This window comes from Ceratotherium simum, chromosome 32 (assembly GCF_057802395.1).
Source record: "Ceratotherium simum simum isolate JZ-2026a chromosome 32, ASM5780239v1, whole genome shotgun sequence".
Classification (NCBI taxonomy): Eukaryota; Metazoa; Chordata; class Mammalia; order Perissodactyla; family Rhinocerotidae; genus Ceratotherium; species Ceratotherium simum.
Window position 1 is genome coordinate 27,307,644 of NC_141931.1, and position 65,537 is coordinate 27,373,180.

General features: G+C 41.0%; 1 protein-coding gene across 2 annotated transcripts; it reads right to left on the reverse strand.

The window, feature by feature from the left end:
• Positions 1 to 11,295: 11,295 nt before the first annotated feature.
• On the reverse strand, positions 11,296 to 38,564 carry RBM17 (RNA binding motif protein 17). 2 transcript variants are annotated; one of them, XM_087420856.1, is made up of 13 exons: positions 38,424 to 38,522; positions 35,171 to 35,291; positions 31,631 to 31,768; positions 27,824 to 27,940; positions 23,899 to 24,065; positions 22,950 to 23,047; positions 19,962 to 20,018; positions 18,543 to 18,684; positions 15,809 to 15,960; positions 14,621 to 14,694; positions 14,021 to 14,119; positions 12,830 to 12,902; positions 11,296 to 12,702 (listed from the first exon to the last, which is right to left on the reverse strand). In XM_087420856.1, the coding sequence occupies exons 3-13, from the start codon at positions 31,751 to 31,753 to the stop codon at positions 12,599 to 12,601; spliced, it is 1,206 nt and encodes a 401-aa protein (XP_087276982.1). In that variant the 5' UTR covers positions 31,754 to 31,768; positions 35,171 to 35,291; positions 38,424 to 38,522; the 3' UTR covers positions 11,296 to 12,598. The 2 variants fall into 2 exon arrangements, with proteins under 2 accessions (XP_087276982.1, XP_087276981.1); XM_087420855.1 differs by lacking the exon at positions 35,171 to 35,291 and having other exon boundaries at positions 38,424 to 38,564.
• Positions 38,565 to 65,537: the final 26,973 nt, after the last annotated feature.

Sequence of the window (65,537 nt, forward strand, 5' to 3'; positions counted from 1 at the left end):
ACTGCAAACATTAAAAAAAAAAAAAAATCAAACGATTCCTTTGAATTCATTAATACGTATAATTAATTCCCTTAAAACATCACAAAACTTTAACTTGCTGATAAAAAAAGAGTGGATGATTATTTGTCCAAAAATCACACAAAAAGTGTTCAGAGCTCAAAGAAGTTGTCATTCATTCATTAAACAGATATTAGAGAGCCTATTATGTGTCAGCTAATCCTGGGCATACTGGCAGTGTGGACACTTTCTGCACTTGTGAGTTTTTTTTTTTTTTTTTTTTGGTGAGGAAGACTGGCCCTGAGCTAACATCTGTGCCAATCTTCCTCTATTTTTGCATATGGGACGCCTCGACAGCATGGCTTGATGAGCGGTGCACCGGTCCACACCCAGGATTTGAACCTGAGAACCCCGGGCCGCCAAAGCAGAGCACAAGAACTTAGCCACTAGGCCACCGGTCGGCCCCTGCACTTGTGCCTTTCACGGTCTGGGGGGGTACAGACTTGCAGCCACACTACTCCACAGCGTGACAAGTGCTATGATAGAGGTTTGACAGAGGGTGTAATGGGAGTGGAGTTCACACCTAGAGTTCAGTGTGGCCACCACAGAGCAGGTATATGGGGGGTGGATGGTGGGAGGGGAGGATGGCGAATACACAGGCATGAGATCAGGGGCTTTGTGGGGCATATGAAGGAAAATCAGGTCGGCTCTGGGCTTGAGGACACCGACTCGACTAGGGGTCAGGTCTGGGCCTCAGGCTGAAATCAGAGAGTGAAAAAAAAACAAGTTTTCTGAATTAAATAGGGGTTACCTCCTCCCAGAACACTAGCTGGGGAATGTAGCCTTTTTTTGGACAGCTTGTGTCCAGCTGAGACTTGGAAGTCTCTTTCTAAGGAAAAGGAGTGTGAGTGGATATTAGGGTAGGCAACCAGCAATCTTCCACAGTTAGGGTGGCTTGTCTCATTATTTTGTTGCTGTTTATCTTGTCCACATGTATATTTCAAGTGCTTAGACAACTGTCTGTACATAGAGGCTGCTCAATACATATTTGTTGAAATAATGAAACAAAAAAACTCATTGATACCCTCACAGAGATAAAGAAAGTATAGGAAAAAAAGGAAAGACCAAGATGCTATGTTAAAGAGAGAGAGAGAGAGAGAAAGGGAGAAAGGAAGAAAGGAAGGAAGAATATATCAAAATCACATTTCAACAGGAGTTTAAGTTCCAATATTTGATTATTTGGAGTTTCAGAAAAAGAGAACAGAAAACTAAATGATGTTGCAATAAGAATATGTAAGAATACATAACACAAGATTAATTTCCCAGACCTTAAAGACACAAGTCTAGATTGAAAGGGCCAACCACATCATGATGTTTCTGAACATTGGGAATAAAGAAAGGATCCTAAAAGTTTCCAGAGAGAAAAAGACATGTCACATTTAAAGAAAAATCAGAATAGCACTAGACTTCTCAACATCAACCATAGGAACTAAAATAAAATGGAGTAATATCTTGCAAGTCTGAGGGAATACAGTTTAAAACCAGCCACATATATAAGCATAAAAATCGAAGGTGGGGGTAGAATAAAGACATTTTCAGACACACAAAAGGTGACAAAACTCTCATGAAGTTCCTGGGGGGATGTATTCTGTTAAAGCAAGAATGTAGAAGATAGGAATCTCTAAATATAAGGGACTCAACACCAAAACACAGCCAAGGGAAGTCTCAAGATGGCAATGTGCAGCAGACCTAGAAGTAACCAGTCCAGAGTGGGGCAGAAGGCCAGAGGACATGGGGGGAGAGTTCTCCAGGAAAAATACAAAACTGATGTTAATCGATACAGCTGACCTGGGGAAAAATATTGAATGGCAGATAAAAACCAATGGAAGAAGTAGGAAAAAACTTAAAATAAGTACTTACACTAAACAATTATTAACTTTAGGAAAACCCAAAAGTTATATAAGAAAATAATCATAATATACTACCTGGATCATAAATGAATCATATTCATGTACTAGTAAGTGAGTAGTGACTCTTGCTTTAACACAAAATTTTGATATAAACATATTAGAAGAACTGGGGAGGAGAAATGAGACATGAGAGCTGCGTTAAGAGACCTAAATCCTCCTCTTTCTAACAGAAAATAATTAGAAAAATGTCTAAAAATAATAAATCAAGAAATAGCATTATAAGCAAATGAGTTAGAAATAGGGAAATAAATGCCATAAACAGACAGTTACAAGAGTTGAATGTGTCTTCCTTTGGGGAACAGGACTGGTGGGGCAGAGGGCTGTTCTAGTTTGCTACGAGCCTTGAGCATTTGATTTTATAATTCCATGCATATACTATTTTGACAAAAATTAAAATTAAAAACTGAAAATAGGAATAATAGCCCTGAACTTACTTTCCAACCCAAATTTTGGTGATAACTATGGAAAATTCAGTTCAGAATGACTCAATACAGCTGGCCCCTCATAAAATACCATATCCACACTCATCTAGGATGGTTTGTTGACTTGCCATCAATTTACTTCCGAAGTGATGCAGCATCAGCATGATTTTGTTTCTTAGCTCTAGATTTTGACCCTAAGAACAGTATTGCAGGTAACTGCAAAATGTGTCTTTGCTAGTTTAAGATTTTTTGCCAATGATCAGACTTTGATTGCATTTGTTCTTTCTGTTTTTCCAAGATAACTCAGTAATATAATTCCTTAGCAACTCCATTCTGTAGACCCATTTCCTCCCCTCTTGGAAGCTCTGGTTTCAGCAAGCCACAGCCCCACCCCACAGGCTCTGTTACAAACCCATCCACGGGCACAGTGCCTTAGCTTATCAGAAACTTCGAAAACTTCATACATTCACTGCTTGGACAGGACACTTCAGCTGTGGGAGAAAAGCACAACTGGAAGAGGATAATAGAAGAGATGTAATAAAAGCTATTTTTAATACCGTGTGACAGTGCCAAGGAGGGGACAAAGGTGGTTGCTAAAGAAAAAGACCCAGCTGTTACCAAACCTGGAAGTCACTGGTAATCCTGAAACGTATTTAAAAATATCTGCGGACCACATAACTTTTAAAGGGACAGTAATGTAACAACACTGTCCTTCTCTGTTATCATAGCTGTATGAACCCAAGGCATTCTACATGTAAAATATTTCCCTAATCCTTCACTTTTTCACACTTAAAAAAAAAGTTTTAGGTTACTCTTAAAAAATTAAGTCCATTTTGTGAATGTCTAGCTGATAACCAACATAAAGGAAACTTACTAAACAGCATTTCATAGATAGGGTCTGTGTGTTGCTCTTCATTTAGCAAATAATATCTGTATCTTAATAACTGAGTACTGAGTAAGAGGAATGTACCACTGGAAGGAAATTGCTAATGTTCCCATACTGTCAATATATGTGCATTTATATAAAATGTCATTATTAAATTCATTGTTCTTCAAAAGATCAGAAAATATTTAGAATATCTCACTTTAAAAAAATAAAGCAACACAGGCAACTCCATAATTTAGATTCATCTAGACTCTTAAGGCTCTGATCCACGACAACCACTTGTATATCTGATTGCCTCAGATCAGAGGTCAGCCATTAAGAGAGAAAAGATAGAAAGACCAATCCAGACACAGACTGACTAATAAAAGCGCCAGAAAGAGATAAAATGAAGGAAGGGGAGAAAATTATGAAAGAAATATTACACTAAAAATTTCCAAGATAATAATTCAAAGGACGTGAATTTCCAGAGTGAAAGGATCCATTCCAAATGCCCAGCATTATGAATGAAGAGATGCACACCAAGGCACATAATCATGACAGTTGAGAACAGTGGCTCCAAAACCTTCCAGAGAGAAGAAAAACAGATCATAAAGGATTATATTGACTTTCTCAACAGCAATATGGGAAGAAGACAGTGTAGCAATGCCTTCAAAATTCTGAGGGGAAATGGATTTTAACCAAGAACTCCATATTTAGTCAAATTATCAATTAAGTACGACGACAGACTTAAGATAATTTTCAGATGCAAAGCCAAAAAATGTATGTCCCATGTCTCTTTTTCTCAAGAAACTACTAGGGGATAAGGTCCACCAAAAAGAGAGAGGAAATCAAGAAAACAAAGACGTAGGATCCAGCACAGAGGATCCAACCTGGGAGAGACAAAGAGAATTTTAATAATCCCCTGACTTCCTAAAAAATGGAAGAGTTTAGCATTTGAACACCCCTTGCTACCCCTCTCTATTCATACTTTCAAATTAGTGATAAAGCAACATTAAAAAACAAATCAGTAATCAGTATTTATATTATTACAAGATTTTGTGTATTATTCTCAGCTGAGCTGGTTGTATACCATGATTAATTTTCATATTATACAATGTTTCTGGGAATTAATTGAGTCAAGTTTTTCCTAGAATTGAGTCAGAGTATGTAATAAATTGATTCCATTCTCCCCCTTGGAGACCTCCTTCTGAGAGCCCTCATCTTCCTGCTCCCATACAGCCTGAGTGTTCTAGGCCTTCTGCACAGCTACTGGACCAAGACTTCCTTTCACCATCATCTTGGGAATTTCTTTTCCCTCTTTCCTGTGTTGGGTCCCCTATTTCCCTGAGTCAATGTCATCTTTTTCTGGATTTACTCCTCGAGTTGTAGTGGGTTGAGGTGTGAATGGAAATTAAGGAGGTGGAGACTGAGTTCAGACTATTCTTCTTAGACACCTGCTTAGGAAGAGAAGGATGAAGAATGGGAGCAGGGGAGGGAGGGGGAAAGTAGCCTTATGAGGCTGTATATAGAAATGTGGAGGCAGAGACCAGAGGCAACCCAGCTAAAACAGTTAAAAGTAGTTACCACTGGGCACATACAGGGCAGAGGACTGTTGTTTCCCATTATAAGGCTTGTGCTGTGAATAAACCTTGCACGAATAGCAGTTCACTAGGTGCAAGAGAAATGTTGGAAGAGTAGGGAGAAAAGGCCAATTCTCTAGGCAGAGGAAAGAACGTGAGCAAGAAAACCTGCCAAGTTTCTACCTGCTGGAACATAAGGTGAAGGTGTGGTGGGATAAGAACAAGCACAAGGGTGGGGAGAACTCCCCAGCTTACTCGCTCACGGAGTCTAGACTTGGCTAGGGAGATTCTGTTTAACTTCTATATAACTTGAATAGCTGAGGCATTACTCGGGCAGATTAGGAGTGCAAGATCAGAGCAGGGAGATGAGTTGGAGACCACGGTCTGTTCTAGGCAAGAGATGATGAGGGTCTGAAATGAAGGAACTCCTCTGGGTTACTGTGAAAGACGGAAAAGAAACAGAATCAACAGGTCTCAATGACAGACTGGGTTGGGATATAAGGGAGAGGGAGGAATGAATCTGGGATGACTCCTAGGTTTCTGACCTAGGAGATGATTTTCCCAAATTAGAGAGTTTAGCAGGAGGTTTGAAAGGGGAAGAGTGAGTGAAGTTTGGGATGTGTGTTTGAGGCGGGAAGGGGACGTCTAGTAGGCAGTTGGACACAGATCTGAAGTCTTGTAACGAAGACTGGCTGAGACACAGAAAGACGTGTTAGTCATGGCAGAAACTGAAGGCCAGGAGAGCAGACACAACCACCAGAAAGAGGCTGAAGGGTGAGCATAAAAGGAAACACTAACAGGAAGAGTGGTCACAGGCCTCAAGAAGGGAGGGGTTAACAGTGTCAAATGCCATAAAAGGCCAGGAAAGAGAACTCAAGAGATCCCATCAGATGTGGGTCACAGTGATCTTTAACAGAGCATTCCAGGAAGCGTGGTAGAAGCAGAGGTCTCACTTGTAATCAATTACAATGCCCATCCCTTAAGTGTGGGTTGAATTGAAGGCGCGGTCAAAGGTAAGACGGTGGTGGGAGAGTGTAGGGGATTCTTAGAGAAGCCGCTGTGAAAAGAATAGAAGGAGCACTGGGGAGGAGGAGAGTGCGCTAAAAATTCAAGGGTTTGACTTTTTCCCCTAAAGGGAGAGATTTGAGAATTTTTATATGCTTCAGAAAAGTAGGCAGTACAGGGAGAGTTTGAAATTATGGGAGAGGCAAAACAGTCTTACCATACAATCCAGCAATCACACGCGTCGATATTTACCCAACTAATGTACAAATTTATGTCCACAAAAAACCCGTACACGAATGTTCATGGCAGTTTTATTCATAATTGCCAAAAACCAGAAGTGACCAAGATGTCCTTCAGTAGAGGATGGATAAACAAACTGTGGTACACCCAGATAACGGAATATTAGTCTGATAAAAAAACGAGCTATCAAGCCACAAAAAGATATGGATGGATCTAAAACGCACAGTGCTAAGTGAAGGAAGCCAGTCTGAAAAGGCAGCATACCGAATGATTCCAATTATATGACATTCTGGAAAAGGCAAAATCATGGAGATAGTAAACAGAGCAGTAGTTGCCAGGCATGAGGGAGGGGGTGATTTGAAGAGGTGCAGCACAGGGTATGTTTTTCAGGGCAGTGAAACCCTTCTGTACCATGCTCTAATGGCGAATACAAGACAAAAAACATTGTCAAAACCCATAGAACTTCACAGCCCAAAACATAAACCTTAACGTATAGAAATTCTATGCAAAATGTGACAAATCTAAAAGCATTCCAAACGTACGAAACAACCTTACTGAAGGTTGGGTGAGGGAATCAAGTGTTGAGCTAAGTGACTTTGGAAATGAGTGAAGTCTGTAAGACTACAGGCTTGATAAACTGTACATAAGCACTGTGCTTTAGGTGAAAAAGTCGTTTCCCACAAAGGTATGGATTAACAATTCTGAAAGTGCTATCTATATATCCTGGAATTGGACAATTAATGACAGCAACAAAATAAAGTAATATTGGATTATAACCCAAAGTGTAAGGTAAATATCCATAAGTTCATACTGATATAGAAGGTGGAATAAATAAATAAATGGGGGAAGAATAGACAAATCTTCCATGCCAAACTCCACATAATTTATGTACCCACTCCACCCTAAGGCAGTGGAACTTACCTCCCATTCCTTAAGTGTGGGCTGTGCACAGTGACTTTCTTGAGAACAGTAGAGTATGGAAAGGGAGAAAAAAATACTTGACTTCACCGTGGAGAAACCTGACAGACATTACCTCAGTCAGGTGATCAAGGTCAACATCAGAAGTGATAAGTCATGTTGAAGGCATGTACCCTTGATGTGATGTGATGAGAATGGTACTTCACCTCTGTGGTCTTCCAATCCCCCACAAATTACCCCAGTCTAACCATGAGAAAAACATCAGACAAATCCCAATTGAGGGACATTTTACAAAACACTTGACCAATACTCAAAACTGCCAAGGTCATCAAAAACAGGGAGTCTAGGGCCAGCCTGTGGCTTAGCGGTTAAGTCCGGGTGCTCTGCTGCTGGTGGCCTGGGTTCAGATCCTGGGCGCGCACCGACACACCGCTTCTCCGGCCATGCTGAGGCCACGTCCCACATGCAGCAACTAGAAGGATGTGCAGCTATGACATACAAGTATCTACTGGGGCTTTGGGAGGAAAAAATAAATAAAATAAAATCTTTAAAAAAAGAAAAAAACAGGGAAAGTCTGAGAAACTGTCACGACCAAGAGGAGTCTCAGAAGACAAGACTAACTGTAATGCAGTATCTTGAATGGGAGTCTAAAACAAAAAAAGGACTTTAGGCAAAAAAAGAAAGAAATCTGAATAAAGTACATGAATATTCATATATGTTCTATAAAGTATAACGTGCCAATATCGGTTCATTAACCGTGACGAGTGTACCGTACTAACGTAAGATATTAGTAACAGAGGAAACTGGAGTGTATAAGGGAACGCTGTACTATTGTCACAATAATTCTGTACCTCTAAAATAAAAAGTTGATTTAAAAAAATCTGGGAGAGGAAGAACTAATAGAGCTGGGATCAAATCAGAACTAGCCCAAGGTCAGAGGGCTGCAAGGCAGCAAGAGAGACAGCCCGGGTGCTGCCGGCACTCCTTGTCCTTCCCCCGCAGTTCCCTCCGGAAAGCCCTCCTCTTGCCTTTTCAGCTGGCAACGCTTACTCTCCCTTCAGGACCCAGCGCGGATCACCTCTTCTTTATTGCCCTCTGACTTCACCACTCCTAACAGATCTGCTCAGTCGTCTATGATCTCTCGGTGCTTGATGCACAGTCAGCAAACTGGCTGCCCATTTATTGTGTACCAGATACGTGCCAGATGCTGGGACTACACATAAAAAACGTCATTAACCCCAAAGAACTCAGTCAAGTGACATCTTATTTCAGCACTTTGCACTGCTTTTGCTTTTATCTCTCTGTCTCTGAAATAAACTATGAACTCTTTGGAAGCAAGGATTACTACCTTACTCATTTTTTCATTCCCAGTGCTAAAAAAAAATACCTATTCATAGCAATTGACAAAAAAAATGCTTGTTGAGACAAAAGAAGAGCTGAATTCTCTTTAAGTTTAGGTAGGGACTACTTATAGGAAAAGGAAATTATGAGAAAATACAGTCTGCAAGTTTTACACTAGTAGGTGATTTTTAGTTATCGGCACAAAAACTTCCTCCCAGCTTTTGAATACATTACACACATTTTGGGAAGCAGACAGACTCTATCAGCAAGACAGGAATGCGCCTTCAAGCAAAAGGGAAACCACTGAACAGCAGCTCACGCTGTTTTTCCACTGGGAAGAGCTGCGCCCAGGGCTGCTGCAGCACCCCACTGCCGGGACCCGGCCTTTCCTCCCGCCATCCTTGGCATGTTGGCTGATCACCTGGAGTTCACTACATGGCTGCCGTGGCTTACTTGGGAAGGTAAAAAGCATTTCTAAGACTACCTAAATGTAAGCTACATTGCCACTTACAGCTCTCTGGCCAGAAATATCACATGGCCGCCCCTAGCTCCAGGTAGAATTTGACTTTTCCAGCCTTTAAAACAGAGGCTTAAGATAGGAAGGAGTTTGGGAGTAGGTATTGGGATATGCAGCACCTGCCACAGTCGACCTTTGGCTTCCCCCCAAATATACAGTCTTTTCCATACATACACTTTAAAAGCACTCACCCCCACCTAAGGAGGACCACTCCAAGTCTCTTCCAGTTAGTGACTCCAGTCTGAAATCTCAGGGTGAAATGCAGTTTTCTCCATCAGGGCTAAATGCGGCCCTACCTGGGGCACACCTACAGCTAGAAAGCCAGGTTATCTGCCCTGAGCACAGGACCTAACCTACAAAGGCAGGGAAGGATCAGGATTCTCTGTGATCCCAGGCTCTAGTAAACAGAGATCTTACCTAGATGGTCTTCCAACTGAGCACTTGGTCTCCGGGGCTCTGTCCTGTCCCTTCTCCCTCACCTTAATGGCTATTGCCCTGGGGCAGTTCAAAACCATCACTTGAAGTGGGAAAGCAACATCTTTAATTCCATTTTTGCAAGGCCAGTCTTCAATCTAAACTCCTGCTAGGGCTGCTGCAGGCCACTTGGTGGAGTTTCAATTACGGTAGGTTTTCCCAAACCGGCAGGACTCCTAACTCTTGGATCTCTCCAGCAACTCAGACTGCAGGTTGCAAGCAGAGAAAGCTTCTCTTAGCGAGGCTGTATTTTCTTCTCCACGTTTCCACCCAGCTTCCTTTAGCCCGACTTGATTGCTTTTGCAGGACTTCGCAGCCTGCATTTATTCAACACTTCTGTAATACTGCTTTCCACGTATGATTTATTTAATCCTCCTAACAATCCTAAGAAGTAGGTATGATTATCATTTCCATTTTCAGCTGAGGCACTTGGTCACACGGAAATAAGTAAGCGGAAATAGGGTTTGAACCCACGCAGTCTGGCACCAATACCACAGCTGCCTCGGAAGTGCCTAGCACATGCCAACGCTCTGCAGTTCCCTCTCATTTCCCTTAACACGTCTGGTCTCTAACCTAAAGTACAGTCAGTTTGGCAAAATGTTTTGTCACCAAATAACTAGGCTCACCAATTTTTCATCAACTACCCTAGGATAGTGGGTCCTCCCTAATCCTGTCCTACCTCCTACATCTTTTAGGGTTTGTCATTTGCAATTCCAGCTATCACCTTTTTTATCAGTCAGTTGCTCTTAGTTGCAAAAGAGAGAACTCACTCTGGATTGTTTAAGCAGAAAAGGAAATTTACAAAAAACCCCACAAAAACTAGATGGCAAATGGAATCTCCAACAGGCCCGTTATGTTTGGAGGTTTTATATAAAGCAAGAAAACTCCCAAATCACACCTAGAAACCACCCCATAGACTGCCCTGCCACACGAGGGGCCCCACCACAACACAGGGCACTATGGGATGACAAGGTCTCTGCCGCCACTGACCCAAAGCCTGGACAACACTGTCCCTACCCTCAACAGTGAGGACAGCTGCTCTACAAGCTCTCCTCCAAGCCGAACTCTAGGGGTGGCACAGCTGATGTGAAGAGCCCAGGGCCCGGCCCCTGCCTTAGCTGCAAGACAGTCTGGGAAAGGAAGTTTTTAGTCACTACCTCAGGGACGGGGGTGAATGCGGGAAACCCCCCAAACACAGGAAGGAAGGGCTTTCAGAAGATCAGAGGTGGGCCGAGAATGACAGATGTCTGTTACACTGAACTTCTCTAGTTATAGTGTAGCTTCACTGACTTTTAATTTATATGAAAATTTTTACATTGAAGTTAATTTGAATTTTAGTTAATATAGAAAATTAATTTCAAATTGCTCAAGCACTATCTTGCAGGAGATTTAGAAATTATTCCAATATCAGAAATTCATTGCAAATAATGCACTAAATGATTAACGCAGTTATGGATGGTTTAAAAATTAATGATTAGAGGGATTAGGGAGGAAGACATTCACTAAATTGTACTCATGCTAATAAAAATCAAAGTAGTGGGAAGTCATTTGCATTTCTCTGGTTGTTGATCATGAGAGTGTTGAGAAAAGCCTCCTAAATGCAAATAAACAATGTTATTATAAAGCATAACAATAACAATACAGGCATTAAAGGCGGTTTGGAACGTACATTTTCAGAACATTAGCGTTTATACAAATTAAACTAAGCCATCTTAATAAATACTCAGCATAAGCACATTTAGGTACTTGTAAACCCAAACGTGGTACCCACATTAGTATTCAGTAGCTAAGTCCACAGGTAGACCTGTTCACGTTTCAACCTATTGACTCCTATATACTGCAAAATGTTCAATTATGTAAATCTTTTACCTTATATTCTTTAACTCAAACTTATTTTATAGAATATGTGTACTTTTATCACAAAACCAACTCTTAATTCAATTTTACTCAGTAAAATAATACCACAAAAGAGAAAATGTTATTCTTTTATTTATGTTAAATAAAAACATGAGAAAATCCTTTTTTAAAAAGGGACAGAATATTCCTTATGTCTCCAAACCAAGTCCATGAATGCAAAGAAATGGTGAGTGCTTCTTCCTCCGAAGGCTCACAACACACTTTCATGTCATAATAACCTAAAGAGACAACACAGGTGCACGTCCTTCAGCTGCCACTTCAGGAAAGTCACATGCAATATTTGGGCAAGCGAGGAACAGAACACAGGCACAAGGATATTCTGGAAACACTTCCTGCTCTGGCAACAAACCCCAGTACTGAATATCTTTATGTTTTCTTTTTTGTGGTCCTGCTAAAATTTTAAGCCACACATACTACTGCACTTCAATGGTACAATTTTTCAAAATTCCAGAATTAATTGGTAGTACAGTTCAAGTAGCTGATGTGGCCAAATTTTATGTTTAAAAATTACACGTGAGAACTAACACTACTGCAAATTTTGTCAGTAGAAACGTGACCCCAAGGAACCACCATTTCCAAAACATAACCAGATACACATTTACAATGTACCTGCGAGGTTTTGAATTAACTTGTCATTTCTGATCTACGCTAAAGACTATGCTTGAATCTCTGAAAAAAATGCTAGATTCATGATTTCTATACCCATATACCCCTAAATCCATCACAAACCATATAGTCGGACTTAGCTTAACCGAAAATGACTCATCCGAACAGGTCATGGAAGGTTCACAGTTCTTCAACCTTAGTTCAGGTTGTAAAGAGCTTTTTCTATGACTGGAGTCAATAAGAAGAATTTCTCTGTTAGAGAAAGCACACATTTTCACCTTGGGCATACTGCCAAGATGATACTTTATTATAGAATTTATGGAGCTACAGTTTAGTAACTTGCAGGTTTTATTAAAATGAATGAAAGAAAGAAAAGCAAAGGATAACTTAATACAACCCCATATCTCAAAACTTTCTAGATTTTTTAGTGCAAGAAATGCTGTGTCACTGAAGCACTTGAGAATTATCATGAAATCCTAACAAAAAATGTAATCACCTCAGAAGTGGTAATAAAAAAGAGAAACAACCAGAGAGGCACACAGATTGTTTTTTTTTTTAAAGAATTTTTATACTATATTAAAAAAACCACAAAATAAAAAAGGGATCAGTCAACATATATCTTAGAAGTTCTTTCAAGAGTCTCTGTATCCAACAGCCATGCAGGTGGCTGCCGCCTTTTTCTCCTCTGCTCGCCTTGCAGCTCATTTAGGGATCACTGGAGATGACTTGCGCTCTAGTTCTTAAAATCAAACTTGCTCCGCCAAATCCAAGACCCTGAATTTATCCAAATTGTAGAAACATGCTTTTACCACCCGTCCACCAAAATACCTCCCATTCAGATCAACAACAGCTAAAAGGCAAACAAAAAGACAGTCAGTTAATACAGGTTTCTTATAAGACATTACAAGAACATGTTTTAATTACTTAATAAGAACAATTCAACTTTTTTATTCTTTATATTCAGCTGTACAACTTACCTTTAATTGCTGATTCAACCCTCTCAAATTCTAAAAATATTCGCACTGCTTCATCATCAGGGGCCCCAGGAATCTGGAAAAGAAATGCAAGTGTAATAGGTGAAGTTATCATCTGAGATATCACTGAAAGTGAGTTTTTTTCCTTAAATGATTTTTATCAGAGAAAGTATCCTAATTACCACCATATACAGACAAGTAGTAGTCAAATACCAAGGAAATAAGCATAATTTGTTAGTCATCAAAATCTGCTGACCGTCTGTTTACGACAGGCACTGTTTCAGGTGCCGGGAACACAGCTAAGCAGGGCAGTCTCTGACCTGGTCTAGGGCCCATGCCAGCTGCCACGTAAACAAGTAATTATGTGGTCAACAAACAGCAACATGAGAAGCACAAGTGAGAGCAGAAATTTAAGATAAAAAGATTCATACTCTGACTGCCTCTCATATTAGGTTAAATTCCTTTGTCGCGCTTTCTAAGCCCTGCATAACGTAGCCCCATTCCATCTACGTAAGCACGTCCCCCACTAATCCCCCACACACCCAAACACTTCATTTCGCAGCCCTCCTCGGTCTCCTGGAAGCTGTGACCCTAATCTGAATACCCCTTTCCTTCTATCTAAATCCTACCCATTCATTTCAAAGCTCAGCTCACCTCAGATATCGTTCACAAAGCCTTCTCCAACTATTTTTTGTTGATTTAATCCTTTCCTCAGCTCCTGTACTTACAGTCAAAACTAGTGATATCCAGTAACTGAATAGTCTCTATTTTTACCAGTGTTTGAACATATCACTGAGAGGACAGAACATGCTTCCTGGATCCCAAATGCCCTCAACACAGTCCTGGGTATGTGAGAGGCACTCACTACACACTTGCCAAATGAGTGAAACGAAAGGCATGTCCAGTAACTAAACTACTAAGCAAACTACAAGCAAAGTCTCTGATCACCAAACTAGACCTCAATCATAAAATGAGAAATTTTCATTCTTCATCTAATAAAATTTGAAGTCCTTCTTGTCTTTATGTTCAAAGTTGTTATAACTGAGTAAGAGAAGTATGACTAACTAACATCTGTCACCTTCTGTAGTAAGACACTATGCTACTAACAGCAGACCGGGTCTCTATTTGTAGAAAATGTTTTGTAATCAGTCAATTACAACTTGGGGTATAAACATCAAAAGAAAGCCCTCTTACTTCAAATATCACACATTTTCCAACTTTGCCATATTTTTCACATTCTTCCTTGGTTTCAACTTCCAAGTCTTCATCTACCTCTCCTGCACCAACCATGTTCTATAAACAAAAACCAATAAATAAATTCAAGTACCAAGCATAATTCACAAATATATAAATGAGATGCATAAATAACTTTCATGATGGCAATGTTCTCAATCCCAAATGACACAATGAAAATTTTCATCCCTGTAGTACCCAAAAGTTAGTATTTCTTAAAAACAAACAAATAAAAATACATATTAAGCTTTGTAAAGAGTTACAAGATCATCTATGCAAGCATAGATGTAAACTAAGCTGAACTTTCAACAATTTCTAATATTTTAAAGTAATTATTCACTGTAGTCAAATACTGTACTTAGCACAGAAACATTAGTGAAAAAGGAATCTAAAATCAGTCATATGAAGTCCATCCAAAAGTATCATGTACAAAAGCATTATTTTCAGTTCTCTTCCACTGTAATGCTATCAGCGGGGTTGGAAGCACGCAGGGATAGGTCAGGATGCAGCGACACACAGAAACCAAGGTAGGCAAACAGGTTTCTTCCTCCTGCTTCTTACCCTTAGTAGGACCACTTTAGTAGGACACTTAAGTATCTCAGTTAATGGATTTGAATCTGACTTCTTGGATGCATCTGTAGGAAAACACATCACCAGACATAGACGTGTTAGAGCACTGAGTCCCAGTTACAATGAATAATTTAATTTCAACAGCAATCCCCACTATTTATGTCCTAGAGTCATCTAAAGCATCTACGCAGTCTCTGAGCAAAAATGTAGTCTTATCTGTGATGAAAGCTTCCACTTTGCTTTGGTATAGGGTTTTACCACAATCTCTGGAAGTTTTTGGTTTCCCCAATTACCTGTAATTTTTGCTTAGTTCACTTCCTACAAGATGGACAGAGCACAACAATCAAAACCCTTACAGATGAGAGTATTGGGTTGGCAGTGGCCGAAGGTCACTAGGCCAGAGTAACAGGCAGTTAATTAGCCAGCCACTGGCTGACTAATTTCAGATACTCCCACAAATCGGGGCAACTGTTGGTTTTTGGTACTAGCCAGTCAGGCTGACTGGTTGCTTCCTGAAGCTGTACGTTGACAGGGCTGCCAGAAAACTTTTCTTCTTTCTTTGGGAAAGGGAGTTCAGCTAAGCTGACTCAAAATGAACTCAAATCTCCTGCTTAAAATGCTAAGCTATGTTTGACTCATTCCTATATGCCCTCAGTACAGAACAGATTGTCACTGAAAATAAAACACCAAGAAGGCATCATCTATCAACAGACTGCAAAATAACATTAGATCTCACAGAGGAATCAATCTGTAAGAAAATTAGAAATCACACTTATAATGAAAGGGCAGAAAAAAGACAAAAGTAGAGAACGCTTCAGGATGGAGGAACAGCAGATATAATCCCTGCCATACTGTGGTAAACGGCTCTGTCTTTCATGCTATTAAAACGTAACTGATTTTATCAATTTAACAGGGTTCTCTGCCTAACAGAAGCAGGGATGAAACTCTTTTCTCGAGTACTGTCCATCTTTTGCCAAAATCTCTCATCGTCTTTTTCTCCCGTGGCCTTCCTGCCTCTGCTCTGAACACGTGAAGATGAGCCCCCGGATTCTCGGTTTCCATGACACAGAACTGGCATGCCTCATACCTGGAACCCTCAGTCTACTCAGGAGAGGCCAGCCACTTCTCTCTGGACTGCACTTGCCCCTCCCCCCGCACACGAGCCTGCTGGGGGCCCACCTTTCTCTGTGGCGTCGCCCACGATGATCTTGCCGCCTCGCTTGCTCGTCTTCTCCACCGACAACGCCGTGCTCAGCCCCTGCTCGTGCTTCCCAAGACCCTGGCCTTCCCGGAAGCCATACTTCTGCATGATTTTATGTGCGACTGTGCCCCTGGGAGGGGGAGAAAGAGAGAGATCCCAGCACTGGAAGACATCAGCTATAGCATAGACTGGACTTTATATCATAACAATCTCCTTCTGGAAAGAGAGGGTGTAAATCCCACAGAAGCCTCGATGAGGTGGCATGTAATTAACAATGGACCATTAGATGGAAGTTCTGGGGATGTTTGGGATGAAAGAAATGTAAAAAGCTAATGCTGAAATTCTAGACATCCTGAGATTATCTGAGGTAAGAGAATCACTAGTCTCCCTAACGAAATTACCCCCGCACTCCTGCTAGAAAACACTAGACTTTTTGTGTGCTCCAGTATCTGCATTGTTATGTAGCTTATAACCACAGTTTATTTAAAAGTATGCCCATCAAAAAATAAGAATGGGGCCGGCCCCGTGGCTTAGCGGTTGGGTGCTTGCGCTCCGCTACTGGCGGCCCGGGTTCGGATCCCAGGTGCACACCGACGCCCCAATTCTCTGGCCATGCTGAGGCCACGTCCCACATACAGCAACTAGAAGGATGTGCAGCTATGACACACAACTATCTACTGGGGCTTTGGGGAAAAAAAGGAGGAGGATTGGCAATAGATGTTAGCTCAGGGCCGGTCTTCCTCAGCAAAAAACAGGAGGATTAGCATGGATGTTAGCTCAGGGCTGATCTTCCTCACACACACACAAAAAAAGTATGAAGTTCACATAATGAAGATGACTGCATTTTTTTAAACAGTAGAGTTTCCAATGACAGACTTTAAATGAAAGAACTATTAGAGGTTATCTATTTAATAGATGGGAAAATAAAGAAACTGAGGCCCAGATTAGCTGACTAGCTTAACGTTGACTAGAAGCAAAGCAAGACACATTTAGAAATTATTTCCACAGGTGGTGTTGGTGGAACTGAAATTGGAACCCAGAACTCTTTTTTTTTTTTTTTTTTTTTGGTGAGGAAGACCCGCCCTGAGCTAACATCTATGGCCAACCCTCCTCTTTTTTTTTTTTCCCTTTTTCTCCCCAAAGCCCCAGTAGATAGTTGTATGTCATAGTTGCACATCCTTCTAGTTGCTGTATGGGGGATGCCGCCTCAGCATGACCAGAGATGCGGTGCATTGGTGCACACCTAGGATCCGAACCCGGGCCGCCAGTAGCCGAGCACGCACACTTAACCGCTAAGCCACCGGGCCAGCCCCTGGAACGCACAACTCTTGATTCTTAGCCCGCTGCTCTTTCTCTAATACCACGATAGCTTTCACACTGCACTCTGAGGTGCCTCACAGGACTCAAGGGTGCCCCCAGCGACTGCTGCTACTTAGGGCTTGAACCACAAAACCCTGCTTCAACTAGAATTGCACTTACATTATTTCATGTATGAAATTTCCTTAAAAATTTCATTTGAACAAATTTCATTTGAACTAGGGCTAAAAAGAAGAGATTGGGAACTGCTGAACTGTACATACTGCATCTTCCTTAGGCCTAAGTTAAAGATTTAGTTCCTGTTTAAAAGAGGATTCAGCAAAAAATCAATTTTTATCATTAGCAAGGGAGAAAAAAAAAAAGCTTCATGTCTGTTCATCCTCCAGCATACATTCTAGGCAGCCCAATAAACCTCTCTGCAGTGACGGAAATGTCCTCTATTTGCACTGCCCAATATGGCAACTGTTAGCCTTGAGTGGTTCTTGAGCACTTGAGATGAAGACTAGTGTGACAGAAAAACTTCATTTTAATTGTGTTCATTTTAAATTAATTTAATAGTCCCCTGTGGCTAGTAGCTACCCTAGAGAACAGCACAGGTGTAGGAGATGGATGCCCAGGCCAGAAACTCAAAACCCTCTTGCAAAACTCAAACCCTAGCCCCCCAGTCCAACTCTGACTAGTCACCTCTCTGAGGGCTCTAAGAATCAAAGCAAATGCACACAGCCCAGGGGAGATCGTGGTGATTACTGCAGTCACAGGACACAGAACAGAGTCCCTAGTGCATGTCACTTCATCTGACAGCCCCTCACAGCATGAGAAGAATAGAATAAACAATATAAAACTCTTTAGCCGAAATGCATGCCAAATCCAGTGGCCGTTAAAAAAAAATCCACAAGCCACATCTGAAAGTCAACCTTAAAACTGATTTTTATATGCCAGCAAACAAATTTCTAATTATTGTTAGAATGACTAAGAGTTTTTAGACCAAAGGTATAGAACCACGACCTTAAAGCAAATGGCTCATTTTATCAAGAAAAAGAAGATGCCATTCACCCTTTGGACTTAGAGTCAGTCAGCTCTAATTCACATGAGCTATTTTATTTGCAAATGTTATGAAAATAAATGTAAATAATTATCAGAAACTGTTCCTACCTAGAGAATGTAATGTTCAGCAACTAAATCATTCAAAACCTACATTAGAAGGCTTTGTGTTTTGTACGAAACCTCACTGTGTGTGCCATGCTAGAATACCCTCCATGTCACTCAAGCACTGAACACACCCAGTGCCCCCCTATAAACCCGAGAAGGCCCTCATTTTCAGACAAGCTGCATCTACTGAAAGGGCTGGCAACACTTCACACTGAGTTCCGCCCTCCTCACACTTGGAACCATTACCCCATGTTGGCAAGGAAGGAGTTGCCAGGTCCAGTTGGAGATCTGGGTCTGTCTTGTTCCTCGTACACTGGGGGAGGGATAGCAGCTTTGGAAGACTGTGAGCGAGGTCTTGAATCCTCCTCATAAGGAAAATCTCGGGGCACTGTTGCACAAAAATAAAATAGGTTTAACAAAATACTACAAGAAAGGTCTGAACTGCACTTGTATAAATCAGTTATCTTGAACTAACTGATTTTTGGTTTACCACAAGGAATGAGAAAAAAAATCAAACCAATACTACAGTCTCTACATGAGTTTTTTTTAAATCACAGAGGTAGAACACCATTTTTCTGATGCTAGCTTTGCTCCTGCTGTTCGCATCTCCTCAAATGTCTTTTTCACATCTTACTGAAATGTTACTCACCCTTTGCAGTGCTCTTATAAATGACAACTGTTGTCTGAAGTCTGACTCTTTAAGATTTCCTGTATGCTCCAGGTAGCTTCGCCTGAACTCTCTCTATTCCCACAGCATCTTGTGTACCTGTCTTGAGACTCTAATTTACTACCTCATTAGCCTATCAGACATAAAGGTCTTTGAGGTTAGGGACCATAAACCAGAGCAGCGATTTCCAATCCTAGCTACACATCAGAATCAACAAGGAAGCTTTAAAAAGAGCCAGAAGCTTGGGCCCCACCCCTAGAGACTGGTTTCAACTGGGTTTATGGTTTGTCAGGTGTTTTCCCACAAAAGGCATTTAAAAATATTTTTTGAATTGTCTTCTTTAAAAAGATAACATAAATAGTACAATAGGTATAAAAAAGCACTAGAGATGATTATATTTTCTTGGGATAGTTTAGGTATGGTCCAACCCAGAGGACAGGAAAAGGATCTAGATGATACATCCAAGTCCAATTCCAGCCCACAAGTTCTAGAATAGATCACTGGGAGAAGAAACAGTGGGTGGGCATGTTTTGGCAATGTAGGTAAATGCACACAACATGTGCACTGAAATAGAAAACGATGGCAGAGAATCTAATCAAGGAAGGCACTGCCACCTTGTGGAAGCTCATGAATTTCACAGCCTCTAAACCAATGAGTACACAAATTGTAAACTGAGCTACTTGTTTTAACCTAACTCCACATACAAAATGTTGGAGGGGAAAAAAAATTACTTACAAAAAAAAAAAAGCATCTCACTGTATAAAATCCAAGTCTCAGAGCTGGCATAAAAACTTCTCAAGTGGGAGGGGTGGACGAGAGCAGCCTCTCGGAGCCAGAGTCGGCCTCAGGGTTAGAGCCAGAGGACGCGTTTTGGGCCATTTCCCTTTACACTCAGGAAACCTGGCTGATTCCAGCTACAATTTCCAACAACTGGGCTAAAGATGTGTATCAGAATAAGATACACGAGGAAGATACAAGGGGAAGAAACAGATACGTACACTCTTTGTCTTTCTCTACAAGAGAAGTGGGTGGTGCGATGGCAGCTCCGCCCATACCTGCAAAACATAAATTCCACTGATTAAAGGAGAGAAAACACTTCAGACGCCAGACTCAAGGACCGTGACATGTGCCATATGTCGTTATCACTCCCCCATCCGCACAGAGAGAAGAAAAAAGGAAAAGACCTGCTACTTCATCCCTTCCGAATCTAGGATTAAAAATGCAGAAAACTGGCAAAATCCAGATGGACAAAAGTATTTTTTTCAAAGCAGGCAATCATGAGCCCCAGAATATAGTCAATAAATGAATTTTAAGGTGAAAGAACACAACCCAGAGAACTAGCAGTTACTTAGTAAACAGTAACGTAGCTATTTACTGAGAGCATGTTCCCCACCAGGCACTTTCATATATGCTCTCTCATTTAGGCTTAATAAACCTCTGAAAGAGGTACTACTCTTTCCATTTCTCAGATGAGAGAATGATCAGAGGAGAGTTAATGGGCAGAGACAGAATAAAACCCAGCTCCCTGTGATGCTCAAGCTTTCTCCCACAATACAGCACACGCCTTTCCAGGGTGCAAACCACTGGAACTAAACACCTATTTGGAAATGTGGGTACTTCTGGTTCCTAAAGAATCTGTTTTGTGTTGTCACCATTCCAGCTCATGTTTCCTGGACAGAGAATTACGGACACAAATGAACCAAAACAGACTCCATCTGCTATGGGACAACCAGAAGGAGAACATGAGCAGAGAATATAAGGAATTTTTCATTACATACAGGCCCTAACATATGTATTATAACTTAATCACCAATGAAATAATCCAATAAACAAAATGTAAATTAAAAAAAACTGATTACAAAACCATGCTGTACCAGCATGAAATGTTTCACAAAAAAAATTCCTCTAAAGCCAGTGTACACGTATCATGATTAACAGGCCTGGACTACACGAAATACTTCAGGAGAAATATGAACTTGAATAAAAATTTTCTTATATTTCTTTTGAAATACCTATTATCATTTTTCAACCTTGTCACTAAGACCTAAGCGATTATTGATTGATTCTGAAAAGATTAGCTCTAATGAGTTCAGCATAAAAAATTCAGGGCAATTACTGGAAATTTGCTACTCATCAGTTAAAATATGAACATCAATCTATTAACTGCAGTACACATAATGGATATAATGCCATTACTTTCCTAATATTAAATTGTGTAGCTCCTGCTGATGTTCAAGAAAAAAGTAAACGTCCTTAATATAGAAGGCACACCTCCTTATAAAAAGGACAGCCGATATGTAAGGTGGAAAAACAAGATCAACAAACATTCAACCTATATAATGCATTCTACAACAAGTTAAAAAAACCAAACATTTGGTGATTAATAACGGATATGAAATGTTTAATATAATGCCTAACACAGAGCACACTCAAATGTTAACTCTACTCCCCACAGCACCTAACAGCGCTCAGCATGTAGTTCAGTATTCTTTTTTTTTTGAGGTGTAACTGACATATATTAGTTTCAGGCATACAACATAATGATTCGCTATTTATATACATTTCGAAATGATCACAATAAATCTAGTTAACACCTGTCACCATAGTTACAAATTTTTTTTTTCTTGTGATGAGGACTTTTAGGATCTACTCTCTTAACAACTTTCAAATATGCAATACAGTATTATTAACCGTAGTCATCATGCTGTACATTACATCCCCTGACATTTATTTTATAACTGGAAGTTTGTACCTTTTGACCCCTTTCACCCACTGGTCCCATCCCCCACCCTCCACCTCTGGCAACCACCAATCTGTTCTCTGTACCTATGTTTTTTGTTGTTCATAGTAAGTACTCTATAAATACATTTAATTCATATCTGCACTGAAAGATTAAGAATTCCAAATTATTACAGACTCGCTCCTTTCCAACTCAATCAGTTATTTTAAAGTTTAGATTAAACCCTGAAACAGCCTTGGCTGTACACTTGGGAAGACCAGGCCTGCCACACTGCTGGTCATAAAACAGAGTTCACGTTATGTGGAAATATACTCCAGCTTCATGATAACATTATTCTTAGGTCTCATGTTAAAGATGACCACGTTATAATGAGGTTTTCAGGTAAATGAAGATCTTGGATAAGATGAACCGTGGACCTGTATTATATAAAGCACTTAGTCTCTCTGTGCCTCAGCTTTCCACCCTTAACACGGGGATAATCACAGAGCCCACTCCAAGTTGTTGTGCGGTGTAAAGGAGATAATCTATGAAGGGGCTTAGAACAGTGTCTGGTATCTAGTAGACAAGTAGAAGATTTAAATTTCTCACTTAAATCTCAATCTGTCAACCAAACTGACCAACTAAATCAAGAAAATCCAGCAATCAAAACACGATGCAGGTAAAATAAGAAGCCTCCCATTCTCTTGAGAATAAAGACTGCTTAACTATCTAGTGATTGCTGAGAATTTAGCTCTAACACAATTACAATTCTGTTTGTAAAATTAGTAGCGATGGAAGGGGCCTTACAAAGTACCTCGTTTGAATTCGTCTTCCTGCTCTCCATGACACTGAAAGAAGCCAGCGTCTAGGGAAGGTAAGTGATTTTCGCAATTTCACGCATGTTAGCGGCAAACGTTTTGGAAACGAGTGCCTTGACTCTCCATTCAGTGCTTAACAGAAATGCAGCTGGATACAGAGAATAAGCCAACATGACTGTGCTGCAGGTAAAGAAAAGCGTGTGCACATATTTTAAGGTGTGCTCAAAGTATCCAATAAATAAATGTCAGAAGTGGTTGGGAAGCTCAAAGGAGAATATACGTGAAAACACAATGTAAATTAAAACTGCTATCCCAATGTGGATTGCTGGAATCCCAGAGAGAAAACTACCCAAATCAACGTCAACTGAACTATTTATCAAATTAAATCCGAAAAGCAAATAGTGGAATTACACCATATTTGAAACATAACATTTATGTTAAGGCCTTACTTCTTTTCCTCCTCTCTCGTTCATAATCTTCATCTTCGTCAGAATCTGGATCTGGTCGCCTTGAAAACCCACTAGCTTCATGTCTGTCTTTACGCCTCCTGTGAAAACAAAGGAACCAAATGTTTATCACAGACAAACCAATTTAGAGATGTGAACCCAAGGACCATCACCTTGACTTTATCTTGGCTAGAAAATATCCAAATCCTCCCTTTCACACTAAACTATTAATTTGGGGGGGATGGGGGAGCCTGTAAATAACTGGCTGAAGACTAAAGTAGCAAAAGTACAAGAAGCGAGAAAAATCTAGAAGATAAACTGTACAAATTTACTAAGTACATGAGTATAAGAAGAAAAAAGTTTCCTTGATATTTACCTCTTTCAATTTTAAAGCATATCAACATAGGTGATAGTTTAATAAGTTTGATTCTCCAGAACATGCTTTCACTTCATGAAAGGATTCAATAAATAATGAAAAACAGTATATTAATATTTTATATAACTATTTAATAATTAACATTGAATATTTTAAAAAGAAGAAAATCAAATAAATCCCTGTTATCTATACTTTTAAAAACACAAATAAAAGATGAATATAAGTTTTAAAAAATTCTATCTGGCTCAAAAATAAAGTTAAGAATAACATTTTAATTATTTTAAATAGTTATGATTCTAGTATTATTCAACAACAGGTTTCTAAGTTACTTTTCCAACAACTCACCTAAAATGTATACTTTAAGTTTTCTGCATCTATACATGAAATTTGCTCCAGAGTTTTTCATGCTGGGATGTGACAACTACAAATTCTTAAAAACAATCTGACTCCTCTTGATGACGGCTCAGATCAACCATGAAAACTAACTTCAGCCGTACAGACAGCACTAAAGTTCACTCATTAATATTCTAGTGAATATTTCAAACGTAAAATATCCCAAATCCAAAGAAGCCTTACTTTTCTCTCTCTTCTATTTCTTTTTGTCTTTCCAGCTCCCGCTGTCTCTGTCGTTCCTCTCTTTGGCGCTTCACGACTTTCTCATAATCATTAGGAAACATAGGATCATATTCATCAGCTAAGGGAATGAGCACTTCTCCTGCAGAAAATCCACTGGGAACAGGATCCTGAGGAAGGTAAAAATGCCAAAACGTCTTCATGTCTTAGAATTTAATTTATACAATTAAGGTCAAAGAAAACGAGGGTTAGAAGGGGCCTTGAAGACCATCTACCCGCCTCCTTTGTTTTGTAGACGAGGGAACAAACGCCTAAGGAGGTTTCATGCCTTGACACGGCCACACATCTAGGTGGGCTGCAGCAACACCAGGACAAAGAATTCCACCTCTAGTTCAGTATTAATTCCATAAACACCCTATGGCATTTTCCTGGAATTCCTAAACAAGCTGCCACCACCTAAAATTTTAAGCAATAAATTTGACTATTTATAGTAAACACTGAATACTTCTGTTTTTATATATCTATGAAACCTTAAAAAACAAAACAACCTGTGAATAACACAATCATTCTTGCAGTCATTTAACAGAATAACTAGATTCTAATTATATAGAGACACAATACATTAAGAATTTTAAAAAAAGCAGAAAACATCCTCTTGGGCTTTTTGAAATTCTCTGGAATACACATCCCTTCCCAGGTAGGCTGCACGCCAGGCGCTGAGTCTGGCACAGGTGAATGTAATTCCCGTCACATTAATTTTTCTAAGATCAGCTTCAGATGACAACATTTTGCATTTCTCTTCCATACATTTAGAAACTGGGGCTACTCTTTGAGAGAAAAGAAGTAGCCAAAACAAAGAAATCAGAAGGAAAAAAAAAGAGCACAGCTGATTAGAAAACAGGTGATTAGAAATGGGGCTTCCCTCTAGCTGGGCAGTCTTGATCTCCACATGGTTCTGGTAAGCCCTGATCTACTGCCTGGTCTAACTTCCCTAAACCTCCATACATTCCTCCATTAGTGTTCTTAGCATAACTCTTCCTTATCATCTGTAAAAAGAAGATGCCTTAACTGGTCCCCACAGATACCTTGAACAGCACACGTTAGTACGAGGGCCCACTCTGCGCCTCTTTTGGGAGGTGCACTGCCCAACATTATCAAAGGCAGGATGGCTGTTTGTAAAATGTATTTTGTATCTGAACACAAAACTGATATGATAAAGAGAGCTTATGTTCAATACCAATGGATCTAAATCTAACAACTCCTGTATTACACTGTTCAGTTTGATATACAGCATTATAAAACAAACAGCTCATCGTTTCCTTTTAACCAAAAATCAAGAAACACTATGATGTGATGAATAAAAGAAATCAAAATAACAACTATAATCACCTCTGAGGGCCCATCACTGAAAAATTTATACAAATCTATTTAACGTAGGGCTCCCAAAGGGTAGTTATGAACCTATATTCATATAAAAGACATGTTAAAAACACAAAGGCACATGACCAAGATTTCCTTTCAGTTATTATTAAGACTGGAGAGAAACTAACAATGAGCTACTCAATATATATACTATTATCACCAAGTTTCTAACTGAGAGAACAAATTGTCAGTATGAAGGTTAACTCTTTATCCTTTCAAAATCTGAAAGCAAACAATGTTTACTGTATAAACCCTGCTAATAAGTTTAACAATGAGCCATGGTTCTCTAAATGCTATAAAGAGTAAAGCAGTTTGTTCAATTTAAAAAAATTAAAAGGTTAATCCCCCAATGCTGGGGAGGGCGGGTAAAATCAAAACACTCATATATTGTAGGTGACAGTGTGTACTGACAGCTCTGCTGGGAACAAGCTGGCACTACAACAAATTGTCCATAAAAATGACTGATCTCTTCATGCCATCTCCGGAAATCTATCCTAAGAAAATAATTTTAAACGCACAGAAAGCTCTCTGTAGAGATGTTCATTAGAGTGTTATTTATAATGACAACCTAAAAGCAGATTCTAGATAGTTCTACCCTTAGGGAACACTTGGCAAATTACAATACATTCACTTGATGGGAAAACCATACAATTAAAAATTAGTTATGAAAACTATGTAACAAGAAGGAAAATGCTTATTGATTAAACTGGGGGGGCAATCTTATAGGTGCTACAGTCAATACACAGTAACAGAAGATGATGAACTAGTTTTTTTTTTTTTTTTAAAGATTTTATTTATTTTATTTTTCCCCCCAAAGCCCCAGTGGATAGTTGTGTGTCGTAGCTGCACATCCTTCTAGTTGCTGTATGTGGGACTCGGCCTCAGGATGAACGGAGAAGTGGTGCCTCGATGCGCACCTGGGATCCGAACCCGGGCCACCAGCATCGCAGCGCGCGCGCTTAACCACCAAGCCGCAGGGCCGGCCCGATGAACTAGTTTTTGATTAGATGTAGCGAGAAAAAATTAGGTAGGGAATTTGTGGGTAAAAAAATGTTAAATGACTAAGAATCCCCCCAAACACCTCCATCGTGGGGTGCCTTTCCTTCTTGACAGACTGTTAGCCTACAAGAGCAGCATCAGTTCCTCCAGCCGAGAAATTCTCCCAAGAGCTTCAGCTGCACCCTGCCTCAGATGAAAGCAAGGTGGGGGAGCAAGCGGATCCCAACCCAGAGCAGTCAGAACACCGTGAGGACAGAGAAACTAAATAAAGGAGGGAGGGGGCATGCGGCTGGGACTGTCTCAGCTCTATTTGGGTCCTTTCTAATAGTTTGAAGGGGGTGTGGGAGTGGGAAGAGTACCTTGCTAATAAACAGTAGCAATAATAGCATATCTATCTATTATTAACCTTTTGGTCACTTTTCATCAAGCAATTTGTGTTCGTGGTGCTGTTTAAACAACAGCAGTCATATTATTTGAATGCCATTTGTGGAATGGTAAATGTATACCTAAAGAGTGGGTGTAGTTTTAACCATAGTTGATATTAAATTCATTTGTTTCTCATTTTGTATAGTTTTTTTTTTTGTGAGGAAGATCAGCCCTGAGCTAACATCTGCCAATCCTCCTCTTTTTGCTGAAGAGGACTGGCCGTGGGCTAAGATCCATGCCCATCTTCCTCCACTTTATATGGGACGCCGCCACAGCACGGCTTGCCAAAGTGGTGCGTCTGTGCGCGCCTGGGATCCGAACAGGCAAATCCTGGGCCGCCGCAGCAGAGTGCGCGCACTTAACCACTTGCGCCACCGGGCCGGCCCCTCATTTTGTATAGTTTTAACTATGACTTTGGGTTATCCCTTTCCAGATCTTCCTCATCCTCACCACTCGGTTTACAGAGATGACCATGTCTGTTTCTTTGTCTTTAAGCTTACGTAAAATGACTGGGTTAGCGTGGTAGAACTGTGTGACTTTTTTAACCCCTTTCTCTATTTTAACCCACAGTAAAACAAGCAGCACTAATATTCTTTATGATTACAAAAATAAGAAACAACCCATATATCCAGCATTAAGTGAATTAAATAAACTACAGTACACCCATTCAAAGGGAATACAGTGAAGCTATTAAAATGATCATATAGTCCTATACTTTTTGACACAGACGGACAGTTGCAATATATTAAGTGAGAAAAGCAAGTTAGAGAACAGAAGGTGGAGGGAGCACAGAATGGAAAGATATTCCAAAATATTAAGTTTTTGACTTCTGCAGGGTAGAATTGAAGTCATTTGTTTTTCTCTCTGCGGAGCTCCAGTTTCTGATTTTTCTAGAATGAACTATTTTATTTTCAACAGATAAATATTTTAAACTTGATAAAAATGAAAGTAAAAATTAAGTTGAAAATGATACTGACTAAACTGCAAAGGCCTACTGAGGACACTGTGTGCTCAGAGTGACACACGCGTACAATATAGCGGCAGCCAGCAGGAAGGCCTGTCGCGGGCAGGCGGGGCTTACCTTCAGGCCAGCCGCTACGTGTGGCGGCGTGTCCACGATCTGCCGGTCATCTGAAGAGCCGCCTCGCTTTAGGTCGATTACTGGGGCTAGGACTGTACTCTGTTTTGTCCTCTGGCTCTAAAATCAGTGAAAGACAAAAAAGTGTACTGAAGCTTCAAATTAAAATTCACCTATTTGTAACAAAGCTTTTTTTTGGTCTCTGTAACAAATCTGTATCTTTCAGATATGAGAAAATCATAACCTTAAAGCAATAGCCTTTTAGTTTAATTATTACTATAACACACTAGTTTCACTTTTTTTTTGTGAGGAACATCAGCCCTGAGCTAACATCCTTTTAGTTTAATTATTACTATAACACACTAGTTTCACTTTTGTTTTTTTTTTGCTGAGGAAGATTGCCCCTGAGCTAACATCCATGCCCATCTTCCTCCACTTTATATGGGATGCCACCACAGCATGGCTTGACAAGCAGTGTGTCAGTGCGCAACCGGGATGTGAACCTGTGAACCCCAGGCCACCACAGTGGAGTGCACACACTTAACTGCTTGCACCACCGGGCTGGCCCCAACACACTAGTTTCTTTAGCCTGTTTTTTTTTTTACAACACAAATTTCCTCCATTTTTGTAAAAGGTTTACAGTTAACTTGATCACTTTTATTTAAATTTGCATGTGCAATAGTACATGAAAGAAACTCTACACTGACTTTTCCCTTTGACCACAGGAGGGCAAATCTGTAACAGCACCTTACACTGCAACTACTGTGGACCCTTCTCAGGAATGGGCATGTTTTTCTATCTTGGACAAAAGATACTTGTGGATTAGGGTTGTTTTCCTCCTAGTAGGATAGAAAATCCTGCCCTACTTCTTTTATTATGAACGTACAGAAAAAAATTTTTAAAAGAGAACAATGACCATTCATATACCATCAACCCCTGCTAACATTTTATCATATCTGGTTTACCCTACAACTATGTTTTGTGCTGAACCATTTGAAAGAAAGTCAGAGACACCACAATACTTTACTCTTAATCTCCTAAAATTATGACATTCTCTTACCATAACCACAATACTATTACCACATCTAATAAATCAATAATTCCTTGTGTCATTTCCTATCCAATCATACTGAGGTTTTCCAAAGTGTCCCCGCACATCTTTTCAATAGCTAATTTTATTTTGAACCAGGATCCCACCAAAGTGCACAATGCATTTGGTTTACATCTCTTGATTTACAACAGTCCCCTCTTCCTGTTGTCGTGTCATCGTCAACACCACCACAGCATCAGCAGCATCATCTTTGTCTCCTTCTTTTTTTTTTTTGGTGAGGAAGATCAGCCCTGAGCTAACATCTGTCGCCAATCCTCCTCTTTTTGCTGAGGAAGACTGGCCTCGGGCTAACATCTGTGCCCATCTTCCTCTACTTTATACGTGCATGGGATACCTGCCACAGCGTGGCTTGATATGGGGTGCGTAGGCCTGCGCCCGGGATTGGAACCCGTGAACCCTGGGCTGCCAAGGTGGAGTGTGCCAACTTAACCACCAGTGGGCGGGTCCCACCTTCTCTTTTTCCCTCTGACACCGTCTTTTAAAATGCTGCACATTCTAGATCTGTCTGATAACATGCTGCTGGTCTAATTTCACTCATTCCTCTATGTCCTGAAATTCCTAAAAACTGAGTGAAGTCTTGATTAGATCAGGGCAGTGCTTTTTAGCGAGAATACTTCAGAGGTGAAGCAGTGTGCTTCATCTTGCATCACCCCAGCAGGCCCACAAGGCCAGGCTTCTGTTAGCAACGTTAAGCGTGATCAGATGGGTATGGTGACCATTTGATTTTCTAGTCATAAAGGTCTAATTTCCTCCCTTTGCAATTTAAAGTGTTATATATTTTCACTGTTATTACTACAAAAGGCTTTAATGTATTTGGATACGTGAAAAGATGATAAGCATAAATCAGACTGAAGCAGACACTGAAGAGGATATCTAAGAGTCCAGATTTTACACAAAAACATAATTCCTCTGTATATCGCTAGTATATTTTGACTGCTGCTTTTCAATTAATTATCTTCTGTTGAAATAAGATTGCCCACTAATTATGTCCACTTAAAGTCTAATTGAGTTTATGTTATAAAGTATGAGAATTGCTCCTTGGAGCCAGTCATTATACAAAACAGAAGATCAGGACTTCAAGAATAAGATACATGAAATGGTATCAGCATTGGAATATAAAATCTTATTTATACACTTTCTGTGCAAAGCAAAAGTTACACAAAACTTACAAAGATTTAAAAAATGAAAACAATTTAGAAAAAATTAAAAGGAAAAACAAGACTTGTTTTGCTAATCTTCCTTCCATGCAGGGTGAAAGCTTGTTTTAAAAAGACAAAATTCTGTCTCTTTAAAAAGAAATACTGAGATAAAAAAATTTAAATCAGGGGATGATGCATCTGAAAAAGACAGAGTCTAATCAATAGAACTGACAAAAAAAATTTAAATTTTAAGACAACGTTTCTTTACCTATGGGTACCCTAATTCTAAAAACTTTTTACAATACTGTGTAATCAAATGTAAGCACTTCAGTTAAAGTATCCATTGATGATGTAGTAAAGGAAAAGAAAAATAATTGCAACTTTAAAAACTGTGTTTTATAGAAAATTTCAAACACAAAAGAGAACAGATTATTCTTAAGTCTTAAAAGGTAAGAGTCTTAAGAGAATTCTTAAGTCTCTGTTGCCCACTCCAACAACTATCAACTCATGGCCTATTTTGCTTCATGTATATTCCTACCTCCCCTGCCCCAGACTGGATTATTTTAAAATAAACCCCAGAAATTATATCATTTTATCAGTAAATATTTCAATATGTATCTCTAAAGCAGTTTTTCTCAACTTTGTTCATTATTGCCTCCCTCCTCAAAGAACCCTTTAATACATTTTTCCCCACCAATGAAATTTTAATACCACAGATCCACTATGTATCTGTTTATGTATTTTATGTATATCTGTGCTCTATACGTAAAAAAAGCAAGATTTTTTTTCACCCCCTTAGGACCAATATTCACCCCATTTGGGGGGATATAGCCTCCACTGGGGATGCAGGCTCTAAAACATAAGGGCCTTAAAACAATAAGCAAACCATAAAGCATACCACTCTCATCCCTGAAAGTATTTGACAGTAACACTTTAATAGCAAATATCCAGTGGACAACTATGTTTTTAACATTTTACACGTTGAATAATTTCAAGGATGTTGCCAATGCCCAACATGTATGCAACAGGAACAAAAACAATTATCCCCAGACTATATACACCTGACACACTCACAACGAATCTGAGCCTTCAGTAATGCACGTACATTCGTATAGCTTAATAATCACCATGGAGCTTCGCTCCTCACAGTACTGCTTCCAAACCACCTACAAAAAATAGCAGGAACGCTACCTCTCAGGGCCCCAACTCAGAACCAGGATTTACCAGAATATCAGGAATATGGCGCCTGAAGCAGCATTTTAACCAAATTCTCAGTCAGTCTTAGACATAATGAAGTTTGAAAACCCGCATCATTGCTGGAGACAGAGTACTGCTTTTTTTCATTCCAATTCCCTGAAATGGTTCTATTCCCAGGAGTCAAGAGAAGCAAAATGACCCGAAACTCCTTATTCCTCTCTTACCCAGAGCCTATCTCCCTATAAATGTTTAACCCTACATATTCCGCAAAAAGGCAGAAGAGCAAGCTAAAACCAAATTACTCTTCATCCTGAGGAGGAAGCTGCGCTGTAGACCTCTGCTGTCTCTGTGGGCTTATCTCACCTTCGCCTGAGTGAGAGCTGCCTTCTTCACCTGAAGCTGAGACTGCAGAAGTTTGAAGTTTTTGGACCAGCCTTCGGTTTTTGAGTCACTGGTCTCCACTCCCAGGTCATCGTACAGGGACATCTTTTCAGTTTAATGCTGAAAGGCAAAAGGGGTGAGCTTTAAAGAATGCAAAATATAGTAAAGATTTAAAATCTTTCCATGTTAAAATAGCTCAGTATCATGGAATTTTAGAGGTAAAAGGTGTCTGAAGAGACCACCCGGTCCAGGAACCTTCAGCGACAGAAGCCGAGACGCCTGATATCACCAGTCAAGTGCCCCTTCCAATACACAAAGCTACGCCCATGTACTGCTGTTAAAATAAACGTCTAGAATAAATTTTCTTATCTATAAGATCATGTGGTCAAGTCATTCTGAGTGAAATCATTCTGCTCTATAGCATATAACGAGGTAAGATGGAAATGCTCAGGGCATTAATTACATATATTCAGTTTATTAAAAATTCCACTTTGTCTCAATAGCAAAAAGAAGCCTTACAAAAACACCAATTACCAGATTGATTTATCACAATGAGCTACCCTTTTTTGAGGGCTACCCATTTATAAAGAAAAAATTTAAGTATATACCTAGAAATAAGGGGGAAAAAACCCCAGAAATGATCTCACAGAAGCTATATTTTCACAAATTATGATTGCTTGTTGAGGGGAGAGTAAAGGGTTAGATCTTAAATACCCTGACTTCCTCATATCCCACCAAGTAGAAATTTGTTATCTTTAATGACACTGATTACAAAGAGATAACCAACAATCTACATGTGAATGATCAATACATAATATCCCTGCAGAAGAGAGGACTACAAGACAACAACAATAGTGAACACTTATTAAGCCTTATCAGGCCAGGGTGGTGGTAAAGGCAGTGTCTGCTGTAGGAGCCTACCATTAAGGCCTGGCTACCATAAAGGCCCAGTGTGGTACAGATGGGGAACTGGCACTTTAGGAGATAACTGCCCAAGGGCACGGTGGGAAGACCCATTTCAAACCCAGTCAGGAGAACTCCACAGTCCTTGCTAGTAAATCCCTACTGCCACCTTTAAAAACATTCTGAAACCCACATGGCCCACTTCTCAAAATAAGCAATCGCTTTCCCACAGACGGAAAAAGAAAAAAATGCTGAAATTCCTAAATTGCAAATAAATGCTTAGCAGAGGTAGTCTCTGACTTACAGACGTATTCCAAAAGCCTGTCAGTTCCCAGATCCAGACAGCATTTTGCCATAGAAACCGTGTTATACAAATCCTGTTTCCCCTGTGTCTGTGTCTCAGGAAGAGGTGATTTAGACGAGAAGGAAAATATTTAATTCCCCCCCAGGTTACATCTGACTCAGAGCAAAAATTTTTCTGGTGTATGCTTGCTTCTCCACCCTTGCATGACTGGTACCCTAAGGTCCTGCCGCCCAACACCGTGGCTGACCTTCCTTCCACTTTGCATGGGGTGGGGGCGACAAGGCTGTACCAACGTTACTCCCCTAGAACAGATGTTCTGGTTTTGAGCAGAGTAGCTCTCCGCCTGGAAGTCAGCGCGCCACTAAGGTGTCGCTGCTTTTCATAGTTTTTTCCATTCCTTAATATTTGAACCCTCAGATTACCTAAAAGCTCTCCGTTTTGATTTCTAATGAAAAGCCCCCAAGGAAGCACAGAAGCAGGGTGAATAAAAGCAGAGCCCAGGGTCCTGGTGGCTTATGGAGCTCATGATTCACTGAAAAATCGAGGGATGCCTACATGTTCTCCTCCTCATCACGGCTTCTGCGACAACGCACCAGCTCAGCTGATGGCAGCTCGGACAGTTTCCTAGAGAGCACATCCAACAGAGAAGTGCCCACTGCCCTCACTGCCAGACAAAGTGAACGTTTTATTCAGGAACTTGGCATCGCAGTGTCAAGTTAAGCTTGAGTCACTGAGGCTAAATGAGCAAAAAGTAGCACGCTCCATTTCTTAACTAAGTACAGCTGAAATGCGACCACGTCTTCAAAGTTTTGTACGGAATCCCGCTGGGTTCCGCTTCAGAACCTATTTTAATCCACGCTATTGTAAACTCCGTGAAAACCTAGAGCCAGTTTGTCGAGTTCTTTGCTCTCTCCCAGACTGAGATCAATGACTGACCCAGCGCTGACTAGAAGTCAGGCCAACTGCACAGTTAACACTCGATTTGCAAACCCCTCCCAATCCATCTTTTCAGAAATTTCTGGCCAACAATAACTTTGGCTAAAAGGAAGACCGCTGCACCAAAGAGCTCCAGAGGCTTTCCTGTACTTTTCTCCCAGGCTGCCTGGTATTCAAAACTGATTGTTCTTATCTAGACATATCCTTAAACTTTAAATTTAATTTGAAAATCTCAAACAGAGCAATGGCAAAGAAAAACAATGCTGAATGTCCAGCTTATTATTGTGGTTCCCAAAAAAAAACCTACTTCAGAAATGACTGTGCATCTTTCACCTAACCTAGTTTAATTTTTTGAGCCCTCTTCATTCAACTGGTCACCAAACCGAAGCCTAGGAAATTACAGGTTCATTTGTTCTCCCTCTTTACTCTTATAAAGGCATGAGAAGACTCACACATTCTGGGAAACAAACAAACAAAGCTTTCTGGGAAATTATAAACAAAGATAAATCATCAAAGCTTGTTTACAATCCAAACTCCACTTTATTTCTCCCAATAGCTCTTCATAAGAAACTTGAGAATTTCATCAAAAAAGCTATTTACCAGCATGTTAGTGCCAACGCAACTAAGGTAACCAAATGCCCACTAAACTACAAAAGGAAAAGATTAGTTTATTCATTTTTGCACCTCCAATTTCTGGCACAGAGTAGGCACTTAATAAACAACTGCTGAAATATTAATAATTCAATAAGATCTACTTAGCCCCATAAATCAGCAGTGAAACTACACAATGCCCACAGGTTCCAACAGAAAGTTAAAGGTTAGGCAACAGGTTCTGGAGACAGATGGTAGAATGGCCGCACAATGTGAATGTGCTTAATGCCACGGTACTATACATCTAAAAATGGTTAAAATGGCAAATGTTACGTTATGTATAATTTACTACAATAAAAAAAATAGGTAAGAGGGAGGGGAGAAGCAGTGTTGGGGAGGGAGTGTGAGGTAACAGGCTGCTGTTTAATTAACACTAGTAGATCTCCCTACCCAGAAGAGGAAACTCGGACAGAAATATTTCCCCAAATTTCAGAGCTAAAAAAATTAAGCAGTACAGAGTTCTGCCTCCAACAGAGTTCTTCCACCTAAGAATCCAATATTTAACAAAGATTTCAGCGCTCAATTAATGAAGTTTCATGAGACCATACTTCCTCTGATTCCATTTCATTTCTAGATTGAAGATGGTTTGCTGACAATTCCATTTGATTTACCTTGCTCTGCAAGCTTGGGAAATCATTATGCAGCAAAATCTTATGTTCAGTTAAAGTTCCTGTTTCTGTTCTCAAAATCTTCAAAAACACACTTCAAATATTAGAAACTGATGTTACCTTATCAGCATCTGCTAGTTTTCAGTAATGCAGAACTTATAAACCAGATCTCTGCATCACAGTAAATGCAGACGAGCTTTCTTCACTTTTCTTGTTTTCACAGAACTTCAAATTCACAGAACTGTATTAATCAGAGCAACAACACACTCGTTATCCATCCATGCATATATGGCCTGCTTTTAATTATCTGCTACAATGCTACAAGCACCAGTGAATTTGCCACCCAAACAAGAGACAGGATCTGGGCAAGAAACCACACTGACCCCATATGGCCCCCCATCCTGTTCAAGTGATTTCCCCGCCCAGGGGTGAGCAGCAACCTGAACCCCATTCTCACGAATGCTTGCTTTCCTCCTTTCATACAATTTCATTTACATAGCTTTATTGCATCTATTCTTTGAAAGGCGTGTATATATCTTTTAGCCGTTTTAAGCACTTATAAATACACCATAATTGATTCATTCATTCTCCCCACTGCAACCACTGAAATGTAACAAGGGCATTGACAAGACTCTGCCAGGACCTGAACTGAACCTAATTAATGCTGGGATGTCACTTAGATGATCTAACACATTTATTTCATGAAGTCTGGAGCCAGGTAATAAAAAGTAGCACTTTCTAACATTTGGATATACTTTAAGACGCCAGGATCGAACACAAATACAAACAGCTGGTTTTCATAATTTCTTTAAAATACCTGCTCACTACTTACTTTTTTATGGTAACACTACCCTTTGATCAACACATCTTTCATATATGCTCCATTTTTTTTCTTAAGAAGAAACACAGTAAACATGGTCCTGCCAGAAGAATGATGACTTTCCAAGATTCTACCTAAGCTGGCAGAGTATTTTTTTAAACACATGCAACTGGCAGAAAAAGAACATGGAACAAGTCTTCTCAGAAGCACCTCACCTACTCATCTCTCAAGAGCATCTCCGAAGCCTTTGGTGACTACCACCCCCACATAAAACTATGCCCCATTTGTTTCCCCTGAACACACTCGGATCAGAGCAACCTTCACATGTTATGCTGCCTATGGCTGACACGTCTGTCTCTTACTACATGATAAGCCCCTTAAAGCCAAGGGCTGTTTTTGTCTTATTGTTGTATCTCTAGCTCAGCATCATGCTCGGAACATTGCAAGCACTTGATATTTTCTAAACGTATCAGTGAACGGATGGAAAATGTTAATGCACCTCCTTAAATCACATTATTATAAAACAATAAGATATCCAGATCTGTCTTTTAGGGACATAAGTTATGGTAAGTGGGATTTAATAAGTATGGTAAATATTAAATTGTATACTATAAATAACAGAAGAAAAACTACTACCACCACACAACTAATAATGAGTCGAGGTCTGATTTCTGAGCACCTAAACAGCAGGCTTGGTAAGAGCAGAGCTTTTTACCACTAAAATGATAATTCACGTATCTTAAAGCGAAAATGAAGCCTCAAGAATATGGGAAGTATATGCAGACACAAAGGAGCAGGAAGGGAACCATGAGGGTCAATGCACGTTGATGTTCACCAAAAATACAGGTAATAAGAGGTACCTGCCTTATATATAAGATTTATAATGACTTTTGAAGGAATTAAAACATCTTTCCCCTAAAACCCTGACACCCTTGTCACAGTTTAGTATTTCCACCCATTCTCATAGATTCTATGATTACCAAAATACCTTAGGCTGGAGTGTATTGCAGACAAAGTCCACAAGAGTCACCTGTAATCTAGGTGTGTAACAGAACGTCCTTCACTATTGACTACTAGGAAAGACTTGAGAGATTACCAGCCCTGGATCATCTGTTCTCTGAAGGTAATTTAAAACAAACCAGGTAAAAAGAAATCCACTTTATAAAGTTACATTTAGGAACGCACAACAACTCTCCCCAAATTCTTATTTTCCATAAAGGCTATTTTTAGTTATCACAGTACTCCACAATCAGAATAGCTCTGCCCTGATAACACTTTTATTACACCCTGTTATCTTTTTCTGTTTCACAATCTACTCTATTCTAAACTGTACAGCATGCAGCACATTTCTTAATAAAATTCTAAAAATAAAACACCCTCGGTTTAAGTTACTAATATATTACCCCATAGTCCCTAAATATCCTTATTATAGTCAAAACGTCTGCTGTCTTTACACCGTAAAAATGTGGAAACTCAGTTGCATCCTTTAAACACTCCACTTGTTGCCAGGAGGCACAGTCCCCATCTACCTGAGTACATGCAGCATCTTGTCCTTACCCAGAATATCCTATTTTCCATTCCTATGCCGGGTTCTACCAGTAAGTACCTTCAACGGTTCTCCTTTACTAACTTCTCAAAGAACCTTCTTGATCTGACCCGACTACCCCTCCTCACACCTCTCTCTGCCTTACCTGCAGTTTCCAGGATGCACTACAGTGCTTCGCTTCTGCTGCCTTGACACTTATCTCCCCTGCCCTGCAGGGAACCTTTTCCCCCATCCTGCACGTCTAACAAAACACCTCCAAAACTCAGTTATAAGCATCACCCCCTCTTGGAAGCCTTTCCAGACTCCACTCTAGTCCCTTAGATCAAGGATTTCTATGCTTGTGTCCCTAGAGACTAAACTCCGAGAGCAAGGACAGAATCTTATTTCTCTTGCATCCGCTGTCCATAACATATGATCTGGGCAAGAGGAGATGCTCAAAAAATGCTCGATGACTGGACATGAGAGCTAAACCCCGCTCTAGAAGGACAAGGACCGAGGTAACGCCGGAGTCGTGTCTCCCTGCAGGTAAACCCCGGCTCGGAGAGCTGTCAACCTCCGGAGGCCCCGTTCTGCAGCCGGGGAAGGAAGTGGTTTCTTCCCTCCCCACTCCCCGGGCCCCGGAGGGGAGCAGACGTGCTGGGCCACAAGTGATACGGGCCTGGCTACCGTAGGGACCGAGCAACTACTTCACAACGGCACCAACAGAAGGGAGGAGAAAACGTCCTCGGGTCCAAAACGGACGGAAACAGACGGACGGGAAGGGAAAAATAGGAAGGAGAGAGGGAGAGGGCCTGGGGACCCGAGGCAAATAGACAAGAGCGGCGGCGGGGCGCGAAGAGAAACGCGGAGGGTCGGCCGGGGCCTGCCTGGAGGCCGAGGGCGCCAGCGGCCGGCACCTCCCGCCCCCTCGCGGCGCGGCCTAAAGCCCCGGCCTCGCGTCCAGCGCCGCCCGGGGAGGCGAGCGCGCGCCGGCGCCCCGCCAGGCCGCCCGCCCCGGCGCCACTTACCCGGGCCGCCCGGCCGACTCTCCCCATGGGCCGTGGCGGCACACCGGGGCCGAGGCGCCGCGCAGGGGGCGGGCTGGGCGCCCTCGGAGTGACCCGCGCCGCCGGACCCCAGCCGGCGCCAACTCCTACGCCGAGTCCGCGGGGCGCGCGCGGCGCGGGGTCAGGGGGCGCGTGCGGCCGGGAGAGAGGCGCGCCTGTGCCTGCGCCGCGGGCGCCTCGCCGCCGCGCCCCCTGCCGGCCGGAGGACCGCACTGCACCTCCACTCCGCCGGCGTCCTGCTCTGCCGCCAAGAGGTGTCGCGGTGGCGCAAGTTTGTGCAATTTCAGACTCTTAGGAGAGCCCGGCAGTGACCCCAGATGGTGAGGACGAGAAATGGTCCAAGGCGGCAAAGATCGTCTTTGGGAGCCAAGTGCGTTCTAATAGGAGAGAGAGGGAGAATCCCTCCTAACCCTTCGTTCTCATTCATTCAAAACCATTGATCTCTATGCACAAAGCTGAAAACAAATCCCCCGAGGCGAGATGAACGGGAAACTGCTGCAAAAGAAACGGCAGCAAGCACTGAATTAAGTGTACGACTAAGAAAACAGTAGACATGGAGTTTAGGGTGATAGAAAAAAACGTAAATGTTATAAAGCCTCACAGTTTAAAAATGATATAACAAAAGTTGAGAGGAAAAGAGAAAATGGGATTTCGTGTAAATATGATTTTCACGCCTGTAATTGGGGTTTAAAATATTTCAAGCTGATAAATAGTAGAGATTTAAGCATACATGTTAGTACAAAGGAACATGCTAAGAAACAATATAATCAACTAAAATCTGGTGATTATGAAAAGGGAGGAAAGGAAGAAAAGAAAGAAATATGGTAGGTTGTCAGTAGACAATCTGAAGAAATAGATGATTAGGACATCAAGTAATATTATAATTATTATGGTAACCCAGAACAAAAGTACAAACCTTTCAAATTATCAAAACACAACTATAACAAACTAAACAAAATCACATAGTGAAATATGAAAAAGCTACAAAACAGAAAGCATAACAAAACAATATGACAGAACTAAGACTAAACATCTTACATGAATAAATGTAAATGAGCTAAATTTATCTATTTTAAAAAATAATACAACTTCAGATTGGAACAGAAACTATAACAGAACTCTATGTTGCATACAAGACAATGCACAAAATAGAGGGATTATCACAGTTTGAAAATGCAAGACTGGAAAAGGTATACCAGGAATATACAAACATAAAGAAATAACAGATCACAAACTTACTGTTACACAGGGTTGATTTCAGAGCAAAAAGCATTTAATGAGATTAAGAAGAGCATTTTATAATCATAAGAGTTAAAATTCACAGTGAAGAAAAAAATAGGAATATCTATGCACCAAATAACATAATTTCATTATTCATAGCAAACACTAGAGGAAATATAAAGAGAATGAATAGTCAGAAATAATTGTTGTAGTCCTTGCCAGATTAAGGTCATAAGAGATAACTGAGGATTAAGAAGATCTAAAAATATAATTAATATGGTTGATCTAATATATCAAACTCTGTACCCTGAACAGAGATTAGATCTTTTTAAGTATCCTTGGGACATTCACAACAATTGGCCATATTTTAGGCCACAGAGAGAATCTTAATATATTCCAATAAGTGGAACCATATGGATAATATTATCAGAATTCAATAAAACTAGAAATTAATGATAAAACAGAAAATAAAACATTCCTACCCCTTGGAAATTTTTAAATGCTTAGACAACATTAGAATCAAAAAGGAAAACAAAAACAAATAAATAATACCTAGAAAAGTATGAAAATGAAAATGACATATCAGAACCCATAGGATTTAGCTAAAATAGTACTAAGAGGAAACTCATGGTTTTTTTTTTTATAATTTTATTTGTTTATTTTTTCCCCCAAAGCCCCAGTAGATAGTTGTATGTCATAGTTGCACATCCTTCTAGTTGCTGTATGTGGGACGCGGCCTCAGCATGGCTGGAGAAGCGGTGCATCGGTGCGCGCCCAGGATCCGAACCCGGGCCGCCAGCAGTGGAGCGTGCACACTTAACCACTAAGTCACGGGGCCGGCCCCAAAACTCATGGTGTTAAAGGATTATATTAATTAAAAATTTAGAATAAACTAAATAAATTAAGCACCCATGCAAGAAGTTAGAAATAGAACAAAATAAACCTTTGACAAGCAGAAAGATGTAATTAATAAAGATAAAAGCCTAAATTGATGGTATATAAAACAGAAAAATATAGAGTTAAAAAAATAAATCCAAGAGATGATTCTTTGAAAATAAATAGGTGAGCTGTTAATTAAACAAGAAAAAGGGGAGAAAGCACAAACGTACAAAATGTGGAATAAGAAGAATTAATTCCAAATACAGAGGAAAGTAAAATTATCTTAAGAGATGACCTTGCTCAGTTTTATCAAATAAGTTGGAAAATCTGGGAGACAGATACTCTCTAGGACAACATAATCTCTCAAAATGGACTTTAGATGTGTTATAAAATTTAAACAGACCAACTATCACAGGAGAAATAGGGAAGAAAAGCGAAGAGCCTTTCCAAAAGAGCGCCAGGTCCAGATGTTTCTGCAGGAGAATTTTATCAGACCTTTAGGGCCAGTGAATTCTGATGTGCTGTTCCAGAGCATAGAAAAAGAAAGAAAGCTTCAAATTTCTCCCATGGAGCTAGCACAGTAGTGACACCCAAGTACAGCCCAAAGAAAACCGTAGCCCATTTTCACTTATGACTCTCAGTGCAAAAATCCTGAATAAAATATTAGTACAGCATCAGGACAGAAATCCTCAGTCCTAGAGTAAGGTCATTCCCAGGGCTGCGGGGATCAGCTCTAGGTGAGAAGGAGAACGTTCTGGCAGTAAGACAATGTGCTCAGGGTTGGAGTGCTGGGTGCAGTTTTGGAGGAATCAGTCCTGGCTTCGGAGGGTTTATTTCTGGGGTTGGCTTGGAGACTTGGGTTTGTGGAGTCAGCTCCATTTTAGAGGTTAGGATTTCCAAAGCAGGGGCATCATTCCTGGAGGGATACCCAGATTGCCAGTTCAAACGTGCTCAGGCTTAGGTTCAGGGTCATATGTAGACCAGATTCTCAAATTTAGGCTTAGCTGAGGAATCCGAAGGCTTCTTAAAGGGCACTGCTGCTACTAGGATCCTGTGGTTGACCACACAGCATTTCAGCCCTGGCTGAAGGGAAGGGGGGTGGGAAAAATTGAGACATATTGAAGAATTTGATAGAGGTAACACAACTAGGAAGAGAAAGTCAGGGTGTGAACGCAGGGTGCGTAAAACTCTAGGGAGCATGCCCTTCACAGAGCAGCCTGGGGGTAAGAAGACGTGCAGTGACTGGTAAGTTGAAAGACTGAATTCTCAGTGGAAGGAACTTTGTTTTAGACACAGCAGGCGGTGGCTCAACCCAGCAGGAGATCCAGATCCCATTGGAGAGAGACAAGGTAGACCCATGGCTGTCTCTCCACCCAGTCTGCAGCAGGAGGTGAGTAGACAGATTATAGGACATGGCACTCATCCCCGGGGTCCAGAGACCTGGTGAACAGATGAAATAGACATGAACAAGGTTATTTGCCCACAGGCTGGGTGAATTTTGGAAGAGAACACAAGCCGGACCCATGATGGTCTACGCACTTATCAATGCAGCCCACCAGCCAGCCAGCCATTCTCTCCGTGCTTTCATTCTTCTTCCTTTTTTATTTGCAGGTCTGTTATTTATTCGAATGCAACTGCAGGACCATGCAGGTGCCAGCTGAATAAGTAAGCATTGCCTGGTGTCTTAGTCCATCCTCACATGTCAGAAGGGGCAAGGGAGCTCTCTGGGGGGGGGGTCTCTTTTATAAGGGCACTAATCCCATTTATTAGAACTCCACTCTCATGACCTAATTACCTCCTAGAGGCCCCCACCTTCTAATACCATCACTTTGGGGATTACGATTCAACATATGAATTTTGGGTGGACACAAACATTCCGTCTATAGCACCTGGTATTTTGCAGAGTATGTTAGATGGAGCAAACCCTGTAGAAATCAATTGATAAAGACTTAGTGCTCGAAGTGAAAACTGAACCTGACCATTAGCAGAGAATGAGAGTGATCTGCAGCTCAGGACTTGGAAGTAAGAAAGCCAATCTTCCCACTCCACATCCTACAAGACTGGCACCAAGCAAAGATCTCCATAACCCAAGAGAGGCAGATTTGTACAAGGAAACAGGCTATTCTCTTAGCTGCTCTGGTTAAGCAAAGCTGGCAATTTTTTGAGTGCTAAATGCAGAACCCTAATTGTGTAGGCCTTACTCTTTCCTTATATTACTGGCATGTTACTTACATTACTTCACTTTAATCCTCATGTAACATGGTGTAGAATTACACCATAAAAATGGAAATTCCCTATAAAAATTGTTTGAGCAAAAAGCAGTGAGAGTATCTTAGTCAGCTGGGGCTGCTGTAACAAAATATCACAGACTAGGGGCCTTAAACAACAGACACTGATTTTCTCACAGTTCTGGAGTCTGGAAGTCTAAGAGGCAGGCAGATTTGGTTCTTGGTGAGGGCCGGCTTCCTGGCTTGTAGGCAGCCACCATCTTGCTGTGTGCTCACAGGGTGGAGAAAGCTCTGGTCTCTTTCTCTTCATATGAGGACACTAATCCCATCTTGGGGGCCCTGTACTCATGACATCGTCTATACCTAATTACCTCCCACAGACCCCCACCTCCTAATATCATCATATTGAGAAGTAGGGCTTCAACACATGAATTTGAGGGAGACACACACTTGTAGTCCATAACAGAGCGAGAAAAGAGCCACACTTCTCGGGGGCTCCGGATGCTTCCTGATGCTTCCTTTTGAGGGGAGTGAGGGAGAAGTAGGATGCATGGGCTGCTCTCTCTGTCCTGAAGTCTGGTGTGGCCAAGGTGTGGGGGCTGAAGTCCCAGTGGAGACTTCCAGTAGGGAGACAGGGCCAGGAGTGGCATGGAAGTGAGTGAAAAGAAAAGATGTTAGCCTTTTCTCTCAGCAGGAAACACTGAGGAGGGGGAGAGACGTCCATACTGGAGTCTGAGGAAACTTTCCATGTGAAACACTGTGTGAAGTGCTGCATTATGCCCTGAAAAGGAAGATACGCTAATATTTACCTTTTTTGGGTCAAAGTTTCTCTGGTAGGGTCCATTGGCCCTTTGTTGCCTCACACATGCACCGGGTGGGGGAGGGGAGGGAGTGTAACAGTCAACAATTCTGTGCAGATGTAGTATTATCTCCATTGCACAGATGGCGCTGCATGAGGTGAAATGACTTTCTCTTGGGCATAGTTAAGCAAGTGACACAGCAAGGACGTGAACACACACCTGATTCCAAAGTGAATGCTTGGTTTCAGCTAATGCCAAGAGAGAAAGGAGGCTTGGGCCAGGCTTAGAGGCAGACTTAAAATGTGGTTAATGGAAAGGAGAGGGGAAGTCATTCTTGAAGTAGGATATGTTCATGGAACATTTAAGAAATAAAATGAGTTTCCCGAGTGCCTCTGATAGTTTCTGGCTCTCTACCAAGCTCTGAAGGAGAAATGGCCCAGAGAGCAAAGACAGAAGGTGTCTAGACCGGGTCTCCCCCCACCCCCATACCCCCCACCCCTGACCCCACTCCTCCTGGATCTAAGCACAGGTGGGTGTTCAAAAGCCCTGATTATGAGGCCCAGAGCCTTTGGGACTCTCCATGTGGAATCTGCTGTCTACCAAGCCTCCCTAATTCTCTGGATGCCTCTGGTTTGCAGGCTGTTCCCTACCACTCCTCCCCTCCCTTTCTGGCTGGAATTTTGTGCATTTCCAAATCATTCAGTCACACGTTTACAGACCACTTCTTGGCTTACACACCGTAGATGCAATCACCTCCATGGTTTGGGAATTTTCTAGTTGAATTCTCAGATGGAAAAAACCCTCATCTCCGAGCATACTAGAAACATCATTCTTGCTTCCACTTTGTGTCAAAGGTAACTAATATTACCTTTATTTTACAAACTGAGAATCTGAGGCTTAATGAGATGGAGGAATATAACCTAGGCCATGCAACTAGCAGGCAGGATAAACAAATTGTGGACATTCAGAAGAGGGACAAGACAAGAGGGGGTGGGGGGTTGGGGAGGTCAGTCTAGGCTGGAGAGCAAATATCCCTTGTGACACCTAGTGAAACAAGCTGTATGATCTTTCTCCAGCAGTGCTCAGCAGCCTGGAGCGGGGAGGGCAGGAAGGAGATGGAGAATTAATCCAAAACTAGGAATCAGCAGGAGAGTGGCTGGAATGAAAGGCCAGAGCATAAGGACGAACAGAGACTGGAGAAGGGGGAAAAATAGAGGAATGGGCGCACTGGAAGGAAAACAAGTTGTTTAAGATGGCAGTTTGATCAAAATTATAATTTGATCAAAAATGATTATTCCCAGGGACTCTGTGTGTAGTGATACTTTTTTTTTTTGTGGTGAGGAAGATTAGCCATGAGATAACATCTGTTGCCAATCTTCCTCTTTTTGCTTGAGGAAGATTGTCCATGAGCTGAGATCTGTGCCAGTCTTCCTCCATTTTGTATGTGGGATGCCGCCATAGCATGGCTTGACGAGCAGTGTCTAGGTCCGAGCCTGGAATCCAGGCCGCAAATCCCAGGCCGCCAAAGCGGAGTGTGCAAACTTAACAGCTACACCACCAGGTCAGCCCCTAGTGATCCTTTTGATACACCACCAAGGATGATTTTTATTTACTTTATAAATCTCTAAGCAGTTTTGTCCATTTTTCAGAAATTAAAAAAAAATTTTTTCCCTACATTTTTTTTCCTTTCTAGGTCATTCTCTACAGCTATCCCTTCTCAGTAATGTTTATAATAGCAAACATTTAGAAACGAACTAAATATTCAATAATAAAGACAGTGAAATTCAATTACATTGGGTGACAATTTATATGGAAAGGTTCCATTTTTGTTTTAAAAATATGTAAATATATACAGAAAAAGCATCTAAGAGATTTTTGCCAATATGGTTTCCTCCAGGTAGGTGGGATTAATGCAGTTCTTTATTTATATTTTTTGCTTTTTTTGTATTTTTTTCCCAGTCGAAAGTTTTTAAAGTATGTAGAATTTTCCAAATTTTTAAAAAAGTTTTAATTCCTTTTCTACCCATTGATGTCTATTCTGGTTGTTGACAAGATTTTCTATAAATTTTTAATTGCTTGGATTGGTTGAAAACTCATCCTTTCAACATGAAATTTACATTTTTAAAAACACAATTTTTGTGCATGCTTTATGACTTTAATGTGGATATCTTTTAGATGCTGAGTTTACATATGCACACACCTAAAGTAGTTAATAATATTGTAAAATGTCTTTCTCACTTTCCAGCGGTGAATTCCCGCTCTTCAAGCAGCGGGACCAGGAGCTGGATCTTGAGCGATGATTGGGTGGGGGTCTGTGATCAGTCCACCAAGCTGTTTGGTGCCATCCCCAACGTGTGTGGGCAGAAGCGAGCCTTGCCCCAAAACTTTGATCATAAGTACAGCTTTGAGTGACAACCTTAATGTGGTCCTCAATGTGTGATCAGGGCGTCGAAGCCGGATGAGTGGCTGACGTGGCAGGATCGGGAAATGAGTTTATCTGTGATCAGAGGGTTTCGAGGGATTAGTAAACCTTTCAAGTCACACTGTCTTCCTCCATGGAGCAAAAGCATTGCAGAGTAAGGGCAGTTCAGCACAGAGGTAAAACATTCAGAGGAGGGTGGAGGAGAACTAGTGCTGACGGTGTGCTGGGAATTTTGACATAAATCATCTCACTTATCCCTAAAGACCCAATGAGACAGGTGTTATTATGAACAGGAAACGGAAGTTCAGGGAGGTCAAGGAGTTTGCTAAAGTGACACAATTAGTAAATGGCTGAGCTCTGGTGAGAACTCACGTCTGTCTGCTTTGTCTGAGTGTAGCGTGCTTTTTCATATATTGACCTGCCTCCTGATGAGAAGGCAGTTTTACTAATGAGCAGGAGAGGGATGCCACCACCAGGTGTACCCCTGGTGCTCTGCTTTCTTCTCCATACTCCCATTGGAATGCTCCATCCCTCCTCTCTGGCAAATAATGCCATTTATCAAGTGCTTCCTATGTACCAGACTCTGGGCCGAGTGATTTACATATATTATCTAATTTATTCCTCACAAGAGCCCTATCAGGTAGCTATCATCATCCCCATTTACAGGTGAAATGGCAGCTCAGAGAAATTATTTGCCCAAGATCCTAAATACCTGAACCCAGAGCTTCCTTATTCTCAAATTTCTCTTAAACTCTATTCCTTGTTCCTCTAATCAAACAAGAGCAGAGACCGAGTTCACTGTGACATGCCATCTCTACACAGTGAAAAATATTTGTAAGTCAGAAATAACATTTTATGTCTAACAACATTGCAGTAGGGCTTAAAATTCTTGGATGCTTCCTTAGATTTTATTGAGTTCCATCTTGGAATTCCTGAGCCCAATTTCTTAGAAACTTGCCCAAGATCAGTATGTGTTATAGTTCCAAAAGTTAAGAACTTTATTTGATTTTGAATATCAAAGCCAAGGCTGAACGAGCCGTCCAGTTTTATTTTTTTAATTTATTTTTTATTTTTTTGTTTATTGCGGTAACGTTGGTTTATAACATTGTATAAATTTCAGGTGTACCTCATTATACTTCTATTTCTGCATGGATTACATCATGTTCTCATGTTCACCACCCAAATACTAATTACAATCCATCACCACACACATGTGTCCAATTATCCCTTTTGCCCTCCTCCCCCCAACACTTCCCCTCTGGTAACCACCAATCCAATCTCTGTATCTACGTGTTTGTTTGTTGTTATTATCTACTACTTAATAAGTTAGATCATACGGTATTTGACCTTCTCCCTCTGACTTATTTCACTTTGCATAATACCCTCAATGTCCATCCATGTTGTCACAAATGGCTGGATTTCATCGTTTCTTATGGGTTTCTTATGGCTGAGTAGTATTCCATTGTGTATATATACCACATCTTCTTTATCCATTCGTCCCTTGATGGGCGCTTAGGTTGCTTCCAAGTCTTGGCTATTGTGAATAACGCTGCAATGAACACAGGGGTGCATGTATCTTTACGCATTGATGTTTTCAAGTTCTTTGGGTAAATACCCAGCAGTGGAATAGCTGGATCGTATGGTAGTTCTATCCTTAACCTCCTGAGGACTCTCCATACGGTTTTCCATAGTGAGCCCTCCAGTTTTAAAAGGGAAAGGTAGTGTTGGCACTGATCTGTATCTTCTTAGATTGTAAGTGAGCATAAATGAGGCCATCTTGTTACACTCAATAGCCCCAGCCCCTCCTCTGTATGACTACTCGCTGCTCTGCACGCACTCTTAAAAAATTCACATGCTCTCCTGATTTATGGCCTCCACTTACGTATGTACTCCCCAATAGCTTGATAAATTAAAAACTTTGTTCTATGAGTTTCTCTCCAGGAACAGGCTGACCACAGGTGGGAAACACACCTACAGGGTGTCCATCACAGCTGGCAGAAGAATAGAACAATATGATGCCTGGAGCCTATCACGCCTGGAGACCAACATCCCTGGACCTCATCCTTACTGCCCATTTTCCCTATATAACTGCCTCAAGATTCTGTAATCTTTGAAGATGGATCTTTGAGACATTAGTCACCTGTCTTCTGATTTGCTGGCCAATCTAATTAAACTTTGTTTCTTGATCTCTAACTTGTTGTGATTAACTGGCTCAGATCGATGCTAGCAGAGCAAGCCCATTGCTCGGTGCACACAGATAGGATCAGAAGAAGAAGTGCAAACTCTATCTTTAGCCAGAATGCCTCTCTGACTCCGGACTCTGGGGAAGAGCTGCCATAAGCAGGGCAAGAAAAACAGCACAGAATAGTTCTCCCTATAGCCAAATATCTCAGATACCAGAACACAGCTCTCTAGAGTAAGAGGCTTACACCGATCAGAACACCAACATTCTCTTGTTTGAACCAGTAGAAATGACACGGAGGAGAAGCAGAAAAGATGGGGTAGATGAGGAATCTCACTCTTGAAGGAAGCTGTCTGTAACTGAGGCAGGGTAGAGAACAGAAGCTGCATTGTAAATATCTTTGCAGTTGCTGATGGAGAGAAATAAAGGCTGAAAGAAAAGGATAGGCTCCAACACATACTTCCCGTGCCTAAGAATTTCTGCTTCTCTTCACCACGACCCCAGGATGTTCCCTACCCAAGCCTCCTGCAAATGGCTCATTTAGGAAGGACATGGCTCATTGAAATTTCCACAAAAATGGAAAATGTGCTCAACACAGATCAACACAAAGTTATACCAAGAAAAAAAGAAAGAAATTAAAATTACCCAAGAGAAATATTGTGATGGAACAGATGAGACCTGGGACCAAATATATTGCCATGAATTTTTTTTTTAATAATTTTTATTTATTTATTTATTTCCCCCAAAGCCCCAGCAGATAGTTGCATGTCATAGCTGCACATCCTTCTAGTTGCTGTATGTGGGACGCGGCCTCAGCATGGCCGGAGAAGCGGTGCGTCGGTACACGCCCGGGATCCGAACCCGGGCCGCCAGGAGCGGAGCGCGCACACTTAACCGCTAAGCCATGGGGCCAGCACATGCCATGAATTTTTAAAATGTAATAAAACAATGGCCGCTGTAAATAAGAGATCACAGCAGAGATTTAAGGGAAGATATGGTGGAAAAAAGGAAGTCAAACCTGGGCTGCTTGTGCTCAAAATTAGTGCAAAGGTCTCAGTGGAAGTGGCACATCTGATAATAGACCCAGCTGAAAACACGGTACGAGGCTTGGGTGGCAAGACTGAGGAAAGAGAGCAAGCCTAAATGCATACGAACAGAGTTATACTTTTAGAGAACTTTCTAGATGAATTGGGATGGTACGCCAGTGGAAGGAAATGTACTAGCTGGAGTGAGGTGTTAGGTGTTCGAGAAGTTGGAGGAAATAGGAACCGTAAGGACAATGGGATTGGATGGTGTCTTAGTCCATTCGAGATACTAAAAAAAAATACCATAGACTAGGAGGCTTTTAAACAACAGAAATACATTTCTGACAGTTCTGGAGGCTGGAAGTCCAAGACCAAGGTGCCTGCAGACTCAGTGTCTGGTAAGGGCCCACTTCCTGGTTCACAGAAGTCGTCTTTTCTCTGTGTCCTCACTCGGTGGAAGGGGAGAGGAAGTTCTCTGGGGTCTCTTTATAACAGCACTAATCCCATTATGAGGGCTCCACCCTCATGACCTAATCACCTCCTAGTACCATCACCATGGGAGTTAAGATTTCAACACATAAATTTGAGCAGGGGGCGGGGGGGAACACAAATATTCAGACCATAGCAACAGCAGATGTCTACTGCTAAGTTCTATCAACGTTTTACAAAAGGAAACTAAAAAGCTGTGGGCATTTAACAAGCAACTGAAAGCCAAGTTTGCAAGCCAGAGAAATTCCCTAGTAGCTTGTAAAGGGGCTTTCATCTCCTGAGTAAGCGGGAGGGCTGCTTACTATGCCAAGCCAGCATTCTCCCTTGTATTAAGACAATGCAAAGACCTCTTCTCCACAAGACAACATCCTCTCCCTACTTTTCCCCAGCCATCAGTCTCTAACTAGGGTTGAGAAGAAGCATAACCCAGCCAGAGATTTTGTCCCTAGGGATGCCATATTCCAACAACTGTCTCCATCATTGTGCAGGTCAGGCCTGTGTGGCTGCCACTCCAACCACCTTGCTGCTCATTATGATAATTGCACTCCTCTCATCCCACACTCCTCCACCCCCTGTCTTCTGGTGTTTAAGAGCTGGCACCTGGCCTCCATTACAGAGGTATCATCTCCATTGCTATCAGTGGGCAGCCAACAAGGGTACTACTCAGCTTTTACCATCAGAAAAAAAAAAAAAAAAATGAAGGATGGTTGACCAGGAGGCTGAGGGAAGTCATCCGAATAAAAAGTTGTGATCCCTTGCCCCATTTCCAGATCTGAGCCAGTTATCAGACCCAGAATCCATTGACAGAAGAGGAGGCTGGTTCCCCAGGAGGAAGGACTCTGCAACACCACTGCAAGTACACATAATGATAATTCCCCCAGTCCTTCACCCAAGGGACTTGTGGTCCTTTACTTGAGCAACTGTGCTGGGGAAAGAGAAATAATAAAACATTTTAAGGATTATTGTTGACATTGATACCTGGAGACCTGAAGGGTCATCATGGCCCCTTGTTCAAGTTTGAGTATAAGAGGACAGATAATAAATGGAGTCCTGGCAAGGTCCAGCTTACATGGAACCACCCAGTGGTCCATTTTCCCAGTTTCTGAATGTGTAATTGAGATTGACATACTTGAGAATTGGCACACTCCCCGCCTTGGTTCCTTGGCCTGTGAGTGAGAACTAGTATAGAGGGAAAGGCCAAATGGAAGTTTCTGAAGCTCCTTCCACCCAAGTCAAGATAGAAAATCAAAAGCAGTACCACACCCCAGGGAATGGGAAGGATGGCAAAGATTGGTGCCACGCTTAAGGATCTAAAGCAAGAGTTGGTAAATATTTTAGGCTTGGCAGGCCATACAGTCTCTGGTGCAACCATTTGGCTTTGCCATAGTAGCAAAAAGCAGCTACAGACAATATGTAAATGAAATAATATTTCTGAGTTCGAATAAAACATAAAGACAATGAACTTTGTTTCACATAATTTCCTTGTATCACAAAATATTATTCTTATTTTTTCCTAACCATTTAAAAATGTAAAAACCGTTCTTAGCTTGCAGGCTGTACAAAAACAGGCGGTGGGTCGGATTTGGCCCAGGGGCCGTAGTTTGTGGGTCTCTGATCTAAATGATGCAGGGTAGTGCTCCCCATCATATTTCCATTTAATTCACCAGTCTGACCTTGGAAAACGTCAGAAAGATCCTGAAAAATAGCAATAGACTACCATAAAGTCAACAAGTAGAAGCCCCAGTTGCAGCTACCATAGCAAATATGGTATTTTTGCCAGCGCAGATCAACACAGCCTCAGGTTCATAATATGCAGCATTATGGTTTGGCCAATGTGTTCTTTTTAATTTCAATCAGAACTAATTGCAAGAGACAACAATCTACATTTACAGTTTTGCCACAGTGCCATGTTAACTCTCCCACCCTCTGTCATAAGGTTTGAAGAGATCTGGATGGTCCAGACACTCTGCAGAACATCACATTGATATTTTGCTAGTCAGGCCAGATGAGCAAGAAATGGGTAGCCTGCTGAAGCTTCTGTAAGGTGTATGAGCCACAGAGAGTGGGAGATAAACCCTAAAAATATTTTGGAGCATTCTATGGGTTTGGACAAGTGTATAATGACTTATGTCCATCAGTATAGTATCATACAGAGTAGTTTCACTGCCCTAAAAATCCTGTCTTCTGCCTATTCATCTCCCCACCCCTCAACCCCTGGCAACCACTGATCTTTTCATTGTTTTCCATAGTTTTGCCTTTTCCAGAATGTCATATAGATGGAATCACACAGTATATAACCAGGTTCGCTTCTTTCTCTTAGTAATATGCATTGAAGGTTCTTCCATGTCTTTTCATGGCTTGATAGCTCATTTCTTTTTAGTGCTGAATAATATTCCATTGTCTGGATGTACCACAGTGCATTTATCCTTTCACTTACTGGAGGACATCTTGGTTGCTCCTAAGTTTTGGCAATTATGAATAAAACTGCTATAGATATCTGTGTGCAGGTTTTCGTGTGGACACAGCTTTTCAAATTCTTTGGATAAATACCAATGAGTGCAATTGTTGGATTGTATGGTAAGAGTTTGTTTAGTTTTGTAACTGTAAGTTTCAGCAGATTGTGTCTTTGAAGGAAGTGGGCCATTTTACCTAGGCTATACAATTTGTGGGCATAGAGTTGTTCATAATATTCTTTTATTAACCTTTTAATGTCCATCGGATCTGTAGTGATGTCCCCCCTTTCATTTCTAATATTAATATTTTTTGTCTTCTCTTTTTTTTTTCTTAGTTAGTCTGGCTAGATTTGCTTTTGCTGATCTTTTCAAGAACCAGGTTTTGGTTTCATTAATTTTGTCTATTGATTTCCTGTTTTCAATTTCATTGATTTCTACTCTATTTCTTTTCTTCTGCTTACTTTAGGCTTAAGTTGTTTTTCTTTCTCTAGGTTCCTACGGTGGAAACTTAAATGGTTGATTTTAGACCTTTCTTCTTTTCTAATATATTCATTCAATGTTATAAATTTCTCTCTAAGCACTGCTTCCTCTGTATCGCACACATTTTGATGTTATGTTTTCATTTTCATTTAGTTCAAAATATTTTTAAATTTCTCTACAGATTTCTTTTTTGACCCATGTGCTATTTAGAAGTGTGTTGTTTGATCTCCACTATTTGGGGCATTTCTAGTTATTTTTCTGTTATTGATTTCTAGTTTGATTTCATTGTAGTCTGAGACCAGATATGGTATGATTTCTATTCTTTTAAATTTGTTAAGGTGTGTTTTATGGCCCTGAATGTGGTCTATTTTGGTGAAAGTTTCACGTGAGCTTGAGAAAAATGTGTATTCTGCTTTTGTGAAATGAAGTGATCTACAAATCCATTATGTCCAGTTGATTGTAGGTGTTGAGTTCAGCTATGTCCTTACTGATTTCCTGCCTGCCGAATCTGTCCATTTCTGAGAGAGGGGTGTTAAAGTATCCAACTATGATAGTGGATTCATCTATTTCTCTTTGCAAGTCCATCAGGTTTTGCCTCGTGTAGTTCGATGCTGTTGTTAGGTGCATACACATTAAGAATTGCTATGTCTTCTTGGAGAATTGACCACTTTATCATTATGTAATGCCCTTCTTTATCCCTGATAACTTTCCTTGCTTTGAAGTCTGCTCTGTCTGAAATTAGTATAGCTGTACTTGCTTTCTTTGGATTAGTGTTAGCGTGGTATATTTTTCTCCATCCACTTACTTTTAATCTCTATGTGTCTTTATATTTAAAGTGGGTTTCTTATAGACAAGATAAAGTTGGGAGACTTTTGATCTAATTTTAAAAACTTCAAAGGTAGAGGTGTTGGAAATATTTAGGGACTAGTAGAAGAGAGCTGAGGATCTCACCTCTGAGCTCTCCTAGTGGGCAGGTAGTGGGTCTTTACATTATTTCTGGTGCTATTAAAATGGCCTATACTGCTATTGCCATTTTAAGACCCTGTGCACACATTCCAACTTTCCAGGATTTCGTCATCATCAGTAGTAACTTATTTACACTGTGTATGTGACTCAGCTCTGGGCTGAATCCAGAAAGGGAACTTGCAAGTGGGTATGAGGGGCACAAAGGGGACTCGGGGGGGGAGGAAACCCAAGCGCGTCATACGGGTCATTGAAGTAAATATGCCACGACACACATGAAATACTCCAAAATATATCCCAGAGAGATTTCCAGAAATGGGTACCAGCTGCAATTTCACGGACTTTTCTCTCAAAAGAATAGGGGCCAACCCCGTGGCATAGTGGTTAAGTTCGTGTGCTCCGCTTCAGCAGCCAGGGGTTTGCAGGTTTGGATCCTGGGCGAGGACCCATGTACCACTTATCGAGCCATGCTGTGGCAGCATCCCACATATAAAGTAGAGGAAGATGGGCATGGATGTTAGCTCAGTGCCAGTCTTCCTCAGAAAAAAGAGGAGGATTGGCAACAGATGTTAGCTCAGGGCTAATCTTCCTCACCAAAAAAAAAAAAAAAAAAGAATAGCCATACACAGGTCAGTAGGAATGAAGTTCTAAGGATAACTGTATTCTAATTTATGAGACTGGTGAATGATGGGATCTTTGTAACTAACTACTTGCCACATTCTACACCATAGGTAAAGACCCACCAGTGTGTTAGGACACCATCATTTCAAATCATGGACTCGATGACCTTAAGACCCCTTCTACCTCTGATGCTCTACTTCCGATTCCCTTTTAATGAACAGGAAACGAGAGGAGGTCTAGAAGAGGGACATTTGGAACCCAGGAGGATAAGGCAAGGCCAATCAGTGGCCACGTCGTCTTGAGCTGCCTCCTATAACATCGTCTGTGTCCATCTTCATCCACAAAGGAAGCATGCACGTTGGGTAAATAGAGCACTCTCTCCTTGGACAACAAAGCTTGCTCTTTGGGCTTCCTTTCAGAAACTCTCTGAACAGAGATAATCTTCCTTCTGTTAGCACATTCTTTCAACAGACAACTGAAAATTTATCAGATTTAAGTTTGTAAAAACTACGTTTGTATTCCATCTCTGCCCACTTCTTATACATTTTCTTCACTGGACACGTGTTCCCAGATTTTCCCATACACTTGTGGCAATAATTTCCGATTTTTCTTCTATAGAGGTTTACGTTCACCTGTTAATTTTCATTTCAGAAGGTAATTTATTTCCAAGCTCTAGGGTTTTGTGTACTGGCCACATGCATACTATTTAGTACTAATCTTATATAAAAATGTCTTTTGCAATAAAGATTTCAAGAAATTATTTCTTACCATTTCTTAAATATTGAATTACAAAATCAATGATGGATAACAGATTTATTCAATGTTTTATTTATGATCCTGTTTGAATTCAGGCTGCATTTCACATTCTTTTTTTTAGTCTAACAACTCCAAATAATGATTCCCCACAGTCCGCTCTCATGTTCCAAAACACACATTCTTAAACCAGAGGATCGTTTCCTAACAGGGAGCGTGAGAATCAAGATGAAAAGTGTGAAGTGTATGAAAGTGTGGTTAGAAAATTGATGAAGATGACCTTGGAGAAAATGAAAAACCTTTTCTTCTGTTTCCCCCGTCTCCTACCTTCTGCCACATTTCAAGGTAAGGTGGCAGCTCTGTGACTAAACAGTGCCAACCATATCTCCCCCATCATATGAAAAGACCACAAACATTAAAGAGGATGTCTTTATCAAAATATCTGCAATTATGACCTTCAAAGAAACAGAACCAGAACTGCTAGTGAATTTCTTGTTTTCTTCACATGTATCTTTCCTTCCTTTTTTTTCATTTCCTTTATATCTAAGTCTTCTTCTTTAAGCAAAAACATCGTTTCTCTCTGTTAGAAAAAAGTTGAAAAACAGAATTTAATTTGTTTCCCTCTTCTATGATAGTTGGTTTTCCCTGCTCTAAGAAAAGATATTTTATTTGTCTGGACCGTAACATCATCCCAGAAAGGAAGGCAGATCTAAAACGCCTTCTTAAAACCTGATTTCGGCTGTGCTCCTGTCAAAGGCCATGAAGTGACTCTCCTGCATGCCTCTATGCTTTCTTGAGTGAGACGGGGACAGAATTGAACAGTCATTACAGAGTCATATAATTTTAGGGTTGGAAGAAACTATAGGCCCCATAACCTCATTCGATGCTTAAATCTTTTCTATTACACCCACAATGTTGGGCTTTCAGGGTGCTAATTAATTTCATCTCTCTCCCCTCTGAGTTCTGAACCTGTTGAAAAATACAAGAAGGAATGTGATATTGTGATTTATAATAAGAAATATACATTTGGTCTTTGTCCCCATTTCTGGCACAGAGCTCCCAAAACCTTTGGAATTTCCTAAGTGATGAGAGTGATATGGGTGTCATATGTTATGTTAATGAGGTGACTTTTGGAAAGCCCCTAAGGATGAAGACTGGTACCCAGGGGAGCAAACTGTGTGATTCGAGAGTTGGTACTTTCAGTTCCATTCCTCTGACCTCTGGGAAGGAGAGAGGGGCTGGAGGTTGAATCAATCACCAATGGCCAATGATTTAATCAATCATGCCTAGGTAACGAAGCCTCCATAAAACCCAAAAGGGTGGGGTTCAAAGAGCTTCCAGGTTGGTGAGCAGGAGGAGATTTGGGGAGAGTGGCATCCTCAGAGAGCATGGAAGCTCCTCACCCTTCCCCCATACCTTGACCTATGCGTCTTTTCTATCTTGCTGTTCCTGAGTTATATCCTTTTATGATAAACTGATGATTAACTAAGTAAAATGTTGCCCTGAGTTCTGTGAACCATTGGAGCAAGTCAAACAAACCTAAAGAGGGGGTCTTTGGAACCTCCAATTTGTAGCCGGTTGGCAGAAGCAAAGGTAGCAACCTGGGCTTGCAGCTGTGTCTGAAGTTGGTGGTGGGGAGCATTCTTGTAGGACTGAATCCTTAACCTGTGGAATCTGACACTATCTCTGGGTAGATAGTGTCAGAATTTAGTTGAATTGTAGGACACCCAGCAGATGTCTGAGAACTGCTCATTGATGTGGAGAACCCCTCCCCCACTACGTTGGAATTGATGATCAGAACACAAATAAGGAGGAACACAGGGATCAAAATACTAGCTTTACTGATGGTAAAGCTAGGTTGGAGAGGGTTGTAGATCTGAGACTTAAGCCCAAGTCTAGGCTTTGCAACCTATGTGGTGAAAGTCGGGTGTGCAGACACACATCTGCCCAGTCCTCTGTGGGAGTGGCCTGCCTTGTACCCATTCAAGGCAGAGAGCCTGGAGACAACCCCTGACACACTACCTAGCTGAACACAGAACCACAGACCATGGAAAATGTCTACTAAACTCTTGCCACCCCGCCAATCAGGTAATCATACCTCTGTCTTGGGGAAAAGGTAGTGAGAGGGGAAGGGAAGGTAGCAATTTCTACCCACTACTTCCAGTAGCCAGAAACTCATTATCCAGAAACTGTGCATATCTGGACAGTTGTGACTTCTAGAAAATTCGTTACGTAAAACTAAAATTCATATTGCTGCAGCTTCTGCCCTACAGTACCTGTTCTATTTTGGGAGTCTTTTTTTAGAATAAGACTAATCTCTCTTCCACATAACAACCCTTAACAAGCTTTGAAATATACCTTTAGACAGTATCAGAGCCCATCTTCTTTCAGCTGAACATTTGTAGGCGCTCAAATCAACAGCTTTTGGTCCATTCACCATCTGGGTCTACATATTAGATAATATTGTGATAGGTATGTAAAAAAATCCCATTCATTTATAAAGGTCAAAAATTATACCAAAAAGGCTTCTAAATAAAATGGAAGTAGGGAAAAATAACTAAATATGTAAAGAAAACTTAAATAATAAAAAATTATAAAACATTACATTAAATGATGAAATAATAAAATCTCTTATCAAAATTCAGGAATTGGACAGGGATGCCCATTCTCATCACTGTCACTAAATATTGTGTTGGAAAGTTCTGACTAAGCAGTAAGGCAAGAAAATGAAATAAATGGAAATGACACATTTTTTAAATCTACAGATGATATCATAATATTGTTAGAGAAACAGCCATGATTTGTTAAAGATCTGTGACACTGTTTTGAAATTTTACTTACTAGCTCTTGCTGTACTCCAGGAGGTTTTACCTCATTAAGAGATGTTGGGTGCTATTTAACTATGTCTTCCTCTTAAAAATACAAAAATCTTTATTCCTTGACAAAAATAGAAACAAAAAACCAAAAGCAAGATGAGGCTCATTGTATGTTCTGTACTATTAACTATTCATTAAAAAGCTGTTTTGGCTGTAATTCTCTTTTTCTTCTTTCAGACCTTAGCTCAATTTGGATTTTAGCTGTACTACACTATTCTACAGACCTGTGCCTCATCTTACATTCACCATAGTTTGGTTTTTTCTTTTTGTATCATGTACTTTTTGTGTGTGTGTCTGAGGAAGATCAGCCCTGAGCTAACATCCGATGCTGATCCTCCTCTTTTTTTGCCGAGGAATATTGGCCCTGAGCTAACATCTGTGCCCATCTTCCTCTACTTTATATGGGATGCCACCACAGCATGGTGTGACAAGTGGTGCATCAGTGCTTGCCCAGGATCTGGGCCTGTGAACCCTGGGCTGCCGAAGTGGAGCGCACGCACATAACCGCTTGTGCCACCCGGCCGGCCCCTATCATGTACTTTTGAAATCCTAGTTTTTCAGAATTCCCTGTTTAGTCATTTAATTTCCTTCCTCATTGGCGTCATTATTTACAACTATACCATCAGAAATTAAATGTTTTAGCTTTCCAACTTTCTCATGGCGTCTTTCCTCTCCATGTCTCATGCCATCTAATTGTGCCTGTCTTTTTATGAACTTTTTGCAACCTTCTTTCCTAAAGGTAAATGTATGTGTCTGATTACTTCCAGGCTTTCCCTCTATGGTTATTGCAAATTTTAAGAAAATAAATTAAAAAATGGCCCCTTTCCCCTCAAATTCCTGCTACTTCTACCATTATCCAATTTTTTCTTCTCTATTAGAATTATGTAGAGCAAAGATTCTGCAAGTGTAGTTCCCAAGCCAGTAGCATCAGCAGCACCTGAGAACTCGTTATAAATGCAAATTCTCTGGTCCAACAAATACCACACTTAGGCAACCAGAAACTCTGGGGATGGGGCCCATTGATCTGTGTTTTAACAAGCCCTCCAGGTGATTCTGATGCATTCTAAAGTTTGAGAACTGCTGACATAGAGGATAGTAATTACACCATTTATCTCATTAAAAAAATTTTTTTTGAGGGGCTGACCCGGTGGCGCAAGAAGTTAAGTGCGTGTGCTCCGCTGCGGCGGCCCGGGGTTTGCCGGTTCCGATCCCGGGCGCGCACCAACACACCGCTTGTCAAGCCATGCTGTGGCAGCGTCCCATATAAAGTGGAGGAAGATGGGCATGGATGTTAGCCCAGGGCCAGTCTTCCTCAGCAAAAAAAGACGAGGATTGGCAGATGTTGGCTCAGGGCCGATCTTCCTCAAAAAAAAAATTTCTTTTCGAATAATGAGAACTCTAACAGATATTCCTTCATCAGAATGTATCTAGCCTCTATGTTCTGCAATTTATATTAAGAATGTGGTTTTTAAAATCCTCATCCAAATATTTCCTGGCTGCTTCTATTTTCAGGGTGATTAATTTTCGTGCAGATATCTATCTTCTTGACATACTGCAATATTTCTTCTCATCTTCTACCCAGGCTGCTTCTTTGAGTTGGGCGTGCTGTTTCAATATTATATCCTAATCTTAAGTATCTATCAGTTGATATTCAAGTAGCTGCTTCTGCATTCTTCACCAAGTGAACCACCCATGCTGGATTTTCAAACTGTCCTACTGAGCCCAGGGTTCTGGATGGCATCTTGGGTCCACCAGAGGGGAGTAGGGAAAGGCTGAGTGGGAGTGCTTTGTGTGCCCCCCCCCTTTAACTAGAGTGACTCTAGTTAACATTGGGTTTCCACATCTAATACAATTTTTAAAAAAAGAAGAAAGTTTTCATGTTTTAAAAACTGGGTTAAATAACAGGAATACATGGCTGTCTAGAAAGGCGTAGGCAGGGCCCAAAGATGGGACAGGTACCAATGTCTGAAGCAACACTTGCCTGGTCATTCCCATCATCATCAATCAGAAGGCATTCATATCAATGGCATTCTTGGCCTACAGCCCCACACAGAAAACTGCAGAGCAAAATGGATGTCACTAGCCTCATTCTTGGTCCTCTACTTCCCACTCCATCAGTCCAAGGAGTTAATCATTCCAATAAACACTTAGTCCAATAAACACTTAGTCCAATAAACATTTATTGAACGGTGACCTCCAACTTAATCCCAGTCTCTGTGACTTCAGAAGGTGACTCCAGACTTGACTTTGCTTTCCATTAATATGGATGCAAACAGTGTCCATTGTCTTCCTATGAACTTCCCTGTGTAACAGTGTCCTAGTTCTTAAGTAAGTTACGTGCGTCAATGTCTCTTTTCTTCAACAAAAGTATTACATTTCACACTCATGAGCTGGAGTGAGGAAGAAGTGTATGTAAACGAACAGTGGAAGAAGTAATACAAAACAGGAAACGACTAAATCATCATAGTTAGTGGGGTTTTGATGTAAAATATATTATTTTATTTTGATTCTGTGGGTTCTACTTTTAAAATAGTTCCCCAAAGTGGGCAATTCTCACCATTTCCACTGCTATCCTCTCAGACCAAGCCACCATTATCTTGCTTGGACAACTGCAATAACCTGATTGCTTTACTCAAAACAATTAAAACTGTGACTAGACAGAGTGAGAACAGAAAAAGACCCATCTTCTTATTGGAGGATTCTACATCTCTCCCTGCTCGCTTTCTTGTGAGTTGCAATGCCTTTGGCCGGAGGAGTTTACCTCCCCATCCCATTGGTGTCATGCCGGACCTATGACTTGGCTTTGGCCAATGGAATGTGGCCACTGCACCAAAAAAGTTCTAAGAGCTATTGCATGTTTCTACAAGCTCTCTAGCTCAATTCCTGTGGCATAAGACTGGCATGTGCTAAACAGGGGCTGATTTTCTAGCTGAGATCTGAGAATGAAGACCAAGACAGAGCTGAGTTTTACTCTACCCTCAGCCTGGAGCAGAGCCACAGCCCATGGCAGAGCTGTAGATGACCCTCAGTTGATATGCAGCATGAATAGGAATTAAACTTTTTTTGACGTAAGCCATTGAAACTTTGGAGTCATTTATTACTGTAGCAACACTAACACTCACTCTCACCTCTCACACCCTCTCAAATCTACTAGAATGCAAATTCCATGAAAGCGAGGACATGGTTTTGTTCACTGCTGTTTCCCTGGGTCCAAAAGTGGTGACCGGAACATAATAGTTGCTCAAAAAAACTTGTTGAATGAGCAATCTCTTCTAACACCACTTGTCCTCCCCTCTCTCTCAGGTGAGGACCTTGCTTCTCATTTCAATGAGAAAATTAAGTAATCAAAAGAGATTCCTCTCTCCTCCCACCACCACATTTACTGGCAGACCTACCTCTGACCCATTATTCACCATCTCCCACCTGTTACAGTTGAAGGACTGTCTATGCTGTTAGCTCAGGCTGGTTCTTTCATCTCCACACCAAATCTTCTGGCCTTTCTCTTACTCAAAAGCTTTGTGCTTGCAGTTCTTCTCTCTCTTTTCAGCATTTTCATCAGCATACCACTATACCATAATAACTCCCTTCTTAGAAAACAAACAAAATAATTTAAGGAAAAAACTCACTAACTGCCAGGGGTTGAGGGGAGGGAAAGATGAACAGGCGGAACCCAGAGGATTTTTAGGGCAGTGAAATTACTCTGTATGATACTATAATGGTGGGTAATTGTCATTATACATTTGTCCAAACCCACAGAATGTACCACACCAAGAGTGAACCCTGATGCCAACTATGGACTCTGGGTGATGATGATGTGTCAATGTAGGTTCACCAACTGTAACAAATGTACCATCTGGTGGGGGGGTGTTGATAATGTTGATAATGGAAATCTCTGTACCTACCACTGAAGTTTTCTGTGAACCTAAAACTGCTCTAAAAAATAAAGTCTATAAAAAAACAATTCACTAGCCCCCCACAACTCTTCCAACTACTGTTAGAGCATAATTCCTCAAATGAGTTGTTTATCCATCACTTACACAATATCTCCACTTAGAAGCCAGTTACCTTGCCCAAACAGAACTCTTGAATCCACCTTCCCTCATAACCCTAAACCAACTGCTACTCATCTTCCCTATCTCAAAATGGCAACATCTTTCACTGAGTACTCAAGCCAAAGATCTGAGTCATGTTTGATTCTTCTGTTTTCCTTACAGCCCTCATTCAATAAATCAAGCAAGTTCTACGGGCTCTACTTTTCAAATAGATCCCCAAAGTGGGCACTTCTCACTGTTTCCGCTGCTATCACCTCAGACCAAGCCAGCATCATCTCTTCTGGACAACTGCAATAACCTGATTGCTTTATTCCTCTGCTCTCAAACTTACTGTGGCTTCCCGTCGACTCAAATAAAATCCCAAACTCCTGACCTGGTCTACAAATCCTTAAATGACCCAGCCCCTCCCTACTGCATCTCTTGCCTCTGTCCTTTGGCTCATCCACTCACGCCAGCCTGCTTGCTACTCCTGGGACATTGAGCTCCTTCCTACCACAGGGACGCTCTTCCCCCAAATAGCTACATGGCTGTTCCCTCACATCACCCAGGTCTCTGACAAGTGTCACATTCTCAGAGGGACTTGACCCCCTCCACCTAAAAAAGCATCCTTTCCATCCCTACACCTGGCATGATTTACTTACCTGCATTATTTTTCTTTGTAACACTTATCACCATGGAACATTACACCATGTATTCATTTGTTTATTTGCTTATTGTCTGTCTGCCTCACTAGAACTTAAACACCATAATAATGGCGAGGATTTTTTCTGTTTTTTTCTCACTATGATGCCAGTGCCATGTGCCTGGCACATAGTAGGTACTCAATAAACAGCAGCGGTAACAGGGCACCAAAAATGGGCTCAGGAGAAAATGAAGAATTCCCTTCTTTGTATAAAACAGACACATGACTCACCAAGGTGGGGAAATATGGGTAATAATAGGAGAGAGATGGTTTTTTCAGACAAAGACAGGTAGGGGAGAAAATTAGAAATTAGTCCCATCTCCACCATAGGTGAAATTAACCTAGCCTCCACAGATCTCAATCTCTTCATTTATCAAACTAGAAACAGAATATTTCACAGTAGTTTGGGGAGGAAAAAAATGAGGTTACTCAAAAAGTTTTGAACTTCTCAGAAAAAATAATTTTGTCATTTCGAGGTATTGTTAATACCCCATCTGGCCATAACTGATGAAACAGATATTTGGATTCCATGAATTTAACCACTTGCTAATGTCACTTCTGGGTTCTTCAGACCAGCTCCTTTGTTCTAGTTTAAACCTTCAGATGTCATATAAAAAAAATTCGCCTATTATGAAATAATCCTCTGGCCCCATTACCCAGAAAGTCCCCATTTTGTTTTTGTTTTTTATTTTTATTTATTTTTGTTTTGTTTCATTTTGTTTTCTCAAGCTCTGAAACTAGAAGTTGCTAGAAAGAATTGTGGGGAAAGCTGAGTTTTTATGGAGGCGGTGAAGTTGCTCAGAACCTAAATAAGCAAAATGTTATACTCCTTCCTCCTTGCCCTCCCTTGGCCCACATACTCAGAAGACAAGGCTGCCCAGCTCAGTTCCTGGAGGCCCATCTGCTCTAAAGGAGAGGCAAGTCCGGAGTCAAAGAGAATGCACCCAGCTCCTAAAAGAAAGGAACTTACATCAGCTGGCCAATTGCATCCAGTTCCCTGGATTCATGGTTGAGAGTGTGGACCGTCCTGCCTACTGACACTGAAGGTGTGAGTACAATCAAACCCTTTGTAACATATTGCATAATTGTGGACACAGATATACTACATTCGAAGGATTTCTCCTGATGCCCAATTCCATAAAGGAAAAGCCTAACAAAAACCAGTTAAAGCTGATACCATATTAATCTTGTCTCCCCACATCAGAGCTCTAAAGGGGTTTTCCATGCAATCATTCATTCAACAGACACTTACTGAGTATCTATTGTGAGCAAGGTACTGCACTAGGCACGGGGAATAAAACTGTGACTTAGAGGCATCTTCTGCCTCTAAAGACATGTAGAGTCAGGCTGGGATGACCAGACACGTCTCCAGGGAGCTGTAACACAGTTACAATTTGGAAAATGTCCTGAGAGCGATGGAATAGTGGTGTTGCTGAAGAGGTAGATGGACCTGGGGATGTAGACATGACACCACCCCTAACTTGTGTGAGTGTGGGCGTTTCACAACTACGAGACTCAATATCTTCATTTGTAAAATGGAAATTGTGATAGTACATTGACCTCCTCCAGCTCTGTAAGAAGTCAACGAGATAATAATCTGCAAAGCTTAGCACAGTGCCTGCCCTGTAGTATGTGTTTAATTGATGTTAGTGATTATCATTGCTATTTCTAAGATGTGGGGGAGAGAGGGCCCTTCCAGCTGGAGGGACAAGGTGAGATTTCCTCTAGGAGGCAGCATTTGAGCTGGATCTTAAAGAGTGAGTTAGATTTGGACTTAGGGATGTGGCGGAGAGAACCAAGAAAGAGGAGGCCATGCTGGGAGATTAACGAGCAGTTGATGATTTTTTTTTTTTTCTATATAGCACAGACAGCATGAAGAACGATAGTGGAGAATTCATGTTGAAGAGATAGGCTAGGGAAGATGATAAAGGATCTTGAATGCCAGGCTCAGGAACCCTGGTTTAATTTTAAAGACATTGCTAAGACTCTAAGTTTTAGATAAGGAGGGGGGAAAAATTACAGTGTTTTTCAGGAAGATTAAACTGGAAGCAATGGGTAAGAATGATGGGGAGTGGGGAGATACATTTGAGTCAGGGAAGCCACTGGAAAGCTAGATGTCTAGAGAAAAAAAAAAGACACAGGTATGCCTACATGTCCCCTCTAAATAACCACAGCCCACTGAGCTCTTATGGAGCCCCAAAATCTGCTCTAGGCAGCCATTGGTAATTGATCAGTGTTGGCTTGAAAGATGAAATATATTATTATCCATCCATGAATTAGGGCCACACTGGAAGAAGTGAGGGAGCTTTTGCTGATATCCATCCAGCAAACACATCCTGCTCTCAAAGGGAAAGGGAGAAAAGAATTCTGACTTTTTGACAGTCTCTGTGGGATCCAACAGGAATAGTCATCATAAGCTGCAAAATGATAGCAAAATCAATTTTCACCCGTTAGAGAGGGAGGATTCAGTTTTTGGTTCGTACAAACCAACTGTTCTCTCCTGGTATTTGATAGGCGGGGCAATACACAACAGTCAAATAGCTCCTTGGCCACTAGACATTTGAGTAGAAGAGAGTTATTTGATTCATAGTGGATTTTGGTTTTCCACAGTACCCCTGTGCCCCATCTAGTAAAATCTGGTGGAAATTACAAACTGTAGAAATTCAACTCAGTGTCACAATAACAGGATGCACCTGTAGATTTCGTAGAATTGGTTGCAGCGTTCTCTCAACCCCAGATCGAGAGAAATAAAACTGTTTGCGTAGCACCAACTGGGGCAAAGTCTGAAGCCGTATTATGTACCTCTCAGTGATGGAAGGTACCAATCAAGGCAGATGCTGTCTATCCACCACCCACTGAACACACAGGGATTGAAGACCTCCATGCTCCACTTCTCTTGCTCTGGTGGATTGCTATTTGGGATATTAGCAATTCAACAGATGTGTTTGC

Bases quoted from the DNA above. Each gene is read 5' to 3' on its own strand.
- RBM17 (XM_087420855.1), bottom strand. From the start codon at position 31,753: ATGTCCCTGTACGATGACCTGGGAGTGGAGACCAGTGACTCAAAAACC. The intron at 15,961-18,542 runs GTAATGGTTCCA...TCCCCCTCCCAG, and splicing joins TCCTTCCTTGCCAACATGGG to GGGCACAGTCGCACATAAAA. The intron at 12,903-14,020 runs GTAAGAGGGCTT...TTTCTTTTCCAG, and splicing joins GAAAATGTGTGATATTTGAA to ATTCCTGGGGCCCCTGATGA.